Genomic DNA, 65,879 nt, shown 5'->3' with positions numbered 1-65,879 from the left:
ATTGCAGCATGTGGGAGCTTCAGTTGCAGCATGTGAACTCTTAGTCATGGCATTTGGGTTCCAGCTATTGAAACCAGGCCCCCTGCATTGGGAATGTGACATCTTAGCAACTGGACTACCAGGGAATCTCCTAGTGTCTTTTTTAAAAAATATATATTTTTGGGGGGGGGGCTATGGTGGGTCTTCCTTGCTGTGTGGGTTTTCTCTAATTGCAGCGAGGAGGGGCTGCTCATCCTTTTGGTGTCCAGGCTGCTCATTGCAGTGGTTTTTCTTGTTTCAGAGCACAGGCTTTAGGCACACGAGCTCAGTAGTTGTGCCTTGCAGGCTCTAGAGCGCTGGCTCAGTAGCTGTGGTGCATGGGCCTAGTGGATTCACGGCATATGGGATCTTTCCAGACCAGGGATCAAACCAGTATCCCTTGCATTGGCAGGTGGATTCTTACCCACTGGATGACCAGGGAAGTCCCATATTGTCTTTTTAATTTATCAATTCAGGGTGGGTATATATAGTAATATTTCATGGGGGTTTCCACTTGCATTTCCCTGATGCCCAATTATTTGAACAGCATTTCATTCACTTAATTGTTATTGATATAGGTTTCTTGTATAGTACGTGTTCAAATCTTTTAGATTCAAGGGATTAGATGTGATTGAGTGCTTGAAGAACTATGGACAGAGGTTCATAACACTGTACAAGAAGCAGTGATCAAAACCATTTCCAAGAAAAAGAAATGCAAAAAAGCAAAATGGTTGTCTGAGAAGGCCTTACAAATAGCTGAGAAAAGAAAAGAAGCAAGAGGCAAAGGAGAAAAGGAAAGATATACCCATCTGAATGCAGAGTTCTAAACAATAGCAAGGAGAGATAAGAAATGTTCTAAAGTGAATAATACAAAGAAGTAGAGGAAAACAATAGAATGGGAAAGACTAGACATCTTTTCAAGAAAGTCAGATATACCAAGGGAATATTTCATGCAAATGTGGGAACAATAAAGGACAGAAATGGCATGGACTGAACAGAAGCAGAAGATATAAAGAAGAGGTAGCAAGAATACACAGAAGAGCTATGAAAAAAAGAGCTTAATGACCTAGATAACCATGATGGTGTGATCACTCACCTATAGCCAGACATCCTGGAGTGTGAAGTCAAGCATCACTACGCTTGATGCTTCCGAAGTGTTAGGAACCATCATTATGAACAAAGCTAGTGGAGGTGATAGAATTCCAGTTGAGCTAATTCAAATTCTGAAAGATGATGATGCTAAACTGCTGCATTCTATATGCCAGCAAATTTGAAACAGCAGTGGCCACAGGACTGGAAGAGGTCAGTTTTCATTCCAATTCCAAAGAAGAGAAATGCCAAAGAATGTTCAAACTACCACAAAATTGCACTCATTTCACATGCTAGAAATATCATGCTCAAAATCCTTTGAGCTAGGTTTCAATAGTATGTGAACCTAGAACTTCCAGATGTACAAGTTGGATTTAGAAACGGTAGAGGAACCAGAGATCAAATTGCCAACATCCGTTGGATCATAGAAAAAGCCAGGGAATTCCAGAAAATCATCTACTTCTGCTTCATTGACTACACTAAAGCCTTTGACTGTGAGGATCACAACCAACTGTGGAAATTTTTTTTTCCTTTTTAGAGATGGGAATACCAGACCACATGACCTGTCTCCTGAGAAGCCTGTATGCTGGTGAAGCAGCAGCACTTAGAACCAGACATGGAACAACTGACTGGTTACAAATCAGGAAAGGAGTACGTCAAGGCTGTATACTGTCACCCTGCTTATTTAACTTATATGCAGAGTACATTGTGAGAAATGCTGGGCAGGATGAAGCAGAAGCTGGAATCAAGATTGCCAGGAGAAATATCAATAACCTCAGATAGGCAGATGACACCCTTATGGCAGAAAGCAAAGAGAAACTAAAGAGCCTCTTGATGAAGGTGAAAGAGGAGAATGACAAAGCTGGCTTAAAATTCAACATTCAAAAAACAAAGATCATGGCATCTGGCCCCATCACTTCATGGCAAACAGATGAGCAAACAATGGAAACAGTGACAGACTTTATCTTCTTGGGTTCCAAAATCACCATGGATGGTAACTACAGCCATGAAATGAAAAGCTATGACCAACCTAGACAGCATATTAAAAAGCAGAGCCATCACTTTGCTGACAAAGGTCCTTCTAGTCAAAGCTATGGTTTTGCCAGTAGTCATGAATGGATGTGAGAGCTGGACCATAAAGAGCGCTGAGCACTGAAGACTGATGCTTTTGAAGTGTGGTGTTGGAGAAGACTCTTGAGAGTCCTTTGGACTGCAAGGAGATCCAACCAGTTAGTCCTAAAGGAAATCAGTCCTGAATATTCATTGGAAGGGCTGATGCTGAAGTTGAAGCTCTAATATTTTGGCTACCTGATGCGAAGAACTGACTCATCTGAAAAGACCCTGATGCTGGGAAAGATTGAAGGCGGGAGGAGAAGGGGATGATAGAGGATGAGATGGTTGGATGGTATCACTGACTCAATGGATATGAGTTTGAGTAAACTCTGGGAGTTGGTGATGGACAAGGATGCCTGGTGTGCTGCAGTCCATGGGGTTGCAAAGAGTTGGACATGACTGAGTGACTGAACTGACTGACTGACTGATAAGTTTCAAGCAAAGGTGATCGTTGAAACAATAATATAGATTAGTTACCTGAAAGAAGGAAAGGTAGAGAAAAAGAGAAGAGAGTTCAACATTGGGCCTCAAGGGTGCAGGTAAAAGGAAGTACAGGAGCCAATAAAAAGGATTTAGAACAGAACATGGAGAATAGCTTTAAAAGTTATAAGAAATATACGCAATAGTGTCAAATAGGAAAAAGAGCTTAAGGAAAACAGGGAGCAGCAGTGGCAGAGCTTCCGTTGTTGTTCAGTCGTGTCCTACTCTGAGATCCCATGGACTGCAGCACGCCAGGCTTCTCTGTCCACCATCTCCTGGAGCTTGCTCAAACTCATGTTCGTTGAGTCAGTGATGCCATCCAATCATCTCATCCTGTCGTCCCCTTCTCATCCTACCTTCAAACTCTCCCAGCACCAAGGGCTTTTCCAATGAGTTGGCTGTTCCATTCAGGTGGCCAAAGTACTGAAGCTTCAGTTTTAACATCAGTCCTTTCAGTGAATATTCAGGACTGATTTCCTTTAGGATTGACTGGTTTGATCTCTTTCCAGTCCAAAGGACTCTCAAGGGTCTTCTCCATCACCACAGTTCAAAAGCATCAATTCTTTGCTGCTCAGCCCTCTTTATTGTCCAAATCTCACATCCATACATGACTACTGGAAAAACCATAGCTTTGACTAGACGGACCTTTATTGGCAAAGTAATGTCTCTGCTTTTTAATATGCTCTCTAGGTTTGTCATAGCTTTTCTTCCAAGGAGCAAGCAACTTTTCATTTCATGGCTGTAGTCACCATCTGCACTGATTTTGGAGCCCAAGAAAATAAAGTCACTTTTTCTGTTTTTTCCCCACATATTTGCCATGAAGTGATGGGACCAGATGCCGTGTTCTTCATTTTTTGAATGTCAAATTTTAAGCCAACTTTGTCACTCTCCTCTTTCACCTTCATCAAGAGGCTCTTTAGTTCCTCTTTGCTTTCTGCCATAAGGGTGGTATCATCTGCATATCTGAGGTTGTTGATATTTCTCCTGGCAGTCTTGATTCCAGCTTGTGCTTCATCCTGCCCAGCATTTCTCATGATGTACTCTGCATATAAGTTAAATAAGCAGGGTGACACTATACAGTCTTGACATACTCCTTTCCCGATTTGTAACCAGTCAGTTGTTCCATGTCTGGTTCTAAGTGCTGCTTCTTCACCTGCATACAGGTTTCACAGGAGGTAGGTCAGGTGGTCTGGTATTCCCATGTCTTTAAGAATTTTCCAAGTTGGTTGTGATCCACACAGTCAAAGGCTTTAGCATAGTCAATGAAGCAGAAGTAGATGATTTTCTGGAATTCCCTGGCTTTTTCTATGATCCAATGGATGTTGGCAATTTGATCTCTGGTTCCTCTATCTTTTCCAAATCTATCATGTATATCTGGAAATTCTCAGTTCACGTACTGTTGAAGCCGAGTTTGGATGATTTTGGGCATGACCTTGGTAGCATGTGAAATGAGTATAATTGTGTGGTAGTATGAACATTCTTTGGCATTGCTTTTCTTTGGGAATGGAATGAAAACTGACCTTTTCCAGTCCTGTGGCCACTGTTGAGTTTTCCAAATTTGCTGGCATACTGAGTGCGGCACTTACACAGCATCATCTTTTAGGATTTGAAATAGTTCAACTGGCATTCCATCACCTTCACTAGCTTTGTTCATAGTGATGCTTCTTTTTTTTATTTTTATTTTTTTAAATTTATTTATTTTAATTGGAGTAGTGATGCTTCTTAAGGTCCACTTGACTTCGCACTCCAGGATGTCTGGCTCTAGTTGAATGATCACACCATCGTGGTTATCTGGGTTATTAAGCTTTTTTTTTCTATAGTTCTTCTGTGTATTCTTGCCACCTCTTCTTTATATCTTCTGCTTCTGTTAGGTCCATACAATTTCTGGTATTTTTAATTTTCTTGAAGAGATCTTTAGTTTTTCTCATTCTATTGTTTTCCTTTATTTCTTTGCATTGTTCTTTGCAGAGCTTCTGAAATTGTCAATAAAAATACCTGAAGGTTGGCAACTGCAAAATAAAACATTTAGAGCTACTAAGGGAAAACTAAATGCAGACTAGGTATTAGATGAAATTGGGAAATTATACATTCTATTGAGTGTAATAATGTTATTGTAGCTATATTTTTTAAGTTTTTGTCTTCTAAAGATATATATAAGCCAAAATATTTAAAAGTGAAGTGTGTAGGAAGATGTCTAGAATATGCTTTAAATGCTACAGTAAAATTTTCCTAATAATAATATTAATAGCAATAAATGAGAGGGCTAAATAAGGCAATAATAACAGAGTATTCATTATTATTGAATTGGGTGATAGGTACATAGGGACTTATTATACCATTCTCTCTCCTTTGTATGTGTTTGAAAATTTCCACAGTAAAAGGTTTAAAAAATTAGAGTTTGGAATGACCTCCAAGATATAGTGTTAAGACAAAAACAAGATCCAGACCGTGTGGATGGTATGCTATCATTTTGATAAGAAAAAAATGAAAAGAAAGACTGATTTTTTGCTTATATATCACAGAATATCTCTGAAAAGATACTCAAGACACTGATAACTTTAGGGACTTCCCTGTTGGTGAGTGGTTAAGATTCTGTCCTTCCAGTTTAGGGCATGTGGGTTTGATCCCTTGTTGAAGAACTGAGATCCTCACATGCTATGCAGTGTAGCAAAAGTAAAAAAGAAACTGGTAACTTTAGTTGTTTCCTAGAAGGAGAAACTGTCTGGCCTGGGGACAAGAGTGACAAGGTGATTTTTAAACTGTATATCCTCCTGAAACTTTTCAAAAAGTAAATAACAATTAAAATAAATATTTTTTTATAATATGGCTCTGATTTTCATATAATCATTAAGGATTCCTACAATAAAAGAGGTATAATTTAGCCAAGAATTTTAATAACCCTAAAACCAAAATTTGAAATAATTTTACAGAAACATTAGACGTGGGGGAAAATATGAAGGGAGAACAATAGGTACAAAATAATTATTGCTACAGACATAAAAAGTATAAGTTTAAGTGTTTTGAATACAGGAGTTATTACTCATTGACTAGAAATAAGAACTAAAATGGGAGGGGAAAAAGGAACAGGACAATTTGATCAGCCAAGCAACCAAACAAATCACTGCAGAAATAGACGACTTGAACAAGACTATAAACCAGATGACTGTTGGCTGGCTGGGACTTCTGGATATCCTTAGGGAAAAGACCATGTGATTAGAGGATTAGAACTTCCAGTCCCATCCCCTGACTTTCAAGGGAAAGGGGCTGGAAATCAATGCAATCACCAAGGGCCAATGATTCAATCAAACATGCATATCAAACATGTACCTCCATAAATATCCTAACCAAAGAAGTTTGGAAAGCTTCTACATTAGTGAACATGTGGAGGTACTAAGAGGGTGTCACACCCAGAGAAGTCATGGAAGCTCTACACTCCTTCCCCCATAACTTTACGTATCTCTTACATCTGGCTGTTTCTGAGTTTTATCCTTTTATAACAAACCAATAATCTAGTAAGTAAACTGTTTTACTAAGTTCTGTGGGCCATTCTAGCAAGTTACCAAACACAAAAAGGGGGTGCTGGGAACCTCCAATATGTAACTGCTCCGTCAGAAACACAAACGACAACCTGGACTTGCAACTGGCATCTGAAGTGGGGGCACACCTGTGGGACTGAACACTTAACATGTAGGATCTGATGCTATCTGTTGGTAGATAGTGTCAGAATTGAGTTAAATCATAGAACACCTAGTTGGTGTCCCCTGAGATCTGCAGAATTTATTGGTGTGGAAAAAACTCACACATTTGAAATACAGTAGTCTATGCTTACTCCTTGGAAGGAAAGTTATGACCAACCTTGATAGTATATTAAAAAGCAGAGACATTACTTTGCCAACAAAGGTCCGTCTAGTCAAGGCTATGGTTTTTCCCGTAATCATGTATGGATGTGAGAGTTGGACTGTGAAGAAAGCTGATCGCCGAAGAATCGATGCTTTTGAACTGTGGTGTTGGAGAAGACTCTTGAGAGTCCCTTGGACTGCAAGGAGATCCAACCAGTCCATTCTAAGGGAGATCAATCCTGGGTGTTCATTGGAAGGACTGATGCTAAAGCTGAAACTGCAATACTTTGGCCACCTCATGCGACGAGTTGACTCACTGGAAAAGACTCTGATGCTGGGAAAGGTTGGGGGCGGGAGGAGAAGGGGACGACAGAGAATGAGATGGCTGGATGGCATCACCGACTCTGTGGACATGAGTTTGAGTGAACTCCGGGAGTTGGTGATGGACAGGGAGGCCTGGCGTGCTGTGATTCATGGGGTCACGGAGAGTCGAACACGACTGAGCGACTGAACTGAACTGAACTGAACTGAAGTCTATGGGTAGAAGAAATGAGTATGTCCCCTTCATAAATTACCAGAAATGGCCCATAAATAAATAGAAAATCTGAGAAGACCTATATCTAGTAAGGATATTTAACCAGTAATTGAAGACTTCCCAACAAAGAAACACTCAGGATTACGATGGTTTCACTGGTGAATTCAACCAAACATTTAAAAAAGAAGCAACACCAATTCTTCTCAGACTTTTCCCAAAAAATTGAAAAGGAAATACTTCCTAATGCACTCTATGGCCTATTACCCTGAAACCAAAGCCAGACAAAGACACCACAAGAAAAGGAAACTACAGGCCAACATTCCTGATGTACATGGATGTAAAAATCCCCAACAAAATACTAGCATATTTATTTCAAAAGCACATTAAAGAGATCATATACAACAACCAAGTAAGATTAAGCCCTGGGATGCAGGGATGGTTCAGTATATGCACATCAGTCAATGTGCTACATGACATTAACATAATAAAGGATTAAAATCACATGATCATCTCAAATTTTATACACACATACACACACCAAGGGCTTTGCTGGTGGCTCAGCTGGTAAAGAATCCACCTGCAATGCGGGAGACCCGGGTTCAATCCTTGGGTTGGAAAGATCCCCTGGAAAAAGGAAAGGCTACCCACTCCAGTATTCTGGCCTAGAGAATTCTATGGACTGTATAGTCCATGGGATCACAAAAAGTAGGACACGACTAAGCGACTTTCACTTCACACACACATTGTAGGGGAAAAAGTGATCTAAAGATTCAGTGCAATCCTGATCAAAACTCCAATGTAATTTTTTGCAGAAATAGAAAAATCCATCCTAAAATTCATTTGGAATCTGAAGGGACCTTGAATAGTCAAAATGGTCTTGAAAAATAATAAAACAACCAAATTCAAAGATGGGCAAAGGGATATTTATTTCAAAGAATAAATGGCCAATAAATATACAAAAAGATGGCCAATAAACATACAAAAAGATGTACAACACAGTTCAGTTCAGTCGCTCAGTCGTGTCCGACTCTTTGAGACCCCATGAATTGCAGCACACCCGGCCTCCCTGTCCATCACCAACTCCCGGAGTTCACGCAAACTCATGTCCATCGAGTCAGTGATGCCATCCAGCCATCTCATTCTCTGTCGTCCCCTTCTCCTCCTGCCCCCAATCCCTCCCAGCAACAGAGTCGTTTTCAATGAGTCAACTCTTCGCATGAGGTGGCCAAAGTATTCGAGTTTCAGCTTTAGCATCAGTCCTTCCAATGAACACCCAGGACTGATCTCCTTTAGAATGGACTGGTTGGATAACCTTGCAGTCCAAGGGACTCTCATGAGTCTTCTCCAACACCACAGTTCAAAAGCATCAATTCTTTACCACTCAGCTTTCTTTATAGTCCAGTTCTCACATCCATACATGACTACTGGCAAAACCATAGCCTTGACAAGCAGACCTTTGTTGGCAAAGTAATATCTCTGCTTTTTAATATGCTGTCTAGGTTGGTCGTAACTTTTCTTCCCAGGAGCAAGGGTCTTTTAATTTCATGGCTGCAGTCACCATCTGCAGTGATTTTGGAGCCCAAAAAATGAAGTCTGTCACTGTTTCCCCATCTATTTCCCATGAAGTGATGGGACCAGATGCCATGATCTTAGTTTTCTGAATGTTGAGTTTTAAGCCAACTTTTTCACTCTCCTCTTTCACTTTCATCAAGAGGCTCTTTAGTTCTTCACTTTCTGCCATAAGGGTGGTGTCATCTGCCTATCTGAGGTTATTGATATTTCTCCCAGCAATCTTGATTCCAGCTTGTGCTTCATTTGCCCAGAATTTCTCATGATGTACTCTGCACATAAGTTAAATAATCAGGGTGACAATATACAGCCTTGACGTACTCCTTTCCCTATTTGGAACCAGTCTGTTGTTCCATGTCCAGTTCTAACTGTTGCTTCCTGACCTGCATACAGATTTTTCAAGAGGCAGGTCAGGTGGTCTGGTATTCCCATATCTTTAAGAATTTTCCACAGTTTCTTATGATCCACACAGTCAAAGGCTTTGGGATAGTCAATAAAGCAGAAGTAGATGTTTTTCTGGAACTCTCTTGCTTTTTTGATAATCCAACGGATGTTGGTAATTTGATCTCTTGTTCCTCTGACTTTTCTAAAACCAGCTTGAACATCTGGAGGTTGATGGTTCACGTTCTGTTGAAGCCTGGCTTGGAGAATTTTGAGCATTACTATACTAGTGTGTGAGCTGAGAACACGGAGAAGGCAATGGCACCCCACTCCAGTACTCTTGCCTGGAAAATCCCATGGATGGGGGAGCCTGGTAGGCTGCAGTCCATGGGGTCGCTAAGAGTCAGGCACAACTGAGCGACTTCACTTTCACGCATTGGAGAAGGAAATGGCAACCCACTCCAGTGTTCTTGCATGGAGAATCCCAGGGACAGGGGAGCCTGGTGGGCTGCTGTCTATGGGGTCACACAGAGTCAGACACGACTGAAGCGACTTAGCAGCAGCAGTAGCAGCAGGACAATTGTGCAGTAGTTTGAGCATTCTTTGGCATTGCCCTTCTTTGGGATTGGAATGAAAACTGACCTTTTCCAGTCTTGTGGCCACTGCTGAGTTTTCCAAATTTGCTAGCATACTGAGTGCAGCATATGCAGGTCAAGAAGCAACAGTTAGAGCTGGACATGGAACAACAGACTGGTTCCAAATATGGAAAGGAGCACGTCAAGGCTGTATATTGCCACCTGGCTTATTTATCTTATATACAGAGTCCCTCATGTGAAATTCCAGGCTGGATGAAGCACAAGCTGGAATCAAGATTGACAGGAGAAACATCAATAACCTCAGATAGGCAGATGACACTACCCTCATGGCAGAAAGCTAAGAAGAACTAAAGAGCCTCTGGATCAAAGTGAAAGAGGAGAGTGAAAATGTTGGCTTAAAACTCAACATTCGAAAAACTAAGATCATGGCACCTAGTCACATCATTTCATGGCAAATTGATGGGGAAACAATGGAAACAATGACAGACTTCATTTTGGGGGGCTCCAAAATCACTGCAGATGGTGACTGCAGTCATGAAATTAAAAGATGCTTGCTCTTTGGAAGAAAAGCTATGACCAACCTAGACAGTATATTAAAAACCAGAGACATTCATTTGCCAACAAAGGTCTGTTTTGTCAAAGCTATGCTTTTTCCAGTAGTCATGTATGGATGTGAGAGTTGGACTATAAAGAAAGCTGAATGCTGAAGAATGGATGCTTTTGAACTGTGGTGTTGGAGAAGACTCTTGAGAGTCCCTTGGACTGCAATGAGATCAAACCAGTCAATCCTAAAGGAAATCAGTCCTGAATATTCATTGGAAGGAATGATGTTGAAGTTGAAGCTCCAATACTTTGGCCACCTGATTCGAAGAACTGACAAATTTGAAAAGACCCTGATGCTGGGAAAGATTGTAGGTGGGAGGAGAAGGGGATGACAGAGGATGAGACGGTTGGATGGCATCATCGACTCAATGGACGTGAGTTTGAGTAAGCTCCGGGAGTTGGTGATCACAGGGAAGCCTGGTGTGCTGCAGTCCATGGGGTCGCAGAGCATCGGACATGACTGAGCGACTGAACTGAACTGAGAAATGACTCAAGTGTCCATCAACAGATGAATGAATAAATAAAATTTGGTATATACATGGAATGCAATATTATTCAGCCATAAAAAGGAATAACATTCTGATATATGTTACGATAAATATGAATCTTGAAAACATGCCAAATGAAATAAGACAGAAAAATTCAAATATTGTACAATTACACTCATATAAGTTACCTACAATAGGCAAATTCATAGAGACAGAAATTAAAATAGAGTTTACCAGATCTGTTGGAAGGGACAATGGAGAATTACCATTTAATAGGAACAGTTTCTCTTTAGGATGAGAAAGTTCTGGAAATAAACAGTGTTAAAGGTTATACAATATTGTGAATGTACTTAATGCCAATGAATTGTGCGCTTTAAAATGCTAAATTTTATGTTATATATATTTGCCATAAAAATGCAAAAAGCAAGGCTTCCCTGGTGGCTCAGCGGTAAAGAATCCACCTGTCAACATAGGAGACATGGTGTCGATCCCTGGTCCAGGAAGATCCCACATGCCATGGAGCAAACAACTGAGTTCGTGCACCACAACTACTGAGCCTGTGTTCTCAAGTCCAGGAGCCACAACTACTGGAGTCTGCATACCCTAGAGTCTGTGATCCACAACAAGAGAATACCATAACTAGAGAGTAGCCCCTGCTCATAGCAACTAGAGAAAGGCCTGCACAGCAATGAAGATCCAGCACAGCCAAAAATACATAAATAAAATGTTTTAAAAATGCAAAAAGATCCTTGGTGGTCCAGTGGTTGGAAATCTGCCTGTCAACGCAGGGGATCGGGTTCAATCCCTGGTCCAGGAGAATTCCACATGCTGCAGGGCAACTAAGTCCATGTCTCACAACTACTCAGCCCTCACTCTAGAGCCCATGAGCTGCAACTATTGATCCCTGCATGCCCTAGAGCCTGTGCTCTGTAACAAAAGAAGCTACTGCAATGAGAAGCCTGTGCATTGCAACAGAGAAATCCCACAAGCAGCAATGAAGACCCAGTGCAGCCAAAAAAAAAAAAAAAAAAAAAATTAATGGAAAAAGAAAATCAAAAGCCAAAGAAGAGATTCAGAAAGTACATTTCAACCCACATAACAAGAACCTGATTTACTTAGGATATAAAAAGCTTTTACAAAGCAATAAGAAAAGAGAAATAGAAAACTAGGCAAAGGACACGAGTAGTATACACACATGCATGCAGACAAAAAGGAAATATATGTGAATTTTAAGTATATTAGAAAGCTTAGGGAACTCTGGTGGCCCAGTGGTTAGGACTCCATGTTTCCATGCAGGGGACACAGGTTCAATTCCTGGTCAGGGAACTAAGATCCCACATGCTGAGCAGCGTGGCCAAAACATAAACAAACAAAAAGTTTAACCTTACTCATGATAAAAAGACTGTTAAGTATGATACCACTCTTTTCCTATAAAAATGGCAGTATCAGATAGTTTGATAATATATTATTTTGTCAAGGCTGTGGAGAAACACTCATATTTTGTTGTTGGATTGTAAATCAGTATATCTTTTGTAAGGCAACTTATCAAAAAATTTTTAAAGTGTGCTCACTTTGGCACACTTTACTACATTACTACAGCACATTACTACAATTGGAACGATACAGAGGTTAGCACAACCCCCGTGCAAGGATGATACACAAATTCATGAAGCGTTCCACATTTTTGAATACATGTATATGTATAACTGAATCATTTTGCTGTACGCCTGAAACTAAACTGCATTGTAAATCAACTATACTCCAATAAAAACCTTTTTAAGAAAGGAAAAAAATAAAGTTTATATGCTTTTTTATTTGTAAATAACAGAAAACTCAACTCCAATAGTCTTAAACAGTAACGCAAATTCCAGGGGACGAGTAGGCTTGGAAATTGGTTTGCTTCTGTGGATCAGTATCACCAAGGACCTAATTTCCTACCATCTGTCAGTTCAGTTGTCCCAAGTGTGAGCTCCACTGTAAATCTGATTCCGTTCTTGGTAGCAAAAGGGCTGCAGCACTTGAACTCTTCACATCAGCTACAACATACTGTGCAAAAGAAGAGACAAAGCTGGCTTTTATTCTCTCTCACAAGAGCAAAGGGAAAAAAAAAAAGGAAATCAACCTTCTTCCTCCCAATACATCAACAAATATCTTCTAACATTTCATTGACTTGGTATCACTGGACCATTCCTGAACTTTCCCTTTGACAGGACAGTGGTATGCATTGATTGGCAAAGGCCTGGCTGGCCTGAACCAATAACCAAAGCATGGGGGATGGACTTACTTTGATCGTGTTACAAGGTGGTGCACCCACTCTTGAAGCTGGGAGTGAGATCAGTTCCATTCCTTTCAAACTTTATGACTGCTGAACAATGGTGAAGACATGGCATGGATACTGGGCTGGAAATGACATCAATCACTATAATACATTGATACAACAATCATACATCTAGGAATTTTTCCTAAAATATACTAACCCATATAAATAAGTATGTTCAGATGTTTTCATCAGTAAATCAGACAGACAGATATTCAAATGCATGTGCACACACACACATTTATTATACTTGTATATACATGGTTTGCATACAAGATATCTGGAGGAATAAATAAGAAACTGACAGTGGGCATCTCTAGAAAGGGAACCGAGGGAACAGGGGTTATAACTTCAACTGTATATCCTTTTATATTGCTCGTGTTGTTTTTTGCCATGTGCATGTATTTTTAGTAAAAAAAAAAATTATTAGTTATAGGTTTTCAACCTGTCAGATTGTCAAAGATAAAAATATTTCTTACTAGTTTCTTTATTGGTCAAAATGGCCGAGCAGGAAGACTCTGAGCTCACCTCCTCTCACTGGCACCACCAAAATCACAACTATTTGATGAGAGCAACTATTGATGAGAAAGACCAGAATCTAGCAGAAAAGATCTCCTACAACTAAAGTCGTAAAGAAGGAACAACAATGAGATGAGTAGGAGGGCCAGAGTCACAGTATAGTCGAGACCCATACCCCAGAGTGGACAACCTATAGATGGGAGAATAATTACAATTGCAGAGGTTCTCCCCAAGAAGCGAGGGGTCTGAGCCCCACATCGGGCTCCCCAGTCCAAATGTCCAATATCAGGAAGATGATCCCCCAGAATGTTTGGCTTTGAAGGCCAGTGGGGCTTACTTTCAGGGGAGCCAGAGGGTTATGGGAAATAGAGACTCCAGTCTTAAAGGGCATACAAAATCTCACATGCTCCAAGACCCAGGGCTGAAGCAGTAATTTGAAAGAAGCTTAGGTCAGACCCACCTGTTGATCTTGGAGAACCTTCCAGAGAGGCAAGAAGCAACTGGACAAAGACATATGTCTCATCCTGGACACACAGACAGTGGGGTGGCAAGCACCATTTTGGAATCCTCCTTCTAGTTTATTAGCCTTGGGACGCTGCTCCACTCCTGCCCACCAGCCTGCAGGCACCCGTATTGGGATGCTTCAGGCCAAGCAACTAGCCAGGCAGGAACAGCCACACACACCAGCAGGCAGGCAGTCTTAAAACCCTCTGAACCCACAGCTCCCTCTGAACATGGCCCTGTCTGCAGAGGGCCCAGGACCCAGTCCTATACAACAGAGCACAGGCACTAGACCCAGGACCCCCAAAGCCCTGCAGCCAGAGACCCCCAGGACTCAGCTCTGTCCACCAGTGGGCAGGCACCAGCCTCAGGACACCCTGTGACCTGGACTCACCCACCCGTGAGCAAGCTCTAGCCTTGGAACCAGCCTCACCCACCAGTGGGCAGACACCTGCCCAAGGACCACTGTAGCACCACAACCTGCCATGGCAGGACCCAGCCCACCTACCAGCAGGCTGGCGCTAGCCCTGGAACCTACTGGGCTATGCCCTCACCCACCAGCAGGCCAACATCAGCTCTGAGACCTCTTGAGCCCCTCAGCCACCAGGATCCATCCTCATTCACCAGTGGGCTGACACAAGCTTGAGGACACCCCAGACCCTGCAGCCATGTCAAGAACTGGTCTCAACCACCAGTGGTCAGACATCAGCTCTGGGACCCCTCGGCCCTGCAGCCAGAGACCCCAGGACCTGGTTCTACCCACAAGTGGATTGGCACTAGCGCCAGGACCCAGCTTCACCCATTGGTGAGTGGGCACCACTGGTGAGATCTCCTGAACTCCAACCCCCACAACCAATGGATAGACACTGGCCCCAGAATCACCACAGCCCCACAGCCCCACAGCCTGCCTTCTCAGGACCTAGCCAAAACATCAGCAGGCAGAGAGCAGACCTGGGACACCCTGGACTCCTTAGCCAGCAGCCCTGGGATCCAGCCCCATACACCAGTGGGCTGAAACCAGCTTCGGGATGCATAGGGCCCTGAATCCAGGGATACCAAGACCTGGTTCTGCACACCAATGAGCTGGCATTGGCCTTGGGACCACCTAGGCCCTAGCCACACCTATCAGCAGGCCAATACTATCACTGAGATGCCTTGGACTCCTCAGCCAGCCACCTAGCCTTATTTACCAGTGGGCCAGTACCAGCAATGGAATACCCAGGAACCTGCAGCCAAACACATTAGGAACCAGCCCCATTCACCAGTCCCATTCAGAAGACTGACACTAGATCCAGGAAATCCATCCAGAAACTGATTCTGCTCACCAGTGAGCAAGCACTAGCCCAGGACCACCTCCCCGCCCCAACAACCTGGGTCCTTCAGCCAGGATCTTGTGACCTGACCCTGCTGACAAGCAGCTAGTAGCCTCTATACAAAGCAGGGTCTGAAAACCAACCAAACCAGGGGTGAGCCACACCTATGAGACCACCCACAGTAGTCAACCCACCATAACAGAAGGAACCACTTCTAGAGCATATAGCTCTGGTGACAACAGGGAAGTGTGCTGCTGGGACACAAAGATATCTTCTACAAAAGGCTACTTCTCAAAAAAAAAAAAAAGGCTACTTCTCCAAGGTTGAGAAACAGAATCAACCTACCAGATACATAGAAATAAAAACAGCAAATTAGGCAGAATGAGGTGACAGAGGAACATGTTCCAAATGAAGGAACAAGATAAAACTCCAGAAGAAGAACTAGGTGAAGTGAAGATAGACAAGCTATCAATAAAGAGGTCAAAGTAATGATTATAAACATGATCAAAAAAAAAAAAAACATGATCAAAGAACTCAGGACAAGAAGAGATGAATAGACTGAGAAGTTTTAAGTTTTTAACAAAGACTTAGAATATATAAAGAACAACCAAACAGATGAAAAATACAATAAGTGAAATGAAAACTACACTAAAAGGAATTAAAAGTACACTAAATGATACAGAGGAATGGATCAGCAAGCTGGCATACAGAGTAGTGGAAATCACCAAAGTAAAACAGAAAAAAGAATAAAAAGAAAAGAGGACAGTTTAAGAGACCTCTGAAACAACATCAAGTATACTAACATTCACATTACAGGGGTCCCAGGAGGAAAAGAGAGAGAAACAGACAGAGAACTTATTTGAAGACATAATAATTTAAAACTTCCCTATCCTGGATATCCAGATATCCAGGTCCAGGAAGCACAGAGTCCTAAACAGGATCAATTCAAGGAGGACCATACCAAGACACACTGTAATTAAAAGGACAAAAATTAAAGATAAAAAGAATATAAAAAGCAGCAAGGGAAAAGCAACACATACCATACAAGCTATCAGCTAACTCCAGCAGAGACTTTTCAGGGGAGGAGGAAGTGGCACAATACATATAAAGTGAAGTAAAGGAAAACAATAAATAAAGTGAAGTAAAGGAAAAACCTACAATCAAGAATGCTCTACCCAGCAAGGCTTTCATTCAGATTTGATGGAGAAATCAAAAGTATTACAGACAGGCAAAAAAATGAGTTCAGCACCACCAAGCCAGCTTTATAAGAAATTTTAAAGGGAAGTGAAAAAGAAAAGGCCACAGCTATACGACATGACTGAGCGATTTCACTTTCACTTTTCACTTTCACACGTTGGAGAAGGAAATGGCAACCCACTCCAGTGTTCTTGCCTGGAGAACCCCAGAGACGGCGGAGCCTGGTCGGCTGCCGTCTGTGGGGTCGCACAGAGTCGGACACGACTGAAGTGACTTAGCAGCAGCAGCATACACATGAAAATTACTAAAGGAAAAAGCTTACTGATAAAGGTGAATATACAGTAAAGGTAGTAAATCATCCACGTACAAAGCTAGCAGGAATGTTTTAAAATAAAAGCACTAAAAATCATCTATATATTCAATAAGTCGTTAAAGGCTACACAAGATGAAAAGATGTAAAATATGATGTAAAAAACAGTAATCATGGGGTGAGGGAAGTAAAAATGCAGGGCTGTTAAAATGCCTTTGAAATTAAGAGATTAGCAGCTTAATCATATATATGCGTATATACATTGATTTTACACACACACACACACACACCCCTGATGATAACCACAAACTAAAAATCTATAATTGAAACACATACACAAAAAGAAAGGAATCCAAACTATCACTAAAGACAGTCATCAAATTACAAGAGAACAGAACAAAAGAATAAGAGACGATCAAAAAAATTACAAAAATGATCCCCAAGTAATTAACCAAATGGCAATAGGTATGTATCCATCAATAATGGGTAATGCACTAAATGGAAATGCACTAAATGCTCCAATTAAAAGACATGGAGTGAATGAACGGATACAAAGACAAGACCCAAATATACGCTGCCTACAAGAGACACACTTCAGATCCAAAGACACACACAGATTGAAAGTGAGGGTATGGAAAAAGGTATTCATGCAAACAGAAATCAAAAGAAAGCTGGGGTAGCAATACTTATATCATACAAAATAGACTTTATTTTATAGGTTATTAAAAAATTTATTGGAATTTAGTTGCTTTACAATGTTGTTAGTTTCTGCTATAGAGCACAGTGAATCAGCTATACGTATAATACATCCCCTTTGTCACCAGAGTACTGAGTAGAGTCCTCTGTGCTATATAGTAGGTTCTCACTACTTATCTATTTTATACATAGTAGTATATATATCAGAGAAGGCAATGGCAAGCCACTCCAGTACTCTTGCCTAGAAAATCCCATGGATGGAGGAGCCTGGTAGGCTGCAGTCCGTGGGGTCGCTAACGGTCGGATACGACTGAGCGACTTCACTTTCACTTTTCACTTTCACACATTGGAGAAGGAAATGGCAACCCACTCCAGTGTTCTTGCCTGGAGAATCCCAGGGACGAGGGAGCCTGGTGGGCTTTCGTCTATGGGGTCGCTCAGAGTCGGACATGACTGAAGCGACTTAGCAGCAGCAGCAGCAGCAGTATATATATATCAAAACAAAGACTGTAACAAGAACAAAGAAGGGTATTACATAATGATTAAGGGATCAATCCAAGAAGAAGATATAATATGGATTTCCCTGACAGTCCAATGGTTAAGACTCTGTGCTTCCACTGTATGGGGCACAGGTTTGATCCTTGGTCAGGGAACTAAGATCTTGCAAGCTGTGGCAAAGCTTCCTCACAAAAAGAAGGTATAACAATAGTAAATATATATGCACCCAACATAAGAGCACCTAAATACATACAGAAAATATTAACAGACATAAAGGGAGAAACTGACAGCAACACAATCATACTACGTGATTTTAACACCCCATTTCCATCAGTGGACAGATAATCTAGATGAAAAATAAGCAAGGAAACTCTGGTCTTATATAAAACATTAGTCCAAATGGACTTAATAGATAAATATAGTACATTCCATCCAATAATAGTGGAATATACACTCTCTTCTAGTGCACATGGAATGCTCGCCAGAAGAGATCAAATGCTAGGCCATAAAACTAAGTTTCAGTACATTTAAGAAAACTAGTATCATCTGCAGTCCATGGGGTCGCGAAGAGTTGGACACAACTGAGAGACTTCACTTTCACTTTTCACTTTCATGCATTGGAGAAGGAAATGGCAACTCACTCCAGTGTTCTTGCCTAGAGAATCCCAGGGACAGGGGAGCCTGGTGGGCTGCCGTCTATGGGGTCGCACAGAGTTGGACACGACTGAAGCGACTTAGCAGCAGCAGCAGCAGTATTATATCAAGTATCATATCTTTTCCAGCCACAATACTATGAGACTAGAAATCAACTACAAGAAAATAAAACTCAAAAAAAAAAAACAACCCCACGAATACATGGAAACTAAACAAACCAAAGGATCAGTGAAGAAATCAAGGAGAAAATTTTAAAAATACCTGGAGACAAAAGAAAACGAAAACACAATGATCCAAAATCTATGGGACACAGCAAAAGCAGTTCTAAGAGGGAAGTTTATAGTGATACAAGGGACTTCTCTGGTGGTCCAGTGGATAAGACTCCTTGATCCCAATGCAGGGAGCCCCAGTTTGATCCCTGGTCAGGGAACTAGGGCCCATATGCTACAACTAAAGATTCTGTATGTTGAAACTGAAGATCCCACATGCTGCAACCAAGGCCTAGTGTAGCCAAATAAATAAATAAATACAGTGATACAACCTCACCTCAAGAAACAAACAAAAAAAAAATCAAATAAACAAATCTTATACCTAAAGGAACTAGAAAAAGAAGAACAAAAGATAAAGTTAGTAGAAGGAAAGAAATCAGAGAGAAATAAATGAAATAGTGACTAAAAAACAAGGGAAAATATCAATGAAACTAAAAGTTAATTCTTTGAAAAGATAAATAAAATTGATAAACATGTAGCCAGATTCATCAAGGGGAAAAAAAAAAGAAACCAGGGGTTCCCTGGTGACTCAGTGGTAAAGAATCCATATGCCAATGCAGGAGACTCAGGTTCAATCACTGATCTGGGAAGATCCCACATGTCACAGAGCAATTAAGCCCATGTGACACAACTATTGAGCCTGTGCTCTGGAGCCTGTGAGCCACAACCACTGAAGCCCATGAGCCCTAGAGCCTGTACTTCACAACAAGAGAAGCTACCACAATAAGAAGCCTGTGCACCTCAACTAGAGAGTAGCCCCCTCTTGCTACAACTAGAGAAAAGCCTGTGCAGCAGTGAAGACCCAGCACAGCCAAAAATAAATAAACAATTTTTTTAAAAATCCAAAAGGGTCCTAATCAATAAAATCAGAAATGAAAAAGAAAGTACAACTGGTACCATAGAAATTAAAGGGATCATAAGAGACTACTACAAACAACTATATGCCAATAAAATGGACAACATAGACGAAATGGACGAATTCCTAGAAATGCACACTCTCCCAAGACTGAACCAAGAAGAAACAGAAAATATGAACAGATTAATTTCCAGTAATGAAACTGAATCAGCGATAATAATAAAAAATCTCCCAACAAACAAAAGACCAAGACCAGATGGCTTCACAGGGGAATTCTACCAAATAAATATTTAAAGATGAGTTAACACCTATCTTTCTCAAGCTATTTCAAAAATTTGCAGTGGAAGGAACACTTTGGAACTCAATCTATGAGACCAACATCACCTTGATACCAAAACCAGACAAGGATATCACAAAAAAAGAAAATTATAGGCCAATTATCATTGATGAACTTAGATGCAAATATCCTCAACAAAATATTAGCTAACCAAATTCAACAATACATTAGAGGATCATACACCATGATCAAGTGGGATTTATCCCAGGTATATGAGAACGGCTCAATAGCTACAAATCAATCAATGTCATACACCACATTAACAAACTGAAGAATGAAAATCTTATCATCTCAATAGATGCAGAAAAAGCTTTTGACAAAATTCAGCATTCATCTATGATTTAAAAACTCTCCACAAAAGTGGTACAGAAAAAAAGGGAATTCCCTGGCAGTCCAGAGGTAAGGACTCTGTGCTTTTACTGCCAAGGGCCCAGTTTCAATACTTGGTGGGGGAATTAAGATCCTACAAGCCAAGCAGCATAGCCAAAGAGTAAAAAACAAAGTGGGTAAAAAGGGAACATGTGTGCATGTGTGCTCAGTCACTCAGTCATGTCTGGCTCTTTACAACCCCATGGACTGTAGCCCACCAGGCTCCTCTCTCCATGGAATTTTCCAGACATGAATACTGGAGTGGTTTGCCATTTCCTATTCCAGTGGATCTTCCTGACCAAGGGATCAAACCTGCGTCTCTCGCATTGGCAGGCAGATTCTTTACCACTGTGCCACCTGTGAACCCCATAGAGGGAACATACCTCAACATAATAAAGGCCATACATGATGAGCCCACACCTAACATCATACTCAGTGGTTAAATGCAGAAAGCATTTCCTCTAAAATCAGGAACAAGACAAGGATGCCCACTCTTTCCACTTTTATTCAGCATAAGAGTGGAAGTCTTATCCATGGCAATTGGACAAGAAGAAATAAAAGGCATCCAAATCGGAAGGGAAAGAAAGCTGTCATTTTTTGCAGACTACCTGATACTACACATCGAAATTCTAAAGACACCACCAAAAAAACAGTAGAGCTCATCATTTGGTAAAGTGCAGGATACAAAATTAATATACAGAAATCTATTGCATTTCTATACACTAACAATAAACTACCAGAAAGAGAAATTAAGGAAACAATTTCATTTATAATCACACCAAAAGGCATAAAATACTTAGGAATAAATCTAACTATGGAAATAAAAGACTGGTACTCAGCAAACTATAAGATACTGATGAAAGAAATTAAAGATGACACAAACAGGTAGAAAGATATACTGTGTTAATGGATTGGAAGACTTAGTAGCTAAAATACTACCCAATGTGATGTACAGATTCAATGCAATCCCTACAAAATACCCATAGTATTTTTCACAGAACTAGAACATATAATTTTAAAATTTGCATGGAAACACAGAAGATCCCAAATATCCAAAACAATTTTGAGAAAGAACAGAACTCAAGAATGATGCTCTCTGACTTCAGACTATACTACAAGGCTATAATAATCAAAGCAGTATGGTACTGGCACAAAAACAGACACATAAATCAATGGAACAGAATAAATAAAACCACACACCTAGGTCAATTAATCACAATGGAAAAAAGACAGTCTCTTCAATAAATGGTACCAGGAAAGTTGGACAGCTACATGTAAAAACTGAAATTAGAACATTATATAATACCATATACAAAAATAAACTTTAAAACTCCTAAAACAGAGCACAGGCAGAACTCTCTTTGACATAAATCACAGCAATATTTCTTTGGATCTGTCAATTAAGGCAAAGGACACAAAAGCAAAAATAAGCAAATGGGACCTCGTTAAACATAAAAGCTTTTGCCCAATAAAGAAATGATCAAGAAAATGGAAAGGCAGAAAAGGAATGGGAAAAAAAGTATTTGCAAATTATATGACTGATTAGGGGTTAATATCCAAAATATATAAATACTACATACAGCTCAATATTAAAAAAAAAAACCTCATTTAAAAATGGGTGGAAGATCTAAATAAATATTATTCCAAAGAAGACACACAGATGATCAACAGATGCTCAACACTGCTAGTCATCAGAGAAATGCAAATCAAAATCACAATGAGATATCACCTCACACCTGTCAGAATGGCTATCATCAAAGAGACAAAAAATAACAAGTGTTGGTAAGGATATGGAGAAAAGGGAACCCTAGTACACTGCTGGTAGGAATGTAAATTGGTGCAGCCACAGTGGAAAACAGTATGGAGATTCTACAAAAAAACTGAAAATAGAATTACCATATGATCCAGCAATTCCACACTTGGGCATATACCAAAGAAAATGAAAACACTAATTTGAAAACAGATGTATCCCAAAGTTCATCAGTTCAGTTCAGTTGGTCAGTGTGTCCGACTCTTTGCAACTCCATAGACTGCAGCATGCCAGGCCTCCCTGTCCATCACCAACTCCTGGAGTTTACTCAAACTCATGTCCATTGAGTCAGTGATGCCACACAGTGATGCCACATCTTCTGTTGTCCCCTTCTCCTCCTGCCTTCAATCTTTTCCAGCATCAGGGTCTTTTCCAATGAGTCAGCTCTTCGCATCCGGTGGCCAAAGTATTGGAGTTTCAGCTTCAGCATCAATCCTTCCAAAGAATATTCAGGACTGATTTCCCTTAGGATTGACTGGTTGGATCTCCTTGCAGTCCAAGGGACTCTCATGAGTCTTCTCCAACACCACAGTTCAAAAGCATCAATTCTTCAGCACTCAACTTTCTTTATAGCCCAATTCTCATATCCATACGTGACTACTGGAAAAACCATCGCCTTGACAAGTGGCTACTTTGCCTTTGTTGGCAAAGTAATGTCTCTGCTTTTTAATATGCTGTCTAGGTTGGTCGTAACTTTTCTTCCCAGGAGCAAGGGTCTTTTAATTTCATGGCTGCAGTCACCATCTGCAGTGACTTTGGAGCCAAAAAAAATAAAGTTTGTCACTGTTTCCACTGTTTCCCCATCTATTTGTCATGAAGTGATGGGACCAGATGCCATGATCTTAGTTTTCTGAATGTTGAGTTTTAAGCCAACTTTTTCACTCTCCTCTATCACTTTCATCAAGAGGCTCTTCAGTTCTTCACTTTCTGCCATAAGGGTGGTGTCATCTGCCTATCTGAGGTTACTGATATTTCTCCCAGCAATCCTGATTACAGCTTGTGCTTCATCCAGCCCAGCATTTCTCATAATGTACTCTGCATACAACTTAAATAAGCAGGGTGACAATATACAGCCTTGACATACTCCTTTCTGTATCTGGAACCAGTCTGTTGTTCCATGTCCAGTTCTAGCTGTTGCTTCCTGACCTGCATACAGATTTCTCAAGAGGCAGGTCAAGTGGCCCAGTATTCCCATCTAGAAGAATTTTCCACAGTTTATTGTGATCCACACAGTCAAAGGCTTTGGCATAGTCCATAAAGTAGAAGTAGATGTTCTTCTGGAACTCTTGCTTTTTCAATGATCCAACAGATGTTGGCAATTTGATCTCTGGTTCCTCTGCCTTTTCTAAATCCAGCTTGAACATCTGGAAGTTCACAGTTCACATACTGTTGAAGTCTGGCTTAGAGAATTTTGAGCATTACTTTACTAGCGTGTGAGATGAATGCAATTGTGTGGCAGTCTGAGCATTCTTTGGCATTGCCCTTCTTTGGGACTAGAATGAAAACTGACCTTTTCCAGTCCTGTGGCCAATGCTGAGTTTTCCAAATTTGCTGGCATATTGAGTGCAACACTTTCACACCATCATCTTTTAGGATTTGAAATAGCTCAACTGGCATTCCATCACCTCCACTAGCTTTGTTCATAGCAATGCTTCCTAAGGCCCACTTGATTTCGCATTCCAGGATGTCTGGCTCTAGGTGAGTGACCATACCATCATGGTTATCTGGGTCATGAAGATCTTTTTTGCATAGTTCTTCTGTGCATTCTTGCCAACTCTTACTAATATCTTCTGCTTCTGTTAGGTCCATACCATTTCTGTCCTTTATTGTGCCTATCTTTGCATGAAATGTTCCCTTGGTATCTCTAATTTTCTTGAAGAGATCTCTAGTCTTTCCCATTCTATTGTTTTCCTCTATTTCTTTGCATTGATCACTGAGGAAGGATTTCTTATCTCTCCTTGCTATTCTTTGGAACTCTGCATTCAAATGGGTATATCTTTCCTTCTCTCCTTTGCCTTTTGCTTCTCTTCTTTTCACAGCTATTTGTAAGGCCTCCTCAGGCAACCATTTTGCCTTTTTTGTATTTCTTTTTCTTAGGGATGGTCTTGATCCCTGTCCCCTGTACAATGTCATGAAACCCCGACCACAGTTCTTCAGGCACTCTATCAGATCTAATCCCTTGAATCTATTTCTCACTCCCACTGTATAATCGTAAAGGATTTGATTTAGGTCATACCTGAATGGTCTAGTGGTTTTCCCTACTTTCTTCAATTTAAGTCTGAATTTGACAATAAGGAGTTCATGATGTTCATAGCAGCATTATTTCCAATTGCCATGATATAGAAGCAAAGTAGTATGTCAAGGCTGTATATTGTCACCCTGCTTATTTAACTTATATGCAGAGTACATCATGAGGAACGCTGGGCTGGAAGAAGCACAAGCTGGAATCAAGATTGCTGGGAGAAATATCAGTAACCTCAGTTGTGCAGATGACACCACCCTTATGGCAGAAAGTGAAGAGGAACTAAAAAGCCTCTTGATGAAAGTGAAAGAGGAGAGTGAAAAGGTTGACTTGAAGCTCAACATTCAGAAAACTAAGATCATGGCATCTGGTCCTATCATTTCATGGGAAATAGATGGGGAAACAGTGTCAGACTTTATTTTTTGGGCTCCAAAATCACTGCAGATGGGGATTGCAGCCATGAAGTTAAAAGACGCTTACTCCTTGGAAAGAAAGTTATGACCAACCTAGATAGCATATTAAAAAGCAGAGATATTACTTTGCCAACAAAGGTCTGTGTAGTCAAGGCTATGATTTTTCCAGTGGTCATGTATGGATGTGAGAGTTAGACTGTGAAGAAAGCTGATCGCCGAAGAACTGATGCTTTTGAACTGTGGTGCTGGAGAAGACTCTTGAGAGTCCCTTGGACTGCAAGCAGATCCAACCAGTCCATTCTAAAGATCAGTCCTGGGTGTTCATTGGAAGGACTGATGTTAAAGCTGAAACTCGAATACTTTGGTCACCTCATGCAAAGAGTTGACTCACTGGAAAAGACTCTGATGCTGGGAGGGATTGGGGGCAGGAGGAGAAGGGGACGACAGAGAATGAGATGGCTGGATGGCATCACCGACTCGATGGACATGAGTTTGAGTGAACTCCGGGTGTTGGTGATGGACAGGGAACCCTGGCGTGCTGTGATTCATGGGGTCTCAGAGAGTCGGATACGACTGAGCAACTGAACTGAACTGAAGTGTACATTAATGAATGAATAAAGAAGATGTGTTAAAGAATGAAATTTTGCTATTTACAACAACATGGATGGACCTGGCAGGTATTATGCTTAGTGAAATAAGACAGAGAAAATAATTTATGTTGCCACTTATTAGTGAAGTCTAAAATATAAAATTATGTATAAAATAAATAAGCTACGTGGACTTCCATGGTGGTCCAGTGGTTAAGAATCCACCTGCTAGTGTAGGGTACATAAGTTAGATCCGTGGTCTAGGAAGATACCACATGCAGCGGGGCAACTAAGCCTGTGTGCCACAACTATTGAAGCCTTCATGCCCTAGAGCCTGTGCTCCACAACAAGAGAAGTTACTGCAATGAGAAGCCTGCACACCAGAACTAGAGAGTAGCCTCAGCTCGCTGCAACCAGAGAAAGCCCATGCACAGCAATTAAGACCCAGTGCAACCAAAAATAAATAAATAAGCTACAAGGATATACTATACAACACAGGGAATATAGCCAATATTTTATAATAATTTAATTTTTTCAAGTTCTGCTTATTTATTTATTTGGCTCTGCGAGGCCTTAGTTGTAGCACACAGAATCTCCATTCTTCGTTGTAGCAAGCAGGATCTTTAGTTGCAGCATGCAAACCCTCAGTTGTGGCATGTGGGATCTAGTTCCTCGACCAGGGATCAAACCCAGAAGTATGAGTTTTTAGCCACTGGACCAGCAGGGAAATCCCTATAATTTTAAATGCTATATAATCTATACAAATTTTGAATCATTATGTTAATATACCTGAAACTAATATAATATTATAAATCAACTATACCTCAATTTGTAAATTGTTAATAGTTAGCAAGGGTGATGAGAATCAGACTCTTATATATACAGCTGATGGATTTATAAATTAATATATCCTCTTTGGGAGACAATCTGGCAAAATCTATTAAAATTAATAATGCACAGAATATTTCACCTAGCACCTACACATCTAGAATTTTATTCTATTGATATACATATAGGCAAAGGTGCATGAATAAACATATGTACTGCAGTAGTGTTTGTAGCAAGGTGAAAACCATTTATATATCCATCAACAGAGGATTTGTTATCTACATTATGATATATCCACAAAATGAAAGTTAATTTTTTTAATTGGAGGAAAGTTGCTTTATAATGTTGTGTTGGTTTCTGCCATACAACAACATGAGTCAGCCATAATTATACATATAATCCCCTCCCTCTTGAGCCTTCTTCCCCTCCCCCATCCCATCCTTTTAGGTTATCACAGAGGAAGTTAATTTTAAGAAAGAATTCTACACAGCAATGAAAAGGACAAATTATTATTATTGTTGTTATTGGCAGTGCTGCATGGCTTGCAGGGATCTTAGTTCCCTGATCAGGAATCGAACCCAGGCCTCTGGTAGTGAAAGCCTGGAATTTTAACCACTGGACAATTAGGGAATTCCCAAGAACAAATTATTGATACATTGAAAATAGATGGAGCTCACAGACAATGCTGAAAGAAGTCAGATTCAAAAGAGTTCATACTCTGTATGATTCCATGTATATGAAATTCAAATATAGGCAAAACTAATCTATGACTGTAGAAGTCAGAAAGCGGTTAATCTTGGGACTGGATAATGACTGAGAGGTCACGAGGAGCTAGCCTCTGTAGTGCTGGAAATGTTCTGTTTTGAGCTGGGGGTTGTTTCATAGATGTATTCATACACAAAAATATATACTTCAGATTTGAACTTTTTACTGTATGTAAGTTATACCTCAGTGGAAAAACTGAGGTGAATTATATACTGATAGGAATGAATTTCAAGATATATTATAACTGTGTGTGGAGATACATGTATATCTCTGTCCATATATACATATATGATACATTGGCAGTAAAGCAGAGGAAACAATGAATAACTACAACCCTAGTGGGTAATTGCTGCAGCAGACTCTTGCTCTGAAGTCATCTGATCCCTGGTGGCCAACAACGTAAGTTTTAAAAGCCCTATGCTTACAGGTGTTGTCTAATTGGAGTTCAGGCCAAGAATAGAGAAAACAGTAGAACAGTAATATTTGAAGGGAAATAGCTGAGAACTGATTTTTTTTTAATGCCAACCTTAAAACTCAGGAATCCCAAACAGGAAAAAGAAAACAAGGAAAGGAATCTCCACTCAGACATTTTTAATGAAACTTCAGAACATCAAAAAGATTGTAAAAGGAACAAGAGAATTTGTGTCTACTTATACAATACTACCTATGACATATTCTTGTCCCTCAACAGAGTAAAAAAATAGAATGCAAATGTAAATCTAATCAAGTCTCCAGCTCTCATCAGTATTTAGGAAATATAAGGAACAGGAAAATATCACCACATATTCTTGTCCCTCAACAGAGTAAAAAAATAGAATGCAAATGTAAATCTAATCAAGTCTCCAGCTCTCATCAGTATTTAGGAAATATAAGGAACAGGGATATAATTACTAAAATGTATCTTATGGAAAATGCTATGAGACAAACCACTCAATTTCTTCAACTAATAAATCCCACGGGAATTAAAAAAAATTGTGGGAGAAGGAATGGGCACCTATAGATTAAAAGACTTAAGAAACAGGGAATTCCAATGGTTAAGAATCTGCCCTCCACTACAGGGGACATGGGTTTGATACCTGGTCAGGGAACTAAGATTCCCACATGCTGTGGAACAAGTAAGCCCCCATGCCACAACTACTGAGCCAGTGTGCCACAACTAGAGAGCCTGTACATTGCAACTACTGAGCCCATACCCCACAACTGGAGAGAAGCCTGCAAGTCACAATGAAGAGCCCGAGCAGTGCAACAAAAGATCCCTCATGCCACAACTAAGATTCAATGTAGCTCAAAATAAAGAAATAAATTTTTTTAAAAAGAAACATATCAACCAGTTGCAGCATATAACCTGTGCTTGGATCATGAGTCAAACAAACTAAAAATAAACACACAAACATTTATGAGACAATCAGGAAAATTTGAACAGTGACTGTACACTTGATGAATATAAGAATTTTTTAGAGGTGATTGCTTTGTTGTCATGTTTAAGAAAAGTTCTTATGTCTTAGAGATACATACCAAAATATTTATGGATGAGATGAAATAATATGATATCTGATATTTGCTTCAGAATAATCTTACGTGGGCAGAGAAGCAGGAGCTAGCAAAATATAGATGAAACAAAATTGGCCATGAGAGCCAAAGCAACCTTGAGGAAGAAAAATGGAGCTTGAGGAATCAGGCACCAGTCCAACTTCAGACTATACTACAAAGCTACATTAATCAAGACAGTATGATACTGGCACAGAACACAGAAATATAGATCAATGGAAGGATAGAAAGCACAGAGATAAACCCACACACCTAATGGTCAGCTAATCTATGGTCACCTAATCTACGACAAAGGAGGCAAGAATATACAATGGAGAAAATACAGTCTCTTCAATAAGTGGTGCTGGGAAAACTGGACAGCTATATGTTTGTTTGTTTATTTGGCTGTGTTGGGTCTTAGTCGTGGCATGCCCTATATTCAGTTTCCATTGTAGCACACAGGATCTTTTAGTTGCGGCATTAAGAATCTTTAGGACTTTCCTGTAGTTCAAATGGTAAAGAATCTGCCTGCAATTCAGGAGACCAGGGTTCCATCCCTGAGTCAGGAAGATCCTCTGGAAAAGGGAACAGCAATCCACTCCAGTATTCTTGACTGGAGAATCCTATGGACAGAGAAGCCTGGTTGGCTACAGTCCATGGGATTGCAAAGAGTCAGACACGACTGAGTGATTAAACTACTTGCAGGATCTTTAGCTGTGGCATGTGTGGGATCTCTTTTTTACCTGCAGCATGAAAACTATTAGTTGCAGCATGTGAACTCTTACTTGGGGCATGTGGGATCTAATTCCCTGACCAGGGATGGAACCTGGAACCCCTGCACTGGAAGCTTGGAGTCTTAGCTACAGGATGATCAGGGAAATCCCCTGGACAGTTATATGTAAAAGAATGAAATCAGAACACTCTCTAACATTATATATAAAAATAAGCTCAAAATGGATTAAAGGCCTAAATGTAAGGCTGGGCAATATAAAACTCTTACAGGAAAATACAGACAGCACACCCTTTGACATAAATTGAAGCAAAATTCTCTCTGACCCACCTCTTAGATTAATGGAAATAAAAACAAAAATAAACAAATGGGACCTAATTAAACTTAAAAGGTTTTGTACAGCAGAGGAAACTATAAACAAGATGAAAAGACAACCCTCAGAATGGTAGAAAATATTTGCAAATGAAGCAACTGACAAGGGGTTAATCTCCAAATATATAAACAGCTCACGGAGCTCAATATTGAAAAAACAAATGAGACTGTCATATAGAATGAAGTAAGTCAGAAAGAGAAAAACAAATATCACATAATATCACTTAAATGCAGAATCTGGAAAAATGGAACAGGTGAATTTATTTGCAAAGCAGAAATAGAGACACAGGGAATTCCCTGGTGGTCCAATGGCTAAGACTTCAAGCTCCCAATTCAGGGGGCCTGGGTTCAATCCCTAGTCAGGAAACTAGATCTCACAGGCTGCAACTAAGAGTTCGCATGCTACAACTAAAGACCCTGCATGTTGCAATGAAGACTGAAGATCCCACATGGTGCAACTAAGACCCAGTGCAGTCAAAGAAACAGAATATAGAAAACAACTGCAGGGCTTCCCTGGTGACTCAGTGATAAAGAATCTGCCTGCTAAGGCAGGAGACCTGGTTTCAATCCCTGGTCTGGGAAGATCCCACATGCTGCAGATCAACTAAGCCCACGCACCACAACTACTGAGCCTGTGCTACAATTTCTGAAGCCCATGTGCCCTAGAGCCTGTGCTCTGCAACAAAAGAAGCCACCATAATGAGAAGCCTCGTGTACCACAACTAAAAAGTAGTCCCTGCTCACTACAACTAGAGAAAAGCCTGCACAGCAATGAAGACCCAGCACAGCCATAAATAAAATTTTTTAAATTAAAAAAAGAAGAAAACAACTGCAATCATCATAATAGTGAAATACTAGTGGCATTCACCTTAAAGTCAGAACAAAATCTAGAATATTCACCTGTTTTCTCAACTATTGCTGAATGTTGCTTTGCAGGTTCTAGCCAAAGCATGAAGACAAAAGTTAAAATGCTGTAAAGGAAGAATCATAAAATGTCCTTGTTTATATATGATACATAGACAATATAAGAGAATGAACTGAGATACTATTAAAATTAAATAGAAAAAAGATTTTAAGTTTTAAATCAATAACTTTTCTCTATAAAAACAAAATTCAATTAGAAAATGCAATGGGAGGAAAGATCTCATTCACAGCAGTGAAAAAAATGATAGGAATAAACCTAACAAGAAACATACAAAATACTGACATGAATAAAATTACAAAATATTACTGAAGGCTATAAGTACGAATATTTGACAGACAGATGTAAAATATTCCCAAATGAGAAGTTTTATTATTTAAAAACTTTTCAAGTAAGTGTAAATTTCTATAACAATCTCATTGGGATTTGCGATAACAGGGATAAGAGTATTAAACAAGTTTGTTCTGAAGTTCATCTAGAAGAACATATAAAAAGAGTCAAGAAACTTTTAAAAGATAGAAGAAGTGAGGGAAGCTTTGCCTACCAAATATCAAATTATTATATAAAGTTGTGAAATAGTTCAAGTATAGACAAATATATCAATGGAACTGAATAGAGAAGCAGTTATGTATGACAATTTAGTTTATGACAAGTATTGCATTTCAAATCTCTTCTGAGGCACCACTAAAAGTAAATCAAAACAATATACAAAATATGTACAAACCCGAAAGGATAAAAAGTTCTTGGGATTTTCTTGATGCAGGAATGTCATTTGAGAAATTATAGCTAAAATATTAATAGTAGCTGGGAAGAAATTTTTATCTACTACAAAGGATACAGATAAGAAGGGGCCATTTCACCAGAAAAACTATGCAAAGATCCAAGACACCAGGTACAGCAGAGGATGCACATGACATATGGGGCTGGAAAAAGAGTTTAACAGAAATTTGGTACACAAAAACAGTAATCCCCCCTTAATTGCAGGGGATACTTTCTGAGACCCCCAGGGGATGCCTGAAACCACAGATAGTACCAAAACTTATATATACTGTTTTTTCCCTATACATAGTAGTATCTATGAAAAAGTTTATTTTATAAATTAGGTACAGGAAGAGAATATCCGAATTGCCACCATCTACTCTTGCACTTTGGGGCCATTATTTGAACACAAGCACTGTGACACTGAGACAGTTGATCTGATAACTTCTAGGAGGTTACTAAGTGATTAATAGGAGGGTAGTATACAGCATGGATGTGCTGGACAAAGGCATGATTTACATCCTAGAGTGGGATGTCACAAGATTTCATCTTGCTATTCAGAACTGTGTTCAATTTAAAACTAATAATCCAATTGAAAAATGGGCAGAAGACATTGAAACAGACATTTCTCCAAACAAAACATACAGATGGCTAATAGGCACATGAAAAGATGCTCATCATCGCTTAATTATTCAAGAAATGCAAATCAAAACTACAATGAGGTATTACCTCACACCAGTCAGAATGGCCATCACTAAAAAGTCTAAGTCCCTGGCAGAATTCCAGTGGTTAGGACTCAGCACTTTCACTGTCAGGTCCCAGGTCTGACCCTTGGTTGAGGAATTAAGATTCCGCAAGCCACACAGTGCGGTCAAAAAAAATGTCTACTAGTAATAAATGCTGGAGAGTGTGTGGAGAAAAGGGAACCCTCCTACATGGTTGGTGGGAATGTAAATTTTACAGCCACTAGAGAAAACAATATGGGTGTTTCTCAAAAAACTAAAAATAGACCTATCTATCATATGATCCTACAATCCCACTGCTGGCATATACCCAGACAAAACTATAATTCAAAAAGATACATGTACCCTTATGTTCACAGCAGCACTATTCACAATAGTCGACTTGGAAGCAACCTAAATGCCCATCGACAGATGAACAGATAAAGAAGATGTGGTATGTATGTATATACAATGGAATATTAGCCATTAAAAAGAATGAAATAATGCCACTTGCAGTAACGTGGATGGACCTAGAGATTATCATACTAAGCAAAGTAAGTCAGAAAGAGAAAGACAAATACTAAATGAACATAATCTATGAAACAAAAACTGACTTACAGATATTGAGAACAGACTTGTAGTTGCCAAGGGGGAGAGGGTAGAGGTGGGAAGGACTAGGAGTTTGAGATTAGCAGATGCAAACTATGATATATAGGATGGATAAACAATAAGGTCATACTGTACAGTACAGAGAACAATATTCAATATCTTGTGATAAACCATAATGGAAAAGAATATGAAGAGAATATATATATATACATGTATAACTGAGTTACTTTGCTATACAGCAGAAACTAACTACAACATTATAAATCAACTATACGTCAATAAAATATTTTTTAAAAACTTATGAGTTGCTTATTTCTGGAATTGTCCATTTAATGTTTTCAGACCACATTTGACTGAGGGTAACTAAAATCATGGGATGTGAAACCATGGATAAGGAGGACTGCTATATTCAGTAAAAAATGCTTACCGTTTCCTGAGACCAGAAGAAATGCAAAATAAAAATGAGATACCATTATTTGCATATCTTGTTGATAAAAATTTTAATTCATAACAAAATATTGAAGAGGGTTTTGGGGAAACTGGTACCTCATACACTGCTGGGTGGCCATGTAAACTGAAACAGCCTTTATGGAGGGAAATTGAGCAGTATATATTAACACTGCAAATGTGGAAGGATATTTATACCTCCTTTCCAGCAATCCCACTTCTAGAAATCTATCCTCAAAAAATATTAGTATAAATATTCAAAGATACGTGTATAACGGTTTTAATTGCTGCGTAATTTGTAATATTCAGAGAAGGCAATGGCAACCCACTCCAGTACTCGTGCCTGGAAAATCCCATGGGCGGAGGAGCCTGGTAGGCTGCAGTCCATGGGGTCGCAAAGAGTCGGACACAACTGAGCGGCTTCACTTTCACTTTTCACTTTCATGCATTGGAGAAGGAAATGGCAACCCACTCCAGTGTTCTTGCCTGGAGAATCCCAGGGACGGGGGAGCCTGGTGGGCTGCCGTCTATGGGGTTGCACAGAGTCGGACACAACTGAAGCGACTTAGCAGCAGCAGCAGCAATTTGTAATATTAAAAAACTGTCAACAACTTAAGTGTTCACCAATAGCAGAATAGTTAAATAAATTATGGGATATCCATACTATACAGGACAAAAAAGAATGTCAGAAATCTATATATATTGATGTGGAAATATTTTAAAGGACAATAAAGTGATATGCTTAACAATTAAGCTACAGAAAAATATTTATAGAATAATTCCAAATTGGCCAAAAAGAAAAACCAAACATCTCCATAAAAATGTAGGTATCACTCATACTTTTACTATGTCTTTACATGTTGTATGCCGATATGCTTATAAATGTATAGAAAATGGTTGTAAGAATACATACCAAATTTCTTATGCTGACTTCTGAGAACAATTTAAGAGTTCAAATACTGAGTTTTCCATTTTAGTCACATCTGCATGCTTTTTGTTTTTTAAAGATGAAGGAAACTCATACTAGTAAGTTAAATGTTTGTGTCATATTGATGCAGATGATAGTGAAATCTATCTTCAGTGCTGATTTTTCTCATGAACTCTAATTTTGCATTTCTAATTAACTGTCTGCTAGCATTTCCACTCACATGCTTTGCCATCATTTCAAACTTGTATCTAAAGTAAAATTCACTATTGGAATATTCAAATAATATTAGTTCTAGTTCCCAGTTTTCCTGTTTCTGTTAAAAGCACTAACCTACCTGTTACTTATGTTTGAAGCCTTGGAGTAATCATCTTATACCATTCCCTCTCTATCAGAAAAAAATCAAGCCCAAGGTTTTTTTTTCCCTTCTTTTTAAATAATATCTTACATATCTCCTTTCTACTTTCTTTATCACCCTAACTCAGGTCTTTCAGTCAACAAACATATATTAAGCACATAATATATATATGCGCTCAGCAGTTTTAGATGCTGCATATAGTGCAGAAAGATTTATATGCTAGTGAATGAGAGAAATAATGTACAAGAAAAAAATAATTATGCAATATTGTTAGCATTTATAATGCTCATCCTGTACTAGTTACTATGATAAGCTATGAGGTAGATATTAAGTGAGATCTCATTTAATACTCCTAATGACCCTATGATATAGGCACTGTTATTAATCCCATTTTATAGTTGGGGAAACTGAGGTCTATAGCTCTTAAGTACTTTAAGGTCACATAACTAGTAAGTAGTCAAGATTTGAACCCAGGCAGCCTGATGTCATATTAATAGTTTGTCCTCTGAACTGTTATGCTATATTGCTTCTCATGTAAGGAAACCTCAGCAGATGATAATGGATATGGGGAAAATCAAACAGGGTAATGTGATAGTACCTTGGCGAGTAGGTGCTAATTTAGAGAAGATGGTCAAGAAAGGCCTCACTGAGAGGTGTGATTTTTTTTTAATGGAAGAACTCAAATTTGACCTGTCAAGCTTCCCACTCTGCACTTTGCTAATTGCATAGGCATTATGTGGTTTCTATGTATTTCCTGCAAATTGGCATCTGGATCCAAAGACTAGATCAAACTCGGACTCCATCCCTTTCATATGACTATTCTTCTTTTTCTTCAGTCGCTCAGTCGTGTCCGACTCTCCGCGACCCCATGAATCACAGCACGCCAGGCCTCCCTGTCCATCACCAACTCCCGGAGTTCACTCAAACTCAGGTCCACAGAGTCGGTGATGCCATCCAGCCATCTCATTCTCCGTCGTCCCCTTCTCCTCTCGCCCCCAACCTTTCCCAGCATCAGAGTCTTTTCCAGTGAGTCAACTCGTCGCATGAGGTGGCCAAAGTATTGCAGTTTCAGCTTTAGCATCAGTCCCTCCAATGAACATCCAGGATTGATCTCCCTTAGAATGGACTGGTTGGATCTCCTTGCAGTCCAAGGGACTCTCAAGAGTCTTCTCCAACACCACAGTTCAAAAGCATCGATTCTTCAGAGATCAGCCTTCTTCACAGTCCAACTCTCACATCCATACATGACCACGGGAAAAACCATTGCCTTGACTAGACGGACCTTGGTTGGCAAAGTAATGTCTCTGCTTTTTAATATACTATCAAGTTTGGTCATAACTTTCCTTCCAAGGAGCAAGCGTCTTTTAATTTCATGGCTGCAATCAGCATCCGCAATGATTTTGGAGCCCAAAAAAATAAAGTCTGACACTGTTTCCACTGTTTTTCCATCTATTTCCCATGAAGTGATGGGACCAGATGCCATGATCTTTGTTTTCTGAATGTTGAGCTTCAAGCCAACCTTTTCACTCTCCTCTTTCACTTTCATCAAGAGGCTTTTGAGTTCCTCTTCACTTTCTGCCATAAGGGTAGTGTCATCTGCATATCTGAGGTTATTGATATTTCTCCCAGCAATCTTGATTCCAGCTTGTCCTTCTTTCAGCCCAGCATTCCTCATGATGACTATAGGATAGACATAATGTCTAATATCTTTGCTCATTGTTTATCAAGGATTGCAAAACAGTGATATTCTAATTTTATTTCTTTTTATTAATTGGAATGGCTTTGGAAAAAGACATGTCCCTTCATCTACCCAGTTTATCCAGGAAAGGCAGGACAAATACTTGATTATCTCCCTTTATTGATTAATTTTTGAGATAATGAATTGTTTCCCTATCATGAGTGGTGATAGTTGAGCTGTGAATGTTAAGAAAGAATCACCTATTCAAAGACCTGGAGAAAGACTATTCCAGGTAGGGGGAACAGGCAGTACAGATTCACTGAGGAAGGAGTGAGTTGCATTAAGTTTAAGGAACACAGAGACTAGCAATGGCCATCCATATTACTTTCACTCCTTCTGATGTTGTGGACTCAGTGTTTATGTCCTCTAAAATTCACACATTAAAATCCTACCCTCCAATGTGATGGTATTAGGAGATGGGGCTTTGGAGAGGTAACTAGGATTAGAAGAGATCATGAATGGGATTAGTGCCCTTATAAGAATCATGAGAGATTCCTCTCCACCTGGTAGAGGTCCCTCGCCAGAATGTGACTACGTTGGTACCCTGATCTCAGACTTCCAGCCTCCAGAACTGTAAGAAATAAATTTATTTGTTTATAAACCACCTAGTCCATGGTACTTTGTTATAGCAGCATGAATCAACTAAGACATATCTCTTAAATACATTATTCTCTCCTCCATTCTTACTACCACACCCACTTAGTTTGAGGTCTCATCTTTCTCTCTTGGACTACTGCAACTATCTTCAATTGGTTTCACTGTCTCTAAGAATCTCTTTCTTCCACCCTAGTCAATTAACTTCTTACTCACCAAAAGCTTTCAATTCAGTGTATAAATCTTTTTGGTGAGAATGAATCTAAAGTTTTAAAAATGGATGTCATTGGCAAAATAACACTGATTTTATGGACACACGTATTTGTTCGGAAGTAGTGTTAGAAACGAAAGACCACAGGCTTTGTACTCAAATCTGGATTTGAGTTCCAGTTCTGACACTTGATAGATGTGTGACCTAGAGAAAATTATGCAACTTCCCTGAAGCCCAGTTTCATCATCTATTAAAAAAATAATAATAATGCTTTTAATACACTATTGTGAGAAGTAAAGGAGAATATATATTCTCATTTGAGATATATGTATATATAATATATACAAAGAAACAGATAAAGTGTGCATGTACACATGCACATATTTTATTACAGTACTTAGATAATAGTAAAAAGGCTCAATAAAGAGCTTTTTTTATTTTTATTTTTTTTAATTTATTTATTTTAATTGGAGGCTAATTACTTTACATTATTGTATTGGTTTTGCCATACATTAACATGAATCTGCCCCGGGTGTACATGTGTTCCCCATCTTGAACCCCTCTCCCACCTCCCTCCCCATCCCATCCCTCTGAGAAATGCAAATCAAAACCACAATGAGGTACCATTTCACGCCAGTCAGAATGGCTGCTATCCAAAAGTCTACAAGCAATAAATGCTGGACAGGGTGTGGAGAAAAGGGAACCCTCTTACACTGTTGGTGGGAATGCAAACTAGTACAACCACTATGGAGAACAGTGTGGAGATTCCTTAAAAAAATGGAAATAGAGCTGCCATACGACTCAGCAAGAGCTTTTTTAAAATTACTCTTCCCATTATGTGTCTTGCAAAAGTTCCGGTTTCAGTGATGACTGCCACATGTTTAAACTTCAGTCATTGCTAAGAGTTGTCCAAGAGTCATCTAAGAATATCTAAAACCTAAAGACCCAACTGGGATTTTAGAAGACGATTATAGAAGATAATCATACTACTCTAGCCTAGCATCCCTTTGACAAGCCTATGTGGGAACCAATGAGGCCCTTAGTTCATCAGTGATATCTCATAATGATACAACACTTTTCCAAATCACTTTTCATCTCTGATCACCTCATCCCTAACCTAAGTGGGACCCCCCTGGCACTTTACCTGTTACTTTATCCAGATCAGTAATTATCTCCCAATTATGTCAGATTCAGTGTTACTGACTCTAAGACCCCTGCCTCTACTGTCCTCTCTCTCTTTCTGCTCCCGAAGTCCCAGAACACTGCTAGAGGGAGAATCAAGCAGACCAATATAAATTCATGCTGTCCAATTTCAACTTGGCCCTTTCCTTGAAGCTGCTCAGCAACCCTTTTATTTGTCTCATGTGTTTCCTGGCACTCTCCCCACAGAGGCTGTTTCAGACCTTCTTCTTTCTCCTCAAATTATAAACTCCAGTCTCCCTCCTTCTACTTCCACAGATTTCATATTAGACACTTTCATCAGATTAACTGTCCCTCCTGCAGCAAATCAGTAATATCTTTCTTCCTTCCAGCCTTGTCCTCTAGCCATCCAGTTTCCTTCCCAGGACAGCAATCAATGTTCTTGATCTTTTGTTTATCCTTTCAGAGATATTTTATGACTCTACAATCTAAAGTACAGAGAAGAGGGAACTTGCACTGGTTGTTAAAGGTAAGTAGAATTTGGATGGGTAGAGAGAAAGGAGATGCTATTCCAAGCAGAGGAAACATCCGGGGCAAAGGCACAGAGGTGGAAATGAATAAGATATATTTAGAAAACAGGGTATAGCAAGAAGAGTAATCCCCTGAGAAATAATCCCAGCTGCTGCCTCAAGAGCTACCTCTCCTTTTCTAGTTCTGACTTCAGCCTGATCATTGCTCCCCTGACTGTCCTGCTCTAAATACCAGCAGAGTAGAAATCTGACACTGCATGGCCCCTCACCCATCTTATCTTGCCTGGACCTCCGTTACTATTTATTGAGCCATCTGTTTCATTCCTGCTAAAGAGGTCCTAGCTTCTTCCTGAGTCACTCTCTAGGCCAGACACCCTCCATTTCTTTGGTCACGTAGACAATTTCCCTACACCGCTGAAAATAGGACAATGAATATAGAATATGCATTGTACAGACATTATTGATCTTACCAATATATACAACAGAGAACCTATACAACAGAGATGGAATTGGCAAAACCCAGACTATGAAATTCTACTGAAAAACAATCCAACTTCCTCAATAAAAAGTTGCAAGGAAAAAAATGACATATAATATATATTCAATCACAATGTGTGGATCTTATTTAGACACTGATTCAAACCAAAAAAGCCGTAAAATTCTTTTGACGTTTATGAAACTACTAGAAATTTAAATGCTGACTTGATATTTAATGATATTAAGGAAATACTGCTTGTTTATTTTATGTGTGCTAATGATACTACAATTATATTTTTAAAAAAGAATCCTTACCTTTTAAAGATACATAACGAAATATTTAGGTATGGAATGACATCATATCTGGAATTTGCTGCAAAATATTATGGGACAGAGGAAACAGATGAAACAAGAGTGCCCAAGAGTTGATACTAGTGGAAGCTGAGTGTTTAGTAAGGGATTCATTACAGTATTCAGTCTACTTTTGTACATGTTTTACATTCTCCATTACTATGCTTTTTAAAATGTTATTGAATTATCAAGCATCTGATGAAAGTGTGTGTATTAATCTGAAGGAGTGGAACAGGAGGAGCTGGAATATGAGAAGAGGAAGGTCTGGAACAGCCTCTGTGGGGAGAGTGCCAGAGAATGTATGAGACAAATAAAAGGGTTGCTGAGCAGCTGCAAGGGCCAAGTTGAAACTGGACAGCATGAATTTATACTGGCCTGCTTGGTACTCCCTCTAGCAGTGTTCTGGGACTTCGGGAGCAGAGAAAGAGGGGACAGTGGAGGCAGGGGTCCCAGAATCAGTAACACTGAATCTGGTGTAACTGAGCATTACTGATCCAGATGAAGTGACAGGTAAAGTACCTAAGGGGTCCCACTTAGGTTAGAGATGAGGTGATCAGAGGTGAAAAGTTGTTTGGGACAATGGTCCCCAACCTTTTTGGTATGAGGGACTGGTTTCGTGGAAGACAATTTTTCCATGGACCAGGGGGTTTGGGGATGGTTTCAGGATTATTCAAACACATTACATTTATTGTGCACTTTATTTCTATTATTATTACATCAGCTCTACCTCAGATCATTAGACATTAGATCCCAGAGGCTGGGGATCCCGAGTTTAGGAAGGCATTATATCAATGTGAGATATTACTGAACAACTAAGGGCCTTGCTGGTTCCCAGAGAGGCTTATCAAAGGGATTCTATTAGGCTAGAGGGGTGTGATATCAAGCTCTTCTTCTAAGATTTTAATTGGATTTTAGATATTTGGATATTCTCAGATGGCTCTTGAACAATGACTGAGGTTTTAATCAGTAGCCAGGTGACCTCAAGCAAGCTATGTCCTTCTCTGAGCTTTCATCTATAAAAACTGGGGATAATAATCCTCAGAGATCAGGTGTGAGGATTAAGTAAAATAATGTGGGTAGAAGTGTCCTACACAGTGGCATTCTATATATGATGTTTACTCCCTCAGGAGGTGAATACAACCATACATAATGCTGAAGTTGATGCAATTGTATGGTAAACATGTTATCACTTTATAGGCTAGCAAAACCTGACTGTCAAGAAAAATTCTGTTTTCTGGGAATTCCCTGGTAGTCCATGCTTTGGAGTCCAGGTTCAATCCCTGGTTGGAGAACTAAGATCCTACAAGTCACAAGGTGCAACTAAAAGAATCCTATTTTCTTACCGAAACATTATAAAATAGGATATTGGAAATGTGTCCCTCTTCTCCAAGGGAAAAAAAAAAGAAACACCTCGACTTTCCCAATAGGCCAAGGTGAAAGCTTTTGGTGAAAAGGAAGAATAGTAGTGGTACTAATAATAGGTACTTACTATATGTCAGATACTGATCTAAATTTGCATTAGCTATTATTATTATAATACACAGATCTAGATCTCAAAGGAAAGATATGGCCTAGAGAGAAAAATGCATGAGTCATTTGCATGTGGGTGGTATTTGAAGTCATGGGCATAATTGAGAGTGTCGAGAAGAGAGTTATATATATATCAATATATGAAGAGACCTAGATAGCATATTAAAAAGAAGAGACATCTCTTTAGGGCAAGGATTCATATAGTCAAAGTCATGGCTTTTCCAGTAGTCTTATACAGATGTGGGAGTTGGAACATAAAGAAGGCTGAGCGCCAAAGAACTGATTGCTTTTGAATAGTGCTGCTGGAGAAGACTCTTGAGAGTCCCTTGGGCTGCAAGGAGAACAAATCAGTCAATTCTAAAGGAAATCAGTCCTGAATATTCATTGGAAGGACTGATGCTAAAGCTCCAAAACTCTGACCACCTGATGCAAAGAGCCAACTCATTGGAAAATATCCTGATGCTGGAAAAGATTCAAGGCAAAAGGAGAAAGGGGAAGCAGAAGTTGAGATGGTTAGATAGCATCACCAACTCAGTGGAGATGAATTTGAACAAACTCCGGGAGATAGTGGAGAACAGTGAAGCCTGGCGTTTTATAGTCCATGGGGTCACAAAGAGTTGGACACAACTTAGCAACTGAACAACAACAACGAAGAGACCGAGCCCAGGACTGAGTCCTGAGGAACTTCATCATTGAATGGCCAGTAAGAAGAGGAGGAGCCTGTAAAAGAGACTGAAAGAAATGGCCAGAGAAGTAGGAAGACAACCAAGAGGAGTGACGAGTCATAGAAACCAATGTATGAAGTGTACTTCAAGAAAGAAACCATCATTAATGTCAAATTTTGCTTGAGATTTCACATAAGATGGGGACTAAAGTATCCATTGGATTTAGTGACTTGGTGGCCTGGTCAATGGTAACATTATCACCCCAGATTGAGGGAGTTAGAAAACATATTGAAGTGTGTTGTGAATGGACTAGGAAAAAGGAAATGGAAAAAGAGTAGTTATTTTAAGAAGTCTGGTTACAAAGGAGAGAAAGGAATTAATAGTAGCTGGAGAGGAATATGAAATCAAGGGAAATTGTTTTCGTAAGACTGGGGAGACTTGCACATGTTTAAATGTCAACGAAAATATCCAAAGAGAGGGAAAGGCTGAACAAACAGGGGAGAGAGAGGATAATTAATGCTGTAAGGTTTCCGGAGAGGTGTGAGGGAATATGATACAAAGCACAGTGGAAAGAAATGAGAACTATAAAAGGAGGTAGGGAGAGTATTTGTGCTATTATGAATAAATATGTAGATGTGATGGTGGGAAGTAGATGATTAAATGAGATAATACATGCAAAGCACTTAGTATAATGGTTGGCAAGTTAGTTTGTGTCAGAAATGGTAGCTATGGTTATTGTTGTAGTGTTGGTTAATAATGTTATACACCTGCTTGAAACTCATATTTTGGGTTTTGGGATATGTAAAAGGATCTAGTATACTACTTTATTAATGCTGCAAATTTTAAGCTTTATATATCAAGTTTATATACAAGGGTTACTTGAAATTTTTGATTCCTCACCTCCATCCTCTCCAGGAATTCTGAGTAGTTGCTGGTCCCCTGATTTTGATAAGATAGAAAAAAGTTGTACATTTAAGATTAGTGTACTTTATACACTCTTCTATATATATTTTACATCTCTAAATTTAAAAAAAATACATCCTCTAAAGCCCCTTCTGATGTTTCACCCACAGAAAAACGACATTAAAAGTAAACTTTTGGACTTCCCTGGTGGCTCAGTGGATAAGAATCCATATGCTGATACAGAGGACATGTCTTTGATCCCTGCTCCAAGAAGATTCCACATGCTGCAGAGCAACTAAGCCTGTACACCACAACTTCTGAGCCCACGAGCCACAACTACTGAAGCCTGCACCTTCTAGAGCCTGTGCTTCACAACAAAAGAAGCCACCACAATGAGAAGCCCAAGCACTGCAATAAAGAGTAGTTCCTGCTTGCTGCAATCTAGAGAAAGTCCATTCACAGAAACAAAGATCCAGTGCAACCAAAATAAATAAATAATAATAATAAAGTGTTCCTACTTTGAAAAAAATAGTAAACTTTTGAGCTCATTTTTGCATGCTAGGAAGGTGATGCTCAAAATCCTTCAAGCTAGGCTTTAGCAGTACATGAACCAAGAACTTCCAGATGTTCAAGCTGGACTTAGAAAAGGCAGAGGATCCAGAGATCAAATTGCCAGCATTTGCTGGATCACAGAGAAAGCAAGAGAATTCCAGAAAAACATCTACTTCTGCTTCATTGACTATGCCAAAGCCTTTGACTGTGTGGATCACAACAAACCATGGAAAATCCTTACATGGTAATACTAGACCACTCAACCTGTCTCCTGAGAAACTTATACATGGGTCAAGAAGCAACAGTTAGAATTGGACATGGAACAACTGACTGGTTCAAAACTGAGAAAGTAATATGACAAGGCTGTATACTGTCACTCTATTTAACTTACATGCAGAGTACTGAAATGCAGAGTATTTAACTTACATGCAGAGTATTCAAAATGCCAGGCTGGATGAATCACAAGGTGGAATCAAGATTGCCGGGAGATAAGATGATTAGATAGCATCACAGACTCAATGGACATGAGTTTGAGCAAACTCCGGGAAATAGTGAAGGACAGGGAAGCCTGGCGTGCTGCAGTCCATAGGATCACAAAAAGTAGGACACGACAGCAACTGAACAACAAAATTCTGGGATTTCCCTGGTGGCACAAGTGGATCAAAATTTGCCTGCCAATGCAGGGTTCGATCCCTGCTCCAGGAAGATTCTACATGCCTTAGAGCAACTAAGCCTGTGTACCACAAACACTGAGCCTGAGTTCTACAGCCCGTGAGCCACAGCTACTGAGGCCACGTGCTGCAACTACTGAAGTCCATGTGCCTAGAGCCTATACAACAACAAAAGAAGCCACCTCAATGAGAAGCCCACACACTGCAATGAAGAGTAACCTCCACTTGCCACAACTAGAGAAAGCCCATGAACAGCAACAAAGACCCAGCATAGACAAAAATAAATAAAATTATTTTAAAGGAATTTTTTTTTAAAAGTAAACTTCTAGACTTCCCTGGTGGTTGAGTGGTTAAGACTCCAAGTTTCCATAGCAGGGGGCGCAGGTTTAATCCATGGTTGGATAACTAAGATCCCGCATGCCACCTAGTTAGAAAGGATCTGGAGGGCTCAGTTCAAGGGGAAAACTTTATTTGCACTTGAATGAGAGCAGAGAGCTAAGCCAGAAATATTGAATATCCTGGAGGTCCAGGAATCCCCTTTATCTCTGCTCAAACTTTCCTGCAAGGTAGAGGAAACTTTCCTGATGCATTCTCTAACATCCCCTAATCTTGCCTCAGTTTCCAAATCCTCAGCCACGCTATGCTGCAGTCCCTCATCTTTGCTGCCCATGTCCATTCTCCCACCCCCATCTTACTCCTAGCTACTAATGAAACCTTATGTTCCTTGAATCTGAACTGAGATAAAAGGGTGCTATGAAAAATACTTGAGATCACCTGAGGTTTGGTAAGCTTCCTAGTTTGATGTTTCTAAGAATCTGAAATCCCAGATTCTTGGCCACGCTGTTGAGGGAGTAAATCTGATTTAAGAGAGACTCAAAAAAAGAGATATCACTCCTCTAATTAAGATCTACATTTAAGGGAATTCCCTGATGGTCCAGTGATTAGTGCTTTCACTGCCATGGTTCTGGGTTCAATCCCTGGTCATGGAACTAAGATCCCACAAGCCGTGAGGTGCAGCCAAAAAAATTAAAATCTACATTTAAAAATAAAAGGCTGAACTTCCCTGGTGGTACAGTGGATAAACATCCCCCTGCCAGTGCAGGGGACACAGGTTTGAGCCCTGGTCCAGTAAGATTTCACATGCTACGGGGCAACTAAGACTGCGACCACAGCAACTGAGCCCATGCGCACCTAGGGCCCGTGCTCCACAACAAGAGAAGCCGCCACAACAAGAAGCTGGCGCACTGCAACAAAGAGCAGCCCCCACTCACTGCAACTAGAAAAATCCTGCACGCAGCAGCTAGAGAAATCCTGCATATGGCAACAAGGACCCAGTGCAACCAAATAAATAGAAGAAAATTTTGTTAAAAGAAAATGCCTATAATGCCTTTTTAACTTTTAAAATCATATTCAAAATCCTTGATATAGAATTTTAGGCTCTTCCCAATCTAGCCACACTTCACTTGACTCTTTTGTTCCCTCATTTAAACCTTCTGAGGGAATTACCTGGTGGTCCAATGGTTAGGGCACCATGGTTTCACTCCAGGGGGCACAGGTTAGATCCCTGGTCAAGGAACTAAGATCCTGCATGCCAAGTGGCCAAAAGAAAAAAAAAATCCTCTGGTATGTTAGCAGTGGTTACACACAGCAAAAGGACTAAGTTTGGAGAGAATCCAAAGAGGAGTTCTTACTTCTTACTCTACACATTTCTGCATTGTCTTTTATAATGACAATGTACTGCTTTTGGAATTTATAATAAAACATAAAAAGTAAAATAGAACACCTTCCTACCCAAGCCTGGCTCTCCCTACTCTTCCATAGCTATTCAAATTTCTTATTCTTCAAATTTCCACTCAAAATATATTTCTTAACCCTCACATTTATGGTTAATTGATTTTCAACTAGGGTGCCAGGACAATTCAGTGGGGACAGAATAGTCTTTCCCATGAACAGTGCTGGGACAACTGGACAGCTATAAGCAAAAATATAAAGTTGGACCCCTACCTCATACCACATACAAAAACTTTTAACAATTCACCTGGCAATGCAAGGGACGCAGGTTTGATCCCTAGTGGGGGAATTAAGATCCCACATGGCATGGAGCAACTAAGCCCATGTGCCACAACTACTGAAGTCCCTGTGCTCTGGAGTCCACGCGCCATAACCAGAGTCTGTGTGCTACAATGGAAGATCCCACATAATGCAATGAAGATCCCAAGTGCAGCCAAATAAATAAGTGTTTTTAAAAAGATGAATCAAAGATCAAAATGAAAGAGCTGAAATTATAAAACTCTTAGAAAACACAGGAATGAATTTTCATGACCATGTATTAGGCAATGGTTTCTAGGATATGACATCAAAAGCATAAGCAATCAAAGGAAAGATGGATAAATTAGAATTCCTAAGAATTTACAACTTTTGCGTATCAAAAGACACCAAGGAAGTAGAAAGACAACACAGGGAATGGGAGAAAATATTTATAAATGTTTCTGACAAGAGATTTGTCTCTAGAACATATTTTTTAAAAACCTCACTAAAAGGACAAACAACCCTATTAACAAATGGGCAAAGGTTTGGTTTAGACATTTCTCCAAATTAGATACAAAAATGGTCAACAAGCACATGTAAAGATGCTCAGCATCATTAGCCATCAGGAAAAAAGCAAATTAAAACCACAATGAGATTCCACTTCACACCCACTAGGATGGCTAGAATTTAAATAAAAGACAAGTAAGGAAACGGTAACCCACTCCGGTATTCTTGCCTGGAGAATCCCATGGACGGAGAAGCCTGGTAGGCTACAGTCCACGGGGTTGCAAAGAGTCGGACACGACTGAGCGACGGAACGGAACAGAACGGAACAAGTGCTATCTAGGATGTAGAGAACTGGAACCCTCATACACAGCTGATGGGAATGAAAAATGGTACAGCCGCTTTGGAAAACAGTCTGGCAATTCCTAAAAAGGTTAAAAGTTATCATTTGACCCAGAAATTACAGTCCAATTATACTTGGTATATATCTAAGAGAAATGAAAACATAGGTCCACATAAAAACTTGAACATGAATGCTCATGGGAGCATTATTACAGGAGCGTTACTCATAATAGCCAAAAAGTAGAAAAAACCCAAATATACCTCAAGTGATAAAGAGATAAACAAGTGTTATATCCACACAGTGAAATATCATTTGGTCATTAAAAGGAACAAAGTACAGATGTCGGATGAGTATCATGTTGATGAACATGGATGAACCTTGAAAACATTATCCTAAGTGAAAGAAGTCTGTCACAAAAAACCACATATTGTATGAAATACCCAGAATAGGTAAATCCATAGAGGCAGAAAGTAGATCAGTGGTTGCCTAGGGCTATCAGTTTGGGGGGAAATTGGCAGTGACTGCTAATGGGTATAGGGTTTCTTTTGGGAATGGCAAAAACTTTTAAAATTGATTGTGGTTGAGACTTCCCTGGTGGTCCAGTGGTTAACACTCTGTGCTCTACTGCAGGGGCATGGGTTCGATCTCTGGTTTGGGGAACTAAGATCCCACATGCTGCAGTGTGGCCAAAAAATAAAAATAAAATTGATTGTGGCTGCACAACTCTAAGTATACTTAAAAAAAAAACCCTGAATTTTACACTTACACTTGGGTAAATTGTATAGGATGTGTACTATATTTAATTAAAGCTGTAAAAAATGTACTTGTTCCATGGTGTTTTCCCTTTCTACTACAGTCCACATTAATCACTCCATTCTCTCAACTCCTATAGCTTTTAAAATTGTACTGCACAATTTAGCACTCAGTTAAACCACTTGATAATGTTTGTTATTATCTCATGTAGATTAGCCTTGACTTGTCAACCACACTACAATTTTCCTAAGAGAAATGAATAAGTCTACTGCTTCTCAGATACCTCTAAACCACCTAACATGTAACTGGGCACGCAGTAAGTACTCAGTAAATACTTGGTGGTTGTGAAGAATTGATTGCATGTGCTTGTATTCACAGATGTGTGTTACACACACAGAAGCTGGAGGGAATGAATGCAATCTTAGATAGTGAGGTGAGAGAACGACACTATGTGAAACTGCAGAATACAAGATTTATTTAAGGGAAAAAACAGCATGGTTTGGACACTTTTGTTCTCCCCTCCTTCTGCCTCCTGTTGCTCAGTGACACTCCATGTCCAACCATATCCTGGTCTTTGAAATCCTAAGGGAGTCACTGAGATCCTATCAAGACACTTGACTGTCTGGTGTCACTATTCCCCCATTGCTTCCTCCTCTTTCTCCTCCTCTGTCCAGCTCAAGTCATCATCTGAATCCTCAGACTCTTCCTCATTCATCTCTAACCCAACCTCTGCCTTAGCCTTCTCAGCCAGTGCATCGGGGTGCTCCAGCTGGGCCCAGGATCCTGGGTCAGCCTTGACCAGGGAAATTTCAACCCGAGATGGCATCAAGGAAACAGAGCTCTGCTCCACGTCTATGACCTGAGGAGGAGGGAAAGATAGAGGAACACAGAAGAGAAAATGAGGAAACCAAAGGGATTGGGGTCAGGGCAGGGTGGTGATGAATGACAGGGAGAAAAATAAAAAATGAAAGATGGGGGAAAATATAGGGAAGGAATAAGTAAGGGAGAGAGAGAAAGAGGAAAGAAAGGGGAGTTGGAGGGAAGGGGAGAAAATAGGGAGAAGAGGGAGAGAGAGAGAGAATATCAAAGCAAATGAAGAGAAAACCTCCACTTTCCCACTACAACTTCGTCCCTCAAGACACCCTCTATTCATTCCAGTCCGGCCCTTCTTTTTACCCCATCTGCCTCCCCCTCTTGTGCCCCTTTCTCTTCACTTACCCCCCAGAGCTTCATCTGTGCTTGGAACACACGGTTACCATCAAAGACAATGTGGACATGAAGCTGAGAGGAAAGAATTAGAGGGGTAGGAACAATCCCAGAAGGTCAAAACACGTTATTATGACACAGAAGCAGGTCAGTGGTGTATTTCCTACATCCACAGGCCAATCAGATAAACCCTGACCTACAGCTCTACCAGAGGACTATAGGGCCTACATATTAACTGCGTACGATGACTCAGCCTGTAAGATGGTAATATCACCCAATTCGCTGGCCTCCCATCCAGTATCAGACATTCCTCACCTCAGTTTGACTGGCCTTCACCCAGTTGAATGCAGGAAGTGGAATCTGGCCATATATAGTCACCACTACTAAGGAATCTGTCTGATGCCAATCATGACGGCAAGATGCTGGCAGCTAAAAAGAAGATGTGAAATGTGGATGGTAAGAATGAACTCTTATCCCAAGGGGCATTCTCATGGTGTATGTGGAGAAGAAATAGAGAGTGTCAGAAAGATTAACACGACCTCATATTGCAACACCACTGGGAGCAGAAATCTTATTTGGTCCATGCAAAAGGGAGAAGATACAGAGCTTGGCCATGAGGTACAAGGAGGAGAAATTATTTGGGAACTGGGTTCTAATCAAGAGTTCAGTAAAGTCGGGACTTACCTGCTTCCCCCAATCATGTCTACCAACTCTGCATCCTGGCTGTGCCAGAAATGCCCCAAAATCCAGGGTTTGGATGCCACAACAGCTCCAAGATTTCACCCTGAGGTAGGAATAAAATTCACTTAATCTCCTTTCCGCTTCCCACAAGCACTCCATCTTAAGGTCAACATTGGGAAAAACCTGTCTCACAGCCCACCCAGTCCCCTCCATCACCCCTCATGGAATTGAGGTGCTCCAGGGTGGTAGGTACATGGAGTAGCATCACTCTCTAGGCCTTGGTATACCTAAGACAGACAAAAGGAGAATCAGGAAAAGAATCAGATCAGAATGAATAAAAATGTATGCAGCCTCACATCTATACCCAGCCATCCCTCAGGCATCACGTCTCTCAAACACACGCTTGAGTCCTCCACAAACTCTCACTCACAGCATCACATCCTGGGTTCTGGCAGCTGGCCCCAATCCGGATCAGGCTACTGTCAACTCCTGGGCAAAGAAAACAAGAGTCAGGAACTTCTTCCTGTCATTTCTTCCACCCACCTGCCACTTTCACTAAATTCCAGCCTGTGAAACCTGTCCTACTAAGGACCCACTCACCTGCTCCAGGTTCTTGGTCTAATTCCTTCTGTTCCAGTGCCATTTCCAGGGCTTGGGATATATTTAGCGGAAGCAACTTTGGAGGCAACTCTGACCTAGGGGGTATGGGTGGGGTGATTTAGTCCTGACCCACCAACTGTGACCAACAGTGCCAACCTTCCCACCAATGGTATTGGAATTGAATAAGTCTGGTGAAAGTAGGGCAGAGTTAGAGAAGATGGATAGCAATCCCATTGCCAATTTTCTTCTCTGTGGATATGCCAAATCCTTGAACCCTGGGGAATTCCCCAGGGCTTCTCTTGCCAATCTACTCAACTGCTCTAAATCCATATTTTTCTATACAATTGCATCATTCCCTTTTCTTCATCTAATTAACTGTAGACTTTCTTCTGTTGCTCATATTATTTCCACAAAATTGATTTATTCTTCTCAGCAGCCTCCTGGCTTGCAATACTACTACATTCTTAATATATAAAACATATTTTAAAACTCTTTTCCAAAAAGAAAAAAACCCAATTCATTCAACAATCACCCTTGTATTATAACTAAGTATGTATTTGTGAGAGGCTACCTACTCTGTTGATTCAAAATACCTACCCCATCACCCCATACCATCTTAAGAGCAAAGGACATTATTTCTGGACACAAATTTCCCCTAAGGCACAAAACATACACCATGCCCTGACACTTGGGTCTCCTCATATCTCTAGTCTCTAGCTCCCAAACCTCAATGACCCATTAATCACTCCTAGGAAACTCCATGAATGTACGAAAAACCCAGGGACCTCCTTTACTTGGGCCTCTCCCGACGCAAAGTCTCTGCTGACTTTGGAATCACATTCGGAGGTCTTTGCTCCTGAAGTGAACTGCTTGTACCAGGGCCCTCAGGTTGAGTGACCTCAGGGAGCTTCTCAGAACAGTGTGGTCCCACAGTACAGCCCTAGTATAGATGGGGAAAGAAGATTAGGGACAGAATCTTTCTACTGGGGGCAGAATACCCAAAAGTAAAGAATTTACCTTGATGTTTAGGAACTCAGAGAAATCTACAGTTCGCTTCCGGCAGCAGGACCAACCCTGATAACAAGAGACCCACCTCAGCTTAGATTCCTGGCTGTATTTCTTTTGCAAAATGCTCTTGCTATTCCCCCCTTGCCTATTCCTCACCTTAAGCGCATCATGGAAGATTGGGACCCCAGGGTGATGGCAACAGGAATCTGTGGATACCAGTAACGAGATAAAGGAAGGAAAGGAATTCTTACTTTTCCAGGTTTATATGCTTACAATATTTCCATATGGTATAAAAAAAAATTTATCAGTAAATACTGAAGAACACCCAGACCAATTAAACTAAGGCAGGTACACATTAAATTTCTGTTCCTTTAACAGACTGCTTACAGCTGACAACTCCCTTAGCACCCACAGAGCTCCTGGCAAGGTCAGGATTACTCACCAGGAAGGTTGGTTTGGGGGTCAAAATGCTGCCCACAGCCTTTGTTATGGCAGAGTAGAGACATGAAGGCGTTGGTAGAATTACTAAAAGGGTATTTCAAGGAGTCTGGCTGCCGAGTGGGGAACACCTCTTAGTCCAGAGGCTTTTAGCTGCCTGGAAGGGGCAGCTGTTTCTATCTTTAGTTCAGGAGGCGTACACCTCCTAACATGGGCAAGGGAACTTCAATTGGTCTTCCCAGCCAATAGGAAAGAACTCAGGAACATTTCAGCTCTGAGGCTTAAGAAAAAAGTATCAGGCAGAATAGGGCTTGGAACCTGGGTGAGGTCAGCTAACCACTGCTGAGACTTGTTTTAGATTTATCATGCCAATTTCAAGCCTCTTACATACCAGCACCTGCTCAGAAAGAAATAACCAATTTTAAGCCCCCTCCCAGTTTGGTGAAAGTACCCCAATTCCTCCAGCCCATTTTCTTCCTCTTTCAAAGCAGCAGCTTTCCTCACTCATTACTTCTGTGTACCACCAATAGCACTGGATCTTCAACCACTTTGACCACAGTATACATCTAACTTCCCCATGTTGCATTGATGATTAATACTTTAAGCAAAAGGTCATAAAGGATTATTCTTATAACCTTGCACTCACCAAAGACAGAACTTCCCTTCCTCCCCCCTTCAAAAACAGCACAGAAAATTAAAAGGCTTAAAATGTATTTTAATAAGTTGATGTTGCATTACTTCATTTCTCAGAAAAACTTGAAAGTTATTAGGGACAAATCAAACATGGTACACCAATAAAAAATGCACAGCATAACTACCTAAGATAGGCAAAGCTAAGAGCTACTGTCTGACATTCAGCATACAGCAACCCTGTTCTCAAGATTGTACTAGGCCTATCAAGAAAAGCTGTGAATGGCAACATCACAGACACAAAAGGGCCATTTCTGGGTTGTCCTTACCCAAGAAAAAGATGGAGGAAAGTTTAACACAAGATTTTTTAAAGATACACTAAATGAAAATCTCTAAGAGAAAATGTCTTCCTTGGGACATGAAAGGGTAATATATGGGACATAACAGAACCGTATGTATGTTGTTTGTGACCTCTGTGGACATGTGCCTGAATTCCCACCTGGGAGTGAATGGAATAGTGGGGCCAAGGTCATTGGGGGATGTTTAGTTTTTGTGATAAATGTGGCAGGATCTCCGGGGTGGGGGGAGTGTTAAGAACAAGAAAGCAAATAGAACAGGGTGGACAAAGAGTGGAATGATTAAGATTAATGGGGGCTCTAACTGAATCCATTTTGCCATGGCTTCCCGGCCCTCGCAGGCTCTCAACAATCACATGAGATTTTAGGAATGCACCACACAGAACTGATTAGTGAAAGGATATACCACATAGAACTGATTTGTTAAATATCACCCCTCCCTTACCCTCTGCCTCCAACATACTCCCTTAGAGTACTACAGGCAGGGAAGACCTAAACTATTGGGAGGAATCCCTAACACTTTTCCAGAGTAGAATTCGGCTAGTCCAAAAAGGGTCCTTCTTTTAAGGGTTTTGGGAAACTAGACACTGCAATTTTATTAGTATCGGCGACGCTTGTTTGGAGCAAATTCAGCTCCAGGAGCTGCACGGTTGAATGCAGGAGGGGTTCCACCAATTGCCCCAATTCCTTCCATTGTAGCAGCTTGGCCAAAGCGTTCAGTTGTTGGTGGGGTCTTAAAAGAGAAAGAGAACGACGTTATAATAGAACCTGTGCCCTAGATTCCCACCCATCCATAGTCCCTCCCCTGGAAGCCATTTCCACTCAACATTCAAGGTTCCTGATGGTAGGGGAGATTAAGCCTGTTTAGAACTATAGTGGATAACCCTAAAAAGGAAGTTGTTGACAGTTCCACCCAACCATCTTCTTTAACTTTTTATCCTGATTCCTACAGACTAAGCAATATTACATACTAAATTCCTGGGCTGGATAAATGTTAGCCAAGTCCTTTTTCCTGAACTAGGTATATGGACAAGGGCAGGCCATCACTCTTCAGCAAATTTAACCCTATTCAAAGTAAACATTTTGACACTACAAGTAAACCACCTCAGGATTGCATGAGCCATAAAGCTTTTGGACTCACATGTATTTTATATAATGCCTAACCTTTGTTGCCTTCCCTCCAAAAAGGAACCTATTTCCCAGGGTAGCAAAAAATGTCAGTCAAAACTAGCCAGTCAGAGGATAAAATATAATTTAAGACTGGGTTTGCACAAGACTCAAAGAGTTTGAGGTTAACATTTTATAGATAACAGTGATCCTAAAAACTATTTAATCTATAGCAGAATTGTAACAGGCCCAAGGACCATGAAGGCAAAGTCCTTTCTCCTATCACCATTTAGCTACTATAAAGCTCTGCAGTTTACCAATCCCAAGGTTCCATCTGGCATCATAGTGGCTGGTCCTGGAGGAGCTGGGGTACCAGCTGGCACAGGAGCAGGGGGCATGGCGCCTCTGTTGTTTATGCCCATAGCACCTAAAGCAGAGTAGTGATCAGTAGAGGAGACAGACATTGACATTCTTTATCTATGCCAAAGGAAACAATTCAAGACTTCTGGGCTAAGATATGTTACCCTCCCACCAAAATTTGCTTCCAGAAATGTCAAGCCCCTTAAATTTGGACTAGGTAGGAGGAGCTAGATAGTTCACCAGAGATGAGACAAAAAAAGAAATCTGTACCATTAATCTCCTAAGTTCTTACCTCCCATAGCCATCTGACCCATCCTTATCTCTTGCTCTCTCTGAAAAACAAAAAACACTCAAGACAGTCCAAGACAGCACTGCATTCATTCTACCACAATCCACTAAGGACCACATACTAAAGAACATCTGCAACAGCTCCTTGAACTAACTCACTGTAGTTGTACAATGAATTCAAGTTTAGAGCTACTAGGACACAAGTCAGAATTTCCTATTAGGAACAAACTGAGAGATGAAAGGAGAGACACATGATTTCTTTCAGGGCTCCAACTGTACAACAACTGCTGAGGACATCAGAAGACCAGGCAAGGCTGCTACAGGACTAAATCTATCTGATCCTACAGTCACTGAGATTAAACAGCATACACTGGCCCCAGGTTTTCATCCTAAATTGCCTGTGAGGCAAAAAGAGCTCCTCTTCAAACCTTACCTTTCCTTCCTATGACTGCTTCTTTCTAAAAGAAGTGTCACAGAATGGAAAAACTGGTCATAGCCTATTGTATTTTCTAATCCTAGTGGTGAGTTTGTCGTTATCATGGGCACATGAGAGATATACCGCATCGGGGAAGGTTCCCTTGAATCCTTCCTGCTGCCGTCGCATCATTTCTTCTTGCTGCCGCCGCATCTCTTCCTCACGGCGCCTGCGCTCCTCCTCCTGCCTACACGAGTCACCAAGATATTTAAGCACAGGCATTCCAGAACTTGAACAGATTATCTATCTTAATAGGGGACTCAGCCAAGGAGATCCAAGAGCCCACTGAAAACTACCTTAGCTCTCCAGGAAACTATTAAGTTGGCCCAGCCCTAAAACAACCCAGATGTGTCCTTTAGGGGAAAAAGTTCTTTCCCAAAGGAGCCAGCCTCATGAGACCAGTCACTCAGCTGCTTTCCTCTTTAGTGCAGTCCCAAGAATTCACAGAACCATGGGAAGTCAAAACATCTACCCAAAGGGAGAACTTGAGAAGCAGCCAGGAAATATTTGCCAACATAGTTACAAATGCATGAGGTAGCATGGTGGTAAGAAGCAGGAGTGAGACATTACCTTTCAGAGTTGTCGGAGAAAAAGGGTTGGAAGAAAAAAAAATTACCTGAGCTCCAGCTGCTTTCGTTTTTGCACTTCTTGATTGTGCAGCTCTTCCATCCTCCGAAGTTCTTCTTGACGCCTCATCAAATCTAGAAAAACAACAGACTGATTCAGAGTATTCTTCACCCTCCTCAGATAGGCCCATTAATTTTCCACAGATAAAGATCCAGAAAGCAAAGGGGATATTTAATCCCTGAGTGGCTATCTGAGGTATCCAGATTCCAAAAATGAAGTCAAATCTACTATTTCCTTCTCCACAGAATCCAGTATCCTCTGCCACATCTCCAAGCTCATTTGCCTACCAAGATCAACAAAATATTTCAGAGAATAAAAGTTGAAGTTTAGGCATTTCTCTACTGATTGATACAAAGAAATTCCTGAAAAAAAAGTTATCTTGTGCTTCTTCTAGTTTTAAGACTTAGGTAGATACTCACCCTGCCTCATTAGCATGACCTGGTGCTCATGGCGAGCAGCCTCCATCTCCATCTCCAGCTTCTCACGAGCTTCCTTGATGTTTCGGTCCACTTGGTCCTGCTGCTGCTTTTCCATCTCAATAAGTGCCTTCCAGCGCATGGCATACTCATACTCAAAGGAGCCAGGCTGTGCAAATCTGGGTGGCTGTTCTCTCTCTCTGTTGACAAGGTTTCTGGGTTACTAAAACTGTCCAAGATTCTCCCAACTAAATACTACATTCCTCCCAAGGGCCAAGACAATGGCTGCCACTGAATACATACAGCAAAGACTTGCCTCTTTTACACAGCCCATTACAAGCTTCCTTAAGAATAAATAGGCAAACTACTAACAGGGTATCTGTCAGGATCACATACTTGTGAAATTGCTGGTTCTTTATAACCAGCTTCTCTGGGAGTCCCTCTTCATCATCTAACTGGTCCATGGGCTCCACAGTCACAGGTCGAGGAAATCTGGGAGAAAGAAAAACACTCAGTCAAATTATAACCTTCATTAGGCTTCCCTCTCTACATGAGTCAGAGGCACAATGAACTAATTAAGGGTCAGCACTAAACAATTAAATGTACTTCTGCAGGTGCTTTTACACCTAGTCCCAAGTAACCAAGTCCTTTAAACGGAACTATGTGGAATCTAGGGTTGACAGGATGGGGTCAGGGTTCAGATATCTGAACATAGCCTTTAAGTAGGTACAGTACTTAAGCGCAGGGCTGCCCCATTGCAGCCATCATTCACCTGCCATGCAGGAGATGCTGCAGAGGCCATAGGCTTGAGCCCTGGGTCGGGAAGATCCCCTGGAAAGCAAACAGCAACCCACTCCAGTATTCTCGCCTGGGAAATTACATGGACAGAGGAGCCTGGTGGGCTACAGTCTATGAGTTCACAAAAATGTCAGATACAACTGAGCAAGCAAAACTCAGAACTCAAAATAATGACTTGGAATAAATACTAAGAGAGATGTTGTATGCACAAAACAATTTATGAGTTCTAAAACTTCAAAGTAAGGGGAGATTTAACACTGACTAAATGACAACTTACTGAAAACGTTTATCTTTTAATCCTCATACCATTTCCATTACTTTAAGATTATACTGAAAACCCTACCAGAGACTGGATTGTATCTAAAGTCTTCTAAATGAACACAAGAACATGGTTCTTAGAGGCTAACCCCCAGACCACAGAAGGAAGTAGCATTTAAGGTATGTTTCTGAAAATGACCCCTCACTCACGTGGTTAGCAGGAAGGAGCCTTCACTGCATCTGTCCAGAGCTTTCCGAGCAGCTGGCTTCCCTGAGAATTCAACAATGCCTTTTCCTGAGGGCCTGCCTCGATCATCCACAATGACTACAGCCCTCTCCACCTGGCCGAACACAGAAAAGGCTTCCTCCAGCAGTTCATTGGACACATACTGAGGAAGGTTTCGGACTGTAAGGGATGCACTATGGCAGGCAAAGCGCACACGCAACTGCTTTCCACGGAGTGGCATGTTGTCCAGTTCTACTTTGGCAATCTCCGCTAGGGTTCGTGTTTCCTAGGAAGGAGAGAAAAGTCAGAATAACTCAATAGTTGAACAATGACCACCTACACAGCCATCAAGAATCTAAAGTACCATAGCTCAATACCTCAATGTCTCAAAAGAAAAAAAAAAAAAACAACCCAAAACCCTTGGCAACAAGCAAACCACCCCCCCAAAAAAAAGGGTGGAATTGGAAGAACGGATTCATGTGTTTCAGATAATTCTTCGGTTAACCTAATTGCTCTGATGGTCTTGTAATAAATCAATGGGAAATTTGAGAGTTAATATCACTTACATGGTCATCAGTATCACAAGCTGTTCTCTTAAATGTTAAATCTGGACAACAATGACCAGCATAAAACCTACCCTTACAATACAGAAGTCAGAATTACTTTAGTTTTAGCTAGCTATGTACCAGAGTAATCAGAATCACTACACCCTCCAAGAGGCCTCTTTAGAACCACAGACCTTGATGGGACCCTCCCCTCCACATTCTTAAAGAGGAACCTAAGCCCCAGAAAAAATGACTTGCCCATATAGTTTTGAGTTAGTGGTAGATCTGGAATGAAGACTGGTTCTGACCATAACATCCAGTGATCTTACCAGCACATTAATATTCCTCATTTATGGAGACAGGTAATGCCCAAAAAGGTTTCCCCCACACACTTAAACACATTTCCTAAATCAAATCAGACATCTACACTTAAAAATGGTTACGATAAATGTTACATTATGTGGATTTTAGCACTAAAATTTTTCTTTCAAAGTAGATACAAAAAAAATAGATATAAAACTGTCCCCTCAAGGTTTTGAAGACTCTTAAGTGAGATAATACATGCATAAGGGCTTTGGAAATAAATTATATAAATCTTGATCATTACTAAGTCTTTTCCCATTTTTTCAGGAAAAAATCTTAACTATTCTCTCCACTTCTATATGCTTGAAATCTCCCAATTAAAAAAAAGTTCCAAAGGGCATACTTAAGCCCCAGAGTCCTAGGCAAATAAACCTATGTTGTCTTGAAACAAAAACCTATCAGGAAAAATTAAAATAAAATCTGCCATTTTGTCCTGTTCTACCAACTATAAGCTTTTACAAACATCATCTGAGAATTATTTCTACTGCTTAATTTTCCACATCCATCATTTCCCAGCTTTACCACCTTTTGCTCTAAAAGGTCCTTAGCTGCTTACCAAGCGGATAAAGCCAAAGCCCTTGTCCTTATGAATGAAGACTTCGCCTGCCTTCCCATATTTCTCAAACAGTTTCCTCATTTCCTCCTCAGTGATGTCAGGAGGAAGATTGCCCACAAAGAGCCGGCTACGCTGGGTGAAGGTCTTCTCTCCTGGTTTCCTGAAATTCTTCAGGTCAATAGTCAAGCCTTCATCTGAGAGAAGAAACACAGTCACTTAAAAGATTGGGGAGAGATTTACAGTCATATCCTCAAAGAGTTACACCTGCCGCTAGATAAGAAATGTAATTGCTGTAGAGAAGTCAACACCATTTCCCAATGGAATCTATCCACTAACCACTTATCAGTAAATTGCACTTAGAATGTGAAAGCAGTATGCAGAGATCTGGGGGGTGGAGGGAGGGAGCACGGACTTCTCAACAGCTCTACTATGGTCCAGGAGCCAACCTAGATGAACTCAGAGACAGACAATACAAGAGCTACCGTCAAAGAGAAAACCAAGCAAGTCAAGGAGTTCGATGTCAGAAGTGATTGGATTTTTACATTTTTACCAAAAAAAAAAAAACAAAAACAAAAAAAACCTGCCCCATTTCCCAATCCCAAACCAATCTTCACAACCTTAACAGTTCCATTCTTTCAGGCTTGCGGTAATGTAATGAAATGAGTTAGGAAAGAGAACTCTTTGTAGGAATTTTTGGAAATTAGGAAGATGAGGTTGTTTGCAGTTTTAGACGCATACAAGAGGTGCTCAAAGTTAGCTGAATGGATGGGAACATATCTTTTAAGATCTTTTACTCTGATTAAAACTAGGGAGACAGAGGCCCCAGGCTAAAAGTATAATACTCAATATCAGATTTCTTCTCCATTAAGTCTTAAAAACCTTCTTTATATTTTCTCTACCTACTAGTCATACGATGATTACCACAGTAAGAACCAAGCTCCCAGGTAAAACATGCAGCCATATGTTTAGCAAAACGATGTACCAATGCAGCGAAGCAACCTGTATTCAACTGTTATCCTACATATATGCTCCTTATTTCAGAGAATCAGCCTTTTTCTATCCTAAGTATTGAGATAAATAGGGAAAAGAACAACAAAGGTGTGCCACAAAAGCCCATTCCTTTATAATCCCAAGAGTCTAATCTAAAAATCAAGAAACTATTCCCAAGAGAGAACATATTTCTACTTCATTACCTAGCATGTACTTACTCTGGCTGCTGGCTTGCTGCCCATTTGCAGGCATTGGTGGAGGCGGTGGCTGCTGCTGCTGCTGCTGGTGATGCTGCTGATGGTGATGTTGATGATGCTTCCTTGGAGTGTGGTTTTGTTTCTCCAAGTTAAAAGTCTTATTGCTTTGCATCTTTATACCCTAAAAATAAACTGGAATGTCAGACACATTCAGTGCTAAGAACATATTCAGTCACTTATTTCCTGGTGACTTACATGTCAATTAATCATGTATGGTACTATTTCAAACAGGTATGGTGAAGGAGTACAATTCAAGCATCTAAAACCACCAGCACTAGCAGCTATATTGCACACAGAAACTAGACAAGTACTAAATAAGAACAGCTTGCAATAGAATGACTTGAGGAAACTTCCAGTTCAATAACTATATGCATTGAAGTGACTTTCCCAAAATAATCTACTCCCTAAAAAATGGCCCTATCATAATATTAAAGCACACTTTAAAAATACAATGATTGAAATAGATTCTCGTTATCTCGAGGACTAGTAAGGACTTGTTCTTCTCTGGTACCTTGCAGCCCTAACCTACAGTTGATACTGTGGAATGAACAGCAGGAAAAGTATGGGCTGTATAGACTTAGACATACTTACATTTGAAACATGGTCCTAACACTTACTAGTAAATTACTCTTGAACCAGTTTCTTAAGTTGTTATAAAAGGGATAATAAAAACACCTACCTCTCAAGGTAGCTATGAAGATGAATAAATATATGAAAACACTAGTTTTGTACTAGCATATAGTTATTATTAAACATCGTTATAAATCATAATAAATGATTATCAAAGTAATAAAAGCATCAAATACAAACATATACAATCATAAAATCTTAAATTTTGTCATTTAAAAATCAACATAAGGGAGTTCCCTGGTTGCCTAGAGGTTAGGATTCCAAGCCACTGTTGTTGCTGGGCTTCAATCCCTGACTGGGGAATTGAGATCCTGTAAGCCACATGGCATGGCCAAAAAACTCATAAGATTAAAATGAAAATTCCTGGTATAATCCAGGCTGAATACAAAAGTTGACGGTTTTAAGATGGAAATTTCCTAATGGATCAGCTGAGGACCATCTCCCTTATCCAAAGGCAGTTTTCCAGTAAATTAAAGGACAAAAATCAATCCTGAATCTTTTACCCTAAGCACAAGACCCTCCAGTCAGATTTAACTGAAAGATGCAGAAAATGATCTTTTCCCTGAAAACTGTATTATTAACATCATAAGATTCCCTTAAAATAAATTATATTCCTCAGATTTAAAAAACGTGACAAAGGCTTGGTAACTGTTGGTTATGGATGAGGAATATACAAGACACTTATGTGTATAAAACTTTAACACTGATACATTTTTTATATCATATCCTACCAAAACAAAACTAAGTTCTGTATAAAGTTGTTAAGACAACAGGTAAAGAGGTATCAAGATGTTCATATTCCTTAACTCAGGAATTCTACTTCTAATAATTTATTCTGAGAATATAATTTTAAGATTTAAAACTACATCCATGAAATATTCACTGTAACTGGCTTTCTGGTAACAAAATGATAAAAATGACTTTTTCTTTTTTACTAATTTTTTACATTAATTCAACAAATATTCACCAAATGCTTATTTGCTAGACACTATTCTAGGTGCCTGGGATGAATCAATGAACAGTCTTGCTTTCAGCAGTGATAATCTTCCAGTGAAAGAAAATATACATAATAATTAAGTTATATAGTACTTAAGAGGTTTAGTGCTAGGAGAAAATAAAAGTTGAGTGGAGGGGAAAGTGGACAGGGAGTGGAAGGGGAAGATTTGCAATTTTAAATAGAGTTGTGAGTTTAGCCTCACTAGAAATCTGACATTCAAGTCAAAAACTTGAATTCTCTGATTTATATCATCGGTCTTTTGTTCTTCATTAATAAAGTACAAACTACCTCTTTAACATAGAAAACTTAATAAAACAAAAACCCAAAGACTGACCACTGAAAAAGTCACTGTTGACATTTTGATATACCGTTTCAGTAGCTGATTTACATATTTGTATGTACTCTAAATGGTATACTCCATGTCTCTAAATCTTCTACATTTATTGTTAATGGACTCTGTATTCTGCTGTCAACCAAATCCTCATAGTACCAGGGCACTTAGGTTATTTATAATTTGTCACTATTATAAACCAATGCTCTCAGCTAAGTCTTAGGGCACCTCCATGAGCAGATATTCCTCCCACAATTTCCATTTTCGCTTCTTTACCTTTAAAAACATACACTGTCATTTCAAAACTGCAACCATAAGTGCACTGTTTTATATTCACCCTTTCTCATTTCTAGTGTCAACTTAATTATAATTTTTAATGGTTACATAAAGTCTAGTTGGATGTACACTAATTTACTAAACTACTCCCTATGAGACATTTAGGCTGTTTTCAGCTTTTTCCTATTATAATGCTGCAATAAATATCTCCGTAGGATAAATTCTTATTAAACGCCTTTGTGACTCATGCCACATAGTTTAAAGTTTATAACAACTTTAAATACTGTAAGTGCAGCAGTTTCAGAGCAAATTTGATACCTTAAAAAAAAAGAGAATGTTTTTAAAAATAAGATACACTACATATTAAACACCCCTGTTCCCCTGATCCCAAAAGCCTATAGCAGAATCTTGAATTATTTTCACAGCCATTACTCCAACTATTTCTTCTTACCTCTGGCTAGAATCCAAAGAGTCTCTCTCTCTCTCTTTTTTAATCTCCAGCCTTTAATTTAAGAGTCAGTGGCCCCAGCCTCCATACCTTGCATCCCATTCAGGAACCCACAATGTTATATGTTAATAGAAACCCTTACAGAGATCCACGCAAAACTGAAATATTAAAAACTCTGTATTTACATCAAACCACACCTCACCACTCCATTCAAAAAGGCCATTTTACACTTTCTTAGTAGAAATTTCCTCTTTGATCATAGGGATGTTTTAAACTACTTAGAATTACTTCAATGGAAGTTATTTTTTATTTTAGAAAGTGCAATGTGGTAGTTAAGATGTTAATACCAGATATTTACTGATCACTGAATGTCAGGCACTGTGCTAAGACTATATTATCTCATTTAATACTCACAATTATCTTCTGAATAAGAAAACTGATGCACATCCAACGTCACACAAATGTGATGAAGCATGGAGTAGAACTCAGGTCTGTCTGTTGAACTCTAAAGCTCATGCTCATTGCTATGGTACAAACTGAGTAATCGAAGTCACCTTGATTTTAGACTTGAGAATTCAAAACACTAAAATGTCACCTAACCTCTGAGTCTTAGTTTCCTCACCTGTAAGATGGGGGTAACATCTATCTCACAGGGCTGGTTATTTTGACCAAACCAGATAATGGACATAACAGCTACTTGTTCCTGCTGGCAATCACCACCCCTATTTCTACATATGCAGTACTCCAGTTTAGACAAATGTCATCAATTACATTCTTCCCTTGCTCTTCTGGATTCTAGCAAAAATTATTTTTACAACCAAACTGCCTACCTTTGTGTCGAGTAAATGTCTCCATAATGCCAATCTTTATACTCTTTCCCTTCAGTTTATTTCCCAAGAAGGCATTCAACAGTGAACACAAAATAATACTGCATAAATCACTTAAAACAGTACCCACAAAGTAGCAAGTATTCAGTAAGCATTTGTCCCTGTAATGTACTTCTGATGATGACCATCAACATAATTTGGAAATATGTGCAGATATCTGGGTAATAAATTCACTGTCCCTAGCCACTGGGGTCTCTGAGAAGGGAATAAATCATAAAGATCAACAGTATGGATTTATGTCTACTTATTTGCCCCAAAGACTAACCCTGATGGACTTTCTTAGGGGCAAATACATATTGCTGTTAGAAAAACTGGGGCTATTTGCAACACAACTGCACAAATGTTGTTTAAGACCAAACACTACACCACATATCTGAAACCTAAATAAAATGTCCCCTTAATTTTCAGGAAAAGGATCAAGTTTTAAGTGGAAACTGTGTGGGGGAAAAATCTAGTAAAAAGCTACCAGATGGAGATGGCTACCTGGATGTGGACCAGCCTGAAAGCTGCAGGAGGCACTGGCAAGGTAAGGTCTTTTTCTAAGAATCTCTTAGGACCTTTCATTTAGTAACAAGGAACATGGACAAAGACACAATATAAATCTAGCCAGGACGCCCCCCCCCCATTAGAGTGGCCAGATGTAGCAAATAAAAACACATTACAGTTAAATCTCAATTTCAGACTTTGAAAAATAAATGATTTTTAGTGTCCCATTCCACGTATACTAAAGAATTTGTTGTTTACGTGAAATTAAAATCTAACGGGGTGTCCTGTATTTTCTCTGACAACCCTATCCCTACACCCACCTCAACTTTGACTGAAGATAACAAAGTGCCTACCAGTCCTCCTTAACCTCGACTTCTGTTAAGAACACAAAGCGGCAGCTTACGACAATAGTTTTTCCAAAGGTAAAATACCCGATAGGAAATCCATAATTTTCATTTTTTAAAAAAGTGATGTCATAAATAGGTCGAGCAGATAGTTAGCAGGACAAAAAAAAGTCTTCAGATATCTGCCTAGGAAAACAGCAAGGGTTGGACTAGCAGATGAACTTCCCAGCCTGAGAGTTTTGACAAAGAAGCATCGCTGGGGTAGAGGAGGGGGCCCCCTTTCTCCTCCGGAACTAACGGCCTCACGAGGTCGAGAGGAGGAGCGCCCGACAAAGCGCCTCCTCCTGCAGCCGCGACTTCAGGGCTCTCGGATAATAGACCCCACACCCTCAGGCCCAGGGCGGCTCAACGATCGGGGAACTTACTGACAAGGTTCAGCTTCCAAGATGTGTTGCACAAAAAAACGACAAGGGAAGGGAAACGGGAACCAGGTTAAAGCAGAAGCCGAGACCAAGGGAGAGCGAGGGGCCCCCGCGGGTGGGATGAGGAGACCGTGTGGCCGCCGAGACAAGGCCTCAAGGGGCCGCAGAACGAACGGCCCAGCTTCCTGCAAACCCAGCCTCGCCCTCATCTCTTCCTTCACCGATTGTCGCTAGAAATCCTACTCTTCTCTCGAACAAGAACTAAGTCGACCCCATACTCACCCTCTACCGACTGTTTTCTCCTCAGAGTAACGGCGACGCTACACGGCCTTTACCGTCCCGAGAAAAGAGCGCGCGACCGCCGGAAACGAGACGGCGGAGATCGGTGCCTCCCAAGGGGTACAAAGTGGCGTTCCCTATTGGTTATCTGACATGCCAATCAACATTTATCTCCAGAGGCGGAATCGGTTTTCCACCATTTCTTCGATCTTATTGGCTACTGAATGTGAAAGACTGGAGTTCTTGTGAACGACAGATGGGGACAAAGAGCGAGGCTTTGTACCGAGTGCGCTTGCGCAAGTTGCGTCCGCTAGAGGCGGAAAAGGAAGGGGGGAGGGGGATAAACGGGTAGGGAGTGGAGGGTCGGAAGGAGAGACGTCAACTAAGTAATGGAAAGACCGAAAAACCAAGTGATGGGAGGGGCAGAGGAGAGGGGGGAAAAGGGAGAGAGAGAGGAAAGTGGAAAGAGAGGGAAAGAGAAGGGGAGATAATGTGCGCGTAGGCGTGCTCTGAGAATTCCTGCACTGCGCCTGTGCAAACAGCTAGAGTAACAATGTCATTGTATTCAGTATAGTAGATCTAGCTTTTTTCTACTGAAAAAAATGCCCCGCCATGTTTCTTTTTTCACACTTCCTCGTTAAGACTTACACTCTGACACTTCTTAATCAGATTTTCTAGTTGCTTCTCCTGCTGCCAGGTGGACTCATGAAACCCAGCTGAAACAGTCATCACTATGGTTACGGTTAAAGAAAGGGATGGAGGAGAGGAGGGGAGATCGATACTTAAGAGTCTGCGTAATTACACAGAATTGTAACCAGCACTCTTATTTCCATGGTAACCAGAGAACCCAGCAGTCCAAACATCATTATTGTTCCCGTGCTTTACAGAGAGAATCAACAGGTGTCATCATTGCCATGGATACATTTTAGGCCTCCAGATCAGGCTGATTTCTGTATTCCAAAGGATGCCAATTAGGTAATCACCTTCATTTTTCAATAATACCTAGCTAGCCCTGGGGTTCGGAGAAGGCAATGGCAACCC

The 65,879-nt window shown here is 40.2% G+C and overlaps 2 protein-coding genes and 1 non-coding gene across 9 annotated transcripts; 1 reads left to right on the top strand and 2 right to left on the bottom strand.

Moving 5' to 3' along the window:
• Positions 1 to 6,944: 6,944 nt before the first annotated feature.
• On the bottom strand, positions 6,945 to 52,052 carry ITGB1BP2 (integrin subunit beta 1 binding protein 2). Of its 6 annotated transcripts, XR_016036952.1 has the most exons (14): positions 51,491 to 52,052; positions 51,205 to 51,254; positions 51,058 to 51,114; positions 50,835 to 50,980; positions 50,041 to 50,135; positions 49,871 to 49,929; positions 49,657 to 49,727; positions 49,444 to 49,543; positions 49,075 to 49,188; positions 48,772 to 48,834; positions 42,700 to 42,738; positions 39,569 to 39,626; positions 12,996 to 13,111; positions 12,737 to 12,757 (listed from the first exon to the last, which is right to left on the bottom strand). XR_016036952.1 is itself a non-coding variant. In XM_055437883.2 (11 exons), the coding sequence occupies exons 1-11, from the start codon at positions 51,552 to 51,554 to the stop codon at positions 48,185 to 48,187; spliced, it is 1,047 nt and encodes a 348-aa protein (XP_055293858.1). In that variant the 5' UTR covers positions 51,555 to 52,052; the 3' UTR covers positions 42,745 to 48,184. The 6 variants fall into 6 exon arrangements, 2 of the variants coding, with proteins under 2 accessions (XP_055293858.1, XP_088690247.1); XR_016036951.1 differs by lacking the exon at positions 39,569 to 39,626 and having other exon boundaries at positions 6,946 to 12,757; XR_008687444.2 differs by lacking the exons at positions 39,569 to 39,626; positions 48,772 to 48,834 and having other exon boundaries at positions 6,945 to 12,757.
• Positions 12,295 to 12,397, top strand: LOC129535311 (U6 spliceosomal RNA). The gene has a single exon (XR_008681585.1). It is a non-coding gene; the product is annotated as a U6 spliceosomal RNA (small nuclear RNA).
• A 128-nt stretch (positions 52,053 to 52,180) lies between the features above and the next one.
• NONO (non-POU domain containing octamer binding) lies at positions 52,181 to 64,986 on the bottom strand. Of its 2 annotated transcripts, none has more exons than XM_055437881.2 (11): positions 64,842 to 64,986; positions 59,700 to 59,859; positions 58,492 to 58,685; positions 57,012 to 57,313; positions 56,142 to 56,237; positions 55,749 to 55,945; positions 55,319 to 55,403; positions 54,787 to 54,889; positions 54,232 to 54,271; positions 53,897 to 54,006; positions 52,181 to 53,205 (listed from the first exon to the last, which is right to left on the bottom strand). In XM_055437881.2, the coding sequence occupies exons 2-11, from the start codon at positions 59,848 to 59,850 to the stop codon at positions 53,071 to 53,073; spliced, it is 1,413 nt and encodes a 470-aa protein (XP_055293856.1). In that variant the 5' UTR covers positions 59,851 to 59,859; positions 64,842 to 64,986; the 3' UTR covers positions 52,181 to 53,070. The 2 variants fall into 2 exon arrangements, with proteins under 2 accessions (XP_055293856.1, XP_055293857.1); XM_055437882.2 differs by having other exon boundaries at positions 59,700 to 59,870; positions 64,842 to 64,971.
• Between the last annotated feature and the right edge of the window lie 893 nt (positions 64,987 to 65,879).

This window comes from Moschus berezovskii, chromosome X (assembly GCF_049115385.1).
Source record: "Moschus berezovskii isolate FMDL1 chromosome X, NW_MosBer_1.0, whole genome shotgun sequence".
Classification (NCBI taxonomy): domain Eukaryota; kingdom Metazoa; phylum Chordata; class Mammalia; order Artiodactyla; family Moschidae; genus Moschus; species Moschus berezovskii.
This window is presented reverse-complemented; position numbering and strand designations above follow the sequence as displayed.

Coding starts and splice junctions, on each gene's coding strand:
- ITGB1BP2 (XM_055437883.2), bottom strand. CDS start 51,554: ATGTCTCTACTCTGCCATAACAAAGGCTGTGGGCAGCATTTTGACCCC. Junction 50,981..51,057: donor CTGAGTTCCTAAACATCAAG/GTAAATTCTTTA, acceptor CATCTATACTAG/GGCTGTACTGTGGGACCACA. Junction 48,835..49,074: donor TGAAGGCCAGTCAAACTGAG/GTGAGGAATGTC, acceptor CTTTCCTCTCAG/CTTCATGTCCACATTGTCTT.
- NONO (XM_055437881.2), bottom strand. CDS start 59,850: ATGCAAAGCAATAAGACTTTTAACTTGGAGAAACAAAACCACACTCCA. Junction 58,686..59,699: donor GCAGCAAGCCAGCAGCCAGA/GTAAGTACATGC, acceptor TTCTTCTCTCAG/ATGAAGGCTTGACTATTGAC. Junction 54,272..54,786: donor AGGGAACCTTCCCCGATGCG/GTATATCTCTCA, acceptor TTTGTTTTTCAG/AGAGAGCAAGAGATAAGGAT.